The 72,089-nt window shown below is 43.8% G+C and overlaps 1 protein-coding gene and 4 gene segments (V, D, J or C); 1 reads left to right on the top strand and 4 right to left on the bottom strand.

Annotated features, from left to right (window-relative positions):
- Positions 1-13,231: 13,231 nt before the first annotated feature.
- LOC122739572 lies at positions 13,232-16,285 on the bottom strand. The segment is given in 4 exon segments: positions 13,232-13,481; positions 14,594-14,662; positions 15,598-15,889; positions 16,208-16,285. Coding segments are annotated over 4 exon segments (660 nt in total).
- Positions 16,286-24,846: 8,561 nt separating this feature from the next.
- Positions 24,847-34,344, bottom strand: LOC122741077. The segment is given in 2 exon segments: positions 24,847-25,163; positions 34,220-34,344. Coding segments are annotated over 2 exon segments (366 nt in total).
- Positions 34,345-38,380: 4,036 nt separating this feature from the next.
- On the top strand, positions 38,381-39,067 carry LOC122739571 (mediator of RNA polymerase II transcription subunit 19-like). The gene has a single exon (XM_043981252.1). The coding sequence runs from the start codon at positions 38,393-38,395 to the stop codon at positions 39,065-39,067; it is 675 nt and encodes a 224-aa protein (XP_043837187.1). The 5' UTR covers positions 38,381-38,392.
- A 3,950-nt stretch (positions 39,068-43,017) lies between these two features.
- On the bottom strand, positions 43,018-45,043 carry LOC122739570. The segment is given in 3 exon segments: positions 43,018-43,065; positions 44,289-44,665; positions 44,984-45,043. Coding segments are annotated over 3 exon segments (474 nt in total).
- A 6,871-nt stretch (positions 45,044-51,914) lies between these two features.
- LOC122739569 lies at positions 51,915-52,628 on the bottom strand. The segment is given in 2 exon segments: positions 51,915-52,231; positions 52,551-52,628. Coding segments are annotated over 2 exon segments (366 nt in total).
- Positions 52,629-72,089: the final 19,461 nt, after the last annotated feature.

Raw genomic sequence — 72,089 nt, 5'->3', positions numbered from 1 at the left:
CACTCTTCAATTCACTTCCATTTTATGGGAGAGTTCATCCCATTCACATTCACAGTTAAAATTATTAACTGTTTATTTCCCTCCATCTTCTTTTCCCCTTTGTATTCTTTTTTCCCCTTCTTTCCCCCTATTCCACTTGACCAGTGGTTTTCTTCTGACCACTGCCTCCCTCCATCTGTCCTCCCTTTTATTGGGTTTAAGTGACTTGCCCAGGGTCACACAGCTAGTAAGTGTTAAGTGTCTGAGGCCAGATTTGAACTCAGGTCCTCCTGAATCCAGGGCCAGTGCTTTATCCACCATGCCACCTAGCTGCCCCCCCACTCCAGCCTTTCACTGGGAGTGAGTGATGCTAAGACCCACTGCTGATGGTCCTTAGTTCTGGAGAGAAAGAACTGGGGACTTCTCAGGGATTACAGGGATGGGAATATAGACTTTCCTGTGAATTATGTTCCCCAAGTGGGAGGCCCCAGAATGGGGCTTCCTGATCATTGCTAATGATCTTGTCCTGGCACTACCTGTCAGTGTAGGCCTTTTGAAAAGCATCAAGATGTCTCTGAATATTCACAGCTTAGAGGTCAGTTTTGTTTGGTTGACGTTTTATTGTCAGAAGTGCAGTTGAACATGGGACTGGGCTAAGTAGACTTTCCAGAACCAGTAGGAGTGGACTAGTCACCAGTGGAGATTTCTCTGGTGTCTAGCTCCTCCTTGTTTGGAGAGTCTCTGAGGCCTCTTCCTGCTCCAATCCATCCAGAACTCTTGCCTTTGATCAAGCCTACCTTTCTTTGTGAGGAAAACCCCTCAGGCCTCTCTGATGATTCATTTCAGATCAAAGAATTATATCCTTTCACAGCTGTGTGCCTGTGTTATTTCCCTCTCTTGTGCACACCTCTGTTTAAAATTTGCAAACTTTGTGCCTGAACACTTCTTTTTAAAATTTGCAAACTGCATGTCTGCACACATCTGGTAAAATTTGCAAACTGTATGTGTCTGTTTTTTTCTTTTCTGTATGCCTTTGGTTAAAATTTGCAAACTGTATGTCTCTGTTGAGCTAGTTAAACTTCAGTTGAGATTGTAATTGTATGCTTTGTGAATTTGTGGTCTAATTTGTCTTTGTGAAATTCTGTCTGAGTTTGTTGTTTAAGTGGTGTTTGTGTGAAATGTCAAGCTTTGTGTTTGTATCTGTCCTGTCGTTTTTGTCTGTGTAAATGTAAAATGTTTGGGTCCTATTTTTGCTGTTTGTAGATTTTGTTACCTTGAAAGATTTAAGATTCAGTCAGTCAGGAAAAAAAACTTGTAAGGGCTATAGCTAAAGAGTTTAGGACATTAGGAGAGATTAATGAACTTTCATATTTGAAGCAATTATCTCGGTAAGTAGGACTAACTCCCACTTTAGACTGTTTGCAGGAGATTAAGTTATAAGAAAAGAGGAAAAAGCTGCAAAACATGTATTTTGTCATTTCAACATTGGCCAAGTTGGAATTACAGAAATAAAGTCAGATAATTAAAGTTTATAGAACCACTAAAAACATCTTAGCAGATTCTGGAGGTTTGTATATCAATCATTAAGGAGATTGAAGATTAATCATTTAAAGATTGCAGGGGAGAACTCCTGGGACTTTGGATAATTCCAGGAACTCATTCCCTTCTGAAGTATCTTAGTAAGTTTGACAGTACCATTCTATAGAATTTGTTTTAAAGAAAAATAAGGATTATATTTTATAAAAGTTAAAAAAGTAGATGACACTTCCCCTGAAGATTGATAGCTTCATTATTCTAGGGTAATGATGAAAAACGGCTAGTTTGGAAGTAATCCCAGAGTGAAGAAAGAAAAAAAATAGGTAAAGCTTTGCCCTTTACAACAGCTGATTGTAATTGCTTTGTTGAAAAAATGCTGGAAAAATGTAGGGAAACAAATTATGTTTTGGTTGAAGAAAATTATTAGCTGTGAAATCTTAGACAAGTTATCTTACTCTGGACCAATTTCCTGGTCTGTAAAGAGGAAAATAATAATGGTACCAACCTCCTAAGGTTGTTGTGAAAGCAAAATGATATGATTGTCAACTGCTTAACACAGTGACCAGTCCTCAAATAGTAGTGAAAACATTTGTGTGCCCTTGGTGCTAAAGGGAATGGATGGGTCCTTGAACCATCATACCACCAAGAGATCTCTTGGGATAGAGAATAGAGTCAGAGATACCTAGGAGAGGTGGCCAGTGAATGTATGTGACCTCGTCACCTACTCTCCTAGGAACTCCCCCAGTCAATAAGGACATGGTCCTCCCAGATGCAGGAAATAATGAGTCCCTGACTGGGTGGTGGCTGGGTGAGTGGGAGCATTCAGCTTGGCTCTTGGTCAAGCCCAAGTGACAAGAAACTCAGCTGTGTGAGACCAGTATGTTCAGGGCTGGAGAAAAAGAAATCTAGTCTCTGTCATGGTGGCTAGGTGGCACAATTGATGGAGAGCTGGACATGGAATAAAAAAAGATTCATGTTTCTGAGTTCAAATCTGACCTTAGATACTTACTAGCTATGTGACCCTGGGAAAATCATTTACCACTGTTTGGCTCATCTGTTTCGTCATCTGTAAAATGAACTAGATAAGGAAATGGCAAACCAATCTAGTGTCTTTTCCAAGAAAACCCAAATGGGGTCATAAAGTGTCAGACACAACTAAACAACAGCAATAAACATGGAAACAAACAAACAAATTACTATTACATAAACTAGAGCAAAGCCTTCTCAACATGTACTTATGCTCCCAACAAGAGAAATGTTATGTGGAGGTAGATTTCAAGAGGATGTGAAATGTTAATATTTCCCCAGTTTGGATTTATCTCCATTGTTTACCAGGAGACTTTTAATAATTCCCCTCTCCCTTGGGGACAGGGTATGTGATTGACAAGGCTTTGTGAGAAAGGAGGGGACCTGTGGGGCCAGAAAGGGGAAGCTCTGGGAGATGTGAGCCTGCCCAGAGAGCAGGGGCTGCTCTGACCTGGGGACTAGGGAGAAAGTAGTTGCTGCTTTGAGCTGAATCCCCTGAACAGCCTGGGGAGGTTTTTGTTCAGGACTGAAGCACTGTGGGACAGGATAAGTCTTAAACTGCTAACAGAAATAATTTCCAGCATCCTCAGGCTCTAAGATGCTGATAAGGAGAATGAAATCTGTCCCAGACCCACTGACACTGAACTTTGTAGGCACTCCAGATGCCAGTCTGGTAACTGGGTAGATGAGGAGCCTGGTGGCTTGGCCAGGTTTCTTCTGGTACCAATAAAACTAGGTATTACCATCCTTATCTGTAACACTCTGACTGGCCTTGTAGCTGATGGTGAATCTCTCTCCTGGAGATTCCAGACAATGAGACTGGAGATTGGGTCAGCACAATGGCTCCTCGGGAATCTAGGAAACCAATAAAAGTAGAAGACAAATGTGTGAATGTCCAAGTCAAAGCAGATAAGAGAAGATAATTCTGTGGAGACCCTGAAATCCTAAATGACTGACAAGTAGTTGTATTTGCTGTTAACATGGGACATAAACCACCTTTCCCACAGACTTCACAATGTTTGCAATCTTATCCCTGGCCATACTCCTCAGCCCCCATCTGCCTGTGTTGTACCTAAGCTCCCTCACCCCCTGGATCCAGGGGTCATCAGGTATTTAATCCCTGAAAACCTGTGACCTCCTCACCCCTTCCCTGCCCTGCTGGGTCTTACCCTGAGCCCAGAGCACCAGCAGCCAGAGGAGCTGCCATGGGGAGACCATCCTGGCCTTCAGACACCTGCGGAGAGAGCAGTCAGAGCCCTGAGGGGGCAGCAAGGAGGGAGGAAGCTTTTCTACCCTGAGCAGGGCTCCCTGCAGGCCCCTGGGGCTCCATATGCAAAAGAGCCCCAGGTCTGCTCTGAGCCTCCTCTCAGGACCCTGTGAGTCATACTGAGACATCCTGGCTGAGCCTGACCCTGGGGGAGGGATCTCCCTCCTCTCTGTCCTCAGTGTGTGATCTCAGGAGCAAAGACAAGCTCGTGTCCAGTGTCTGATGTGGGAATGGTTGGAGCTGGTTGTGGATGAATGAGGGGAGGCTTCTCTCTGTGCCCCAGGACTAGATCCCCCATAACCAGGAGAGAGCTCCCAGCCCTGGGGAGGGGGCAGAGGTGGCAGGAGCTCACAGCCTGTAGGCTCTGGAGGTGCCTCACCTGCCTCTGCTCATGCATCTGGCCCTCTCCCGCCCCCTGCTGGAGAAGGTGTGAATTCCAGGAGGCAGAGAGGAGGGGCTGGCTGACACAGGACACATCCTTGCCTGGGCCCCTTGAAAAAACATAACAGAGACTCATTGCTGAATGAATGGTTTTGTCAGTCACTAGATGAGATTACCATCATGTTATGTCTGTCTTTGACCCATTTTCCCATTCTAGATATGCACTAAAGGTGAGGACTTCCTCTTTGAGATGGCATGAAATTTGATATCTATTATCCGTGTGCAATCAAGCAAATGTTAAGGCTAAAATTCGAGCTAAACTGTCTAAAATACCTAATGAGTGGTCGCCAATAAATTATAAGCTTTAGCAAGAGTTAGACTTTTAAGCATTTATTAAGGAGAATAAGAATTTGGTAAAGAGAGAGAGAAAGGCCTACATTCATCTATCTATTAAAGGGAGAGCGCATTTCTATCTCTGCTCTCTGCCAGAGTCCACAGGAAAGAGTGAGAATCAGAGCGCCAGGCTCCCCCCTTCTTCCTCCCACAAGCAAACGTCACTTCCTGATGCCAAAGAAAAGACACAAAAATTGTCCTCTCAATTTACCTTCCAACAAAAATTGAAACATTCTTTGAAATTAATATTACTATAGTCCCCCCCATGGAAGGTAAATTGAGAAGACAATTGCTACAATATTAATTTATAAAAATAGTTTTTATCTTTGTTTCATCACTTTTTGCATAATTTGCCTAATTATCCTCATGCCATTATGAGAAATTAAAAATCTAATATAATTGGTAACAGATGTCAATGCCAAATTCAACATTGTATTTATCATGACACCTGAGATAATCATGGGGGTTACCATAAAAAAAACAGAGAAATGATGGGATATGAGCATTCCCACACTTGAGCTATTGCTCAAGCCATGCAGTATGCCAGGCTTAAAATAGGTGGATGGAATATATATCCATGCCGCCGAACATATTTGAGGAAACTGAGTCAGACTTAATCAGATGCATGGGATTGAGATGTCCATGGCATCAGGCATATAGGAGGGGGCATAGAAGCCAGGTGAAGAATGAGATGGATGGGATCAAAACTTCCAGTCATCTGTACAGTATTGTGGGGAAAAAGAAAATAAAAATATTAAACCAAGACAATCCAGCCTCAACATTTGTCAAAAGCCATTCCCTTGGCCATACCTTGACTTCATGCATGTCTCCCCTCATGTGACAGTTCAATGTCTGCTCTTGCATATATTCCTCTTGTGATTGGATGGCATCTTGGCCAACTGGCATCTGATAACTCAGAATAAAGGCAATTATTGTCTTAAATGATAAGTTCCCATAATCCAAATCTCATATGGATTTAAAAATTGAGGATAATAAATGATTGCAAAAAATGTGAATACATCTTGACTCAGAATATAATATATAATTATGCAACAATTTCAAATAATACCCGCTTTTTTAACTTAGTATACAATTACTTTTGTGAAAAATCAGAACATATTTAAATACAAGTTAAAGTACACGACAATCTCAAAGAAAACTTTTTTTTAAAAAGAAAACTTTTACAAATGTTCCCCTCTTTTTTTTGAATATCCTTATCAAAAATAATACTTCTAGAATCAATTTACACCTACCATGGCAGCCAATTTGCCAGGGAAATTCTTTAAAGAGTTTGATCAAATAATCATTGGAGAAAAAATAACAAAAACAACTCAGAATATGGGAGCACAATACTCCTAGAATTAACATTGTATTATGAAATCAAAACCATCTTGCATTGTTTCAAAATTAGATAGATGAATGAATAGACAATGAAATTCAAACTAGGGAAAACTAAATGAATATGAACTTAATATTAATAAGAGTATTACAAAATATAAACTTGATCACATGACTATAAATGCTTTTACCAATATTCTCTTTGTTTTAAACTAAGTATAAAACACAATCTCAAAAGCATGAAAATCTCTGAAAATAAACTCATACCATTAATTTCAAAATGTAGATGTAATAGAATAGAAATCCTATGTAACCTCTGAACTAATACTATTACTCTGAGTGAATTTAGAACACTTTTGATTCCGATATCTAAAATCCCCAATACTCATATCAATACCTTGATGCTTACTTCTATATTTTTGTAAAATATGTACCCTTCCATGGCAAAAGAAGTGGAGTCTTGAACTATTCAGCTTAAGTTTTTCTTCTTTAACTCCTCTATATTGTCTGTCAGTCCTTTCATAATACAAATTCTTTAGGTAACTAATTAAAGACAAAAGCAGATTAACAAAATTATGAACAAAATTCGCATATCTGGAATTTAAAGGGTTTTCTAAGGTCGAGTCAGAAGCACAGCCAGGCTGGGGAAGGGCTGAGCCTGAAGCTGCAAATGCAGGTAGAGAAAGCTGTGCATGTGCAAGATCAGAATCTGAGGAGGGTAGATTAGATCTGGCGACCTCCTGGGCAGGAGAATCAAGGAGAGGAGGGGGAGGAGGTGAGGTCCCTAGAGAAGGGGAGGGAATCATCTCTCCCACATGGTGCAAAGCCCAGGAATCAAACTCAGGCCTGGGTTCCCCTTCCCCCGCTTCTAGAGGGTTAAAAGCTTCTAGAGAAGCCTACAGGCATGCAAAATTAGAGCAACAATTAGTGTTAGAATTTGTACAAGCTGCAGAAATCACAGTTTTCTCTGAAAAAGCATGGCTGGGAGAGTACCTTGCTGGCTCTTCTAACAAAAATAAAAATAAAAATAAAAATAGAAAATCCACAAAAACAAAGCATTAACGTAATCTTATCTCCCATTAGTCTGGTTAAACAGACTAAAATAAAAAATAGGGTAATTAGGGAGTTTAAAAGGTCCATTTGAAAAAATTTAAAGGGAAAACACCCGGCAATTCATCAGTACTTCGGATTTAAAGGGACAGGGTAGGGGAAATTTCTTACCCTACTGGAAGATCAGAAGATGGAGGTTTCAGCTTTCCTCTTCATGGTCAGCCATCTGTTAAGGCTAAAATTCTAGCTAGTCCATCTTAAATATCTCATGAGTGGTCACCAATAAATTATAAGCTTTAGCAAGAGTTAGACTTTTAAGTATTTATTAAGGAGAATAAAAATTTGGTAAAGAGAGAGAGAATGGCCTACATTCATCTATCTATTAAAGGGAGAGCGCATTTCTATCTCTGCTCTCTGCCAGAGTCCACAGGAAAGAGAGAGAGTCAGAGCGCTAGGCTCCCCCTTCTTCCTCCCACAAGCAAATGTCACTTCCTGATGCCAAAGAAAAGACACATGGTCTGGCCCTCAGAGACCTTCACCTCATGGCAGAGTTTTTCTACAGTAAATCTCCAGTGGGTGGTGTCATTCCAATCATTACACAAAACATTTTTGCAGGTTAGTCATGTTGTGAAACATGACACTGAATGAAAGAATGAATGAAGGACAGAAAAAAGAAAGAATAAAAAAAGTATGTTTTGATTGGTGTTCAGACACCATCAATAGAAAAATCACATACTACACTAAGGAAAAAAAGAGAATGGTAAGTGCTGGGGAGAGAAATGGAAAAGCAGAAATTGTCTAGGGTCCAAAGATGTGTTTATATTCTACTGGATAATGAAAAATAACATCATAATGACATTGATAATATAAGCTAGTATCATTAACAGATATCTAGCATTTATTGAATGCCCTCATTTTCAAAGGACATTAAAATTTTATCTCATTTTACCTTTATAATTGCACTGAGATATAGGTGCTATTAGCTAATAGCAGTGACAGGAGGGTCTATACCTATTTTACATATGAGAAAACTGAGAAAGTCAGAAGTGAAGTGACATGATCAGGGTTTTACATCTAGGAAAGATCTGAGTCAGAATTTGAACTCAGGTCTTCCTTATTTTAGACTCTGACCTCTGTCTGCCATATGACCCAGCTTTCTGGGATGTATGAGTAGAGGTGTTGATTTATCCAGATGTGCTTTAGTGGGATAAGTTCTCAAGGAAAACCATCTCCCCATGCAACTTGGCATCTTCTCCACAGTTTACAATCCCAGGGAGTTGTCAGCAGCATTCAGAGGTTAAGTAGTTGCCCAGAAGCTCAGCCAAACTGGGTCAGAACCAGGACTTGGTCCTGGGTTTCTTGACTCTCAGGCCACTTCTCTGTCCATTATTCCATGTCGACTCATCTAAATCACATATGTTTATATCATTGACAACTATGTTTATTTCATCTATCTATATCCCCTATATCATCCATGTCCATACCTACCTATATTGGGAGAAGAGATGAGGACAGAGAGAGAAGAGGGAGGGCTGAGGATCCTTTCACCTATTTTGGGAAAGATGAACCTGAACCTGCCAAGGATATTTGGGGAAATACTGTCAGGCTCAAAGTTTGTCCTGGTTAAGTGTCACTTCTGCCACTTATTAGCTGTGTGACTTTGATCAGACACTAAGCCTTTCTGAGTTGGCAAAATGATGAAAGCTGAGTTGGAAAGACTTGTTGAAGGTATCAAATCTAACCCTGTCCCTAATGCATGACTGAACCAATAGGATTTCTTTTCTTTCTTTTTTCTTTGGGGGGGGGCAGGGCAATAAGGGTTCAGTGACTTGCCCAGGGTCACACAGCTAGCAAGTGTCAAGTGTCTGAGGCTGGATTTGAACTCAGGTCCTCCTGAATCCAGGGCCAGTGCTCTATCTACTGCGCTGCCTAGTTGCCCCCACCGATAGGATTTCAATTTGGATCAGAACTAATAAAGTACAGAAAAAAGCTTTATTACCCTAAAGTACCAGATCATGTGAAATTGTTGTAATTTTCCCTCTTCCACACAGGTGCCATAATGATATTCATTAAATCTGTGTGTGCCACTCTCTTACTCAAAAATCCCTATGGCCTTTCTGTTGACTCTAGAATAAAACACAAAATCCCCAACCATCTAACATTCCCCACAGTGTGGCTCCCTCCTCCCTTCCCAGGCTCATGTCATATCACCCAGTTCTGTGTCCTCTTTGTTCTCGTATAACCAGCATGCTGGCTTTTCCTGCACATAGCCTTCCCTCCTGTATTGCCAGGCCCTGCACAGGTGGCTCCCTCAGAGGGCCAGGCAGGGACTCCCCCACCTCCACCAGGCAGGATCCCCAACTTCTTTGAAGCATGGCTCAGGCTCCATCCAGTTGGGGAGGCCTCTGCTTCTCTTCCCATATATGGCTTCTTTCCCTCTTGCAATTACATTGTAGACACCAGTTGACTTCTCCCAATTGAATGTTAAATTCCACAAAGGCAGGAACTGTTCTGCTTTAGTCTTTGAATCCCCATATTTTTGCATATAATAGGTGATAAAACCAAACAAAACAATGTCTAACTTTCATCTATTCCCGCCCTTATTCCAAGGATTGCTGAGCACACCAAAACTCCATAGCATCTTAAGCTTGTGAACTGTCCATGGTGTTTTTTCTAAAAGGATTAACTCTTAGGTCATGCAGCACAGGGGCATCCTCTGACTGTGGGCTCAGGGATTCCATCAGTCCATTAAGGCTGCAGGAGTCTCCAGATATGGAAGTAGGGGGCTGACTATGTTAGTGTGTGACTATGAGAAGAGCAATGTTGCATTCTGCTGGTTACAGGGAGGAGTGACAGGAGGCATTTTTCATGCTCCTCATTCTTTCTCCAAGTTTCAGCAACAGGGATTCTTAAAGCTAGAAGAAGTACATGTGAAATCACCCAGAAGTGGGTTAAGGTCGAGGCATTCATTGTCATGGTGGACATAAATTAGTCAGCTAAATGGAGCAAAGTAGTAGATCAAGAGCCCACATATGTAGAGAAACGTATAATTTGCAAACCACTCTGCATTAGGTCTTAACCCTTATAATGACCCTGGAAAGGTAGGTGCTCTATTACCACCATTTGATGGAAAAATGGAGTCTCAGAAAGGTTATGTGGTTATTAAGTTTCAGGGGACAGGAGGATTCAAATCCAGGTCTTCATGATTCAGGTCCATTACACTATTAGTCCCTTAGCTGGTAAATATTATAAATGACTCTGGAAAAGACTATTCCAGTGCTACATGGACTCTCCAGATCTGGGCACAGTTGACTCATAGCTATAGGAATAAGATCTGTTATAACATCTACATCACTATTCTTTCTGATTCTTGTCTGGTTGTGAAGGGGTAACTTTCTAAGGACTCTCACAAGATGTCACCTGTGGCATGTACACATACCCCCATCTCCTGCAGTATTCCCTTTGCTAACCTCTTAGGATCTCTGTTACTAACCCATGCTGAGGTTTGGTGAGCCAGTGTCCAGGTACATGTAATAGAGGTGACCATCTTCTCCCATCCATGTCAGAGTAGAAGCAAGTATCCTTGAGTTTACATACTACATGGTTCAAAAAGTTATTTAATTTACTGCTGAGCCTACATGGATGGGACCTGGATCATCTCCATGTGCTATTTAGAAATTGAATCAAACGTCTCTCTTATGCTGACCAGAAACTGAGATCCAAAGGATGATCCAAGTTTTCTTACAATTGTCCAACAAACATTGTTTCTGAGGGCCCCTACCAGGTCCTTTTGACTGATTCCAAAGATTCCAAACTTGTGTGTGTACTGCTGGGTCATCTGAAGAAAGCCCTTGTTCCTGAATGGATGGCAGAACCCTCCATGGACCTTAAGGTTCATCTAGTATAGACCCAGAAGCAGCCAACATCCAGATGAGACAGCTGTCCCAAGATTCCAGACAAGGGCTGATTATACCATTCTAGTGTTTTTTCTCTTCCTTTTTGTTATGTGCTCAACCACAAAGGCCCTGATTCAAGCATATATTGACATTTTCTATTGGCTGCTTCTGGAATTTTCTCCCTCTACATTCTTGGCCCCTCTCCCCCTTTTCTGCTTGCAAATACACAATGGCTAGCAATGATACTTGGGACACACTTCCCCAGTGGGTCCCTTCAAGGAACAGACCCCCTGGGCAATATCTTGTCTTGGCTCTACTGGTCTTTTCAGGCATCTTGGCTTATACCTGCCTCTTTTTTATTTACCAGAAAGGTAGGGGTTCTTTAAGATGCCCTTTTTATTTTATTTTATTTTCCCCCAATTACAAATAAAGGTAATGTGTAATGTGTTTGTAAGATTTTAAGTTCCAAAGTTTTCTCCCTCACTCCCTCATGTTAAGCATATTTCTACATTAGTCATGTTGTGAAAGAAGAATCAGAATAAAAGGGGAAAACCACAAGAAACAAAAAAACCCAACCCCCAACAAATAAAATGAAAATACTATGCTTCAATCTGCATTCAGACAACATAGTTCTTTATCTGGATGTGGAGAGCATTTTCCATCATGAGTCTTTTGGAATTGTCTTGGATTATTATATTGCTGAGAAGAGCGAAGTCTATTACACTTGATCATCACACAATGTTGCTGTTATTGTGTATAATGTTCTCCTGGTTCTGCTCACTTCACTCAGCATCAATTTGTGTAGGTCTTTCCAGGTTTTTCTGAAATTCGAACACAATAATATTCCATTATATTAATATACCATAACTTGTTTCCCATTCCCCAATTGATGGGCATCCCCTCAATTTTCAATTCCTTGCCACCACTGGTGGACAGTAACTGTGTGCCATGCATTTTGCTGCAGGAACATGGGCTTGATACTAACATACATTACTTATACCCCCTAGCCCCATCTGAGAAGAGCAGCAGAGCTTAGATTCTGAGGGGGAACAGTCAGAAAGGGAAGTTCAAAGTAGGCTTCCCAGGATGTTACTCACCACCCCGGCATTTTTTTTTATTGTTGTTGTTGTTGTGTTTTTTTTTTGCGGGGCAATGGGGGCTAAGTGACTTGCCCAGGGTCACACAGCTAGTAAGTGTCAAGTGTCTGAGGCAGGATTTGAACTCAGGTCCTCCTGAATCCAGGGCCAGTGCTCTATCCACTGCACCACCTAGCTGCCCCACTGCCCCAGCATTTTACTGGGAGTGAGTGATGGTCAGATCCACTGCTGATGATCCACAGTTCTGGGGAGATGAACTGGGGACTTCTCAGGGATCACAGGTATAGTGATATAGAATTTCCTGAGAATTATATTCCCTAAGTGGGAGACTCCAGATTGGGGCTTCCTGATCATTGCTAATGATCTTGTCTCAGCCCTCCCTGTCAGTGTAGGCCTATTGAAAAGCACCTAGAAGTGTGAAGCCATCTCTTTGAAGGAGTGCTTTGAATCCTTCCCCTAAATGGGAAGATCCCTAATAGGCTTCATTTAAGGAGCCTGTACAGTAAGGGGTTAAGGAAGGAGAGGACGGGGAGTAAGGAAGTGGACTAGCTTACCTGGAGGGCAGGGAAGGTAGGTCGTGAGTCTATAAGGGGCGGGGGCTGAGGACTCTGAATCCTCTTCTTCAGACTCTGCAGCCCTTCCTACCATTGAATGGGATGCCTGACTTCCATAGTAAAGGTGAATTACACCCAGTCTTCCCCTGGGTGACAACTTAAGACTGGCAGGAGAAGGATACCAATTTTTCTGAGAACTATATTCCCTGAATATCAAGGGAAAGACCGAATGGGGCCTCCATAGCAAGGCTAAGGATCTTGTCCTGGCCCTTCCGGTAAGCATAACACTAATCAAGACCTTCCAGAAGTGCCAATCCAGAGTCCCTTGACAGTCTTTCAAACATGCCTCCTAGATTACCCTGAGGAGATGAACTTCACCTGAGCAGCCTTCAGGTAGGGGCTCAGAGATGGGGGATGACAGGGAGTGAGGAAAGGGGCAGACTTCCCCATGATCCAGCCTGGGGCACTCGGTTTGTAAGTCTAGTCAGAATAACCCCTGGGAGAAGATTCTTGTTCCTCTCCCTGTCTCCCATTCCTTACCCTTGCTCCTACCCTAGGAAAGCCTAGGCTATGTAGCCCTTACTATTGGCCTGAATTCAGTCCAGTCCTCCTCTATGTTTAGCAGTTGCTCTGACCCTGGTGCTCTGGAGGAAACAACTGTTCCCCCAAGCCAAAGGTTTCAACAGCCCAGGAGGTTTTTTGTTCAGGCCTGCATCACTGTAGGTTAGGGTCCTCATAATATTGCCGACAGTAGTAATGTCCAACATCCTTAGCCTCCACACTGCAGATAGTAAGAGTGTAGTCTGTCCCAGACCCACTGTCACTGAAGGGAGCAGGGACCCCAAAGGGCAGAGTTGAAGCACTATAGATCAGGAGTGTGGGAGACTGTCCAGGTGGCTGATGGTACCAGGCTAAATTATAGGCAATACCCTGACTGGTTTTGCAGCTGATGGTGACTTTTTCTCTAGAAGCAACAGACAGAGAAACTAGAGACTGAGCCAGCAAAATGGCTACACAGGACCCTTGGATGGAAAACAGAAGATGAGAAGAAATAGATTTCAATCAAGAAGAATGTCCAGTAGTGTGTGCTGACTTGAGATATCCTGTCAAATGACTATAGGAACCAGCCCCTTGTCACTCTCACCTCCCCAAACCCATCTTAAATTTCCAAGTTTTGGAATCTCCTGATGTAAGTTAGCACTTGTTAACTTGTTAACCCCATGACTGATCTTACCCTGGGTCCAGAGCACCAGGAACCAGAGCAGCTGGGATGGGGAGATCATTGTTTCTCTTGTAGACTTGAGACCTCTGAGGCCACAGTGAGACGATGGGGACAGGGTCATATTTTTGTCTCAGGCAGAGACTGTGGAAGGCTGCTGGGATATCAGTTTGCAAAACAACCCCCCGAATGAGGTCCCTCCTCCCAGAGTTGGTGCCAGGTATTATCTAGGGGTCAGATTGGGAAATTGGGACCTGATGGGTCTCATGATCTCTCCTCCCTTCTCTGCCAAGCCCACCTGGAGGGTCCAGTGGTAAGGCTGTTGCAAGTGGTTCATTGTGGTTATAAACAAGAGAAACCTCTTTTCTCTGGGTAGACTAGATCATAGTTGGTTTTGAAAAAAAAAATAATCAAGTGGAGAGACAGATGCCTGGCTGGAGGTAGCAGAAAAGGCCATCAGAAAAGAGAAATGAGTTGAACTTGGATTTAGTTTCAGAAGAGAGAAAAACTAGCCTTTAAGGGCAGCTGGAGGGACAGGCACGGAGCAGATAAGGGAAGATACAACCACCTTGGGAAAGCAGAAAAAGAATCCTGGACTGACTAAAAAATGGGTTTAGGGAGCTGGAACAACACATTGAGGCATTGTGAAGAACTATCTCAAGGTTCCACTCCGCTTTGCTGAGCACAGTTTTGTCTGCACACGATGTGATTCTGATTCCCATACTTGCCTAGAGTCAGGACTTTTACTTTCCTCACTACTTAATTTGATGCAACTCAACTAAAATTCATCCAAAAGCAAAGGATACTGTTGCACATGACCTGAAAATACAGGCTGATAAAAAGATTGTAAAATGCACAATGAGGAACATGTGTGATCAGAAACAGAGATAGCAAGGATGTGAGTCCCTAGGGGCACCGTCCAATTCCTACCGATGTAGCCCCTAGAAATTAATCAGAGGGAAGTTTTCATTGTGTTGGGGTGAAACTCTGTGTGGGCTTTCTGGAAGGTCATGGCTATAAATGGAACATGGCAGGGGGGGGGGCGTGAAAGAGATTTTATTCTGCATTGAGACTGATGAGACTATTGGTCTTTTTAGGTGTTTAAACTTCTAACTCCTCCTATTCCTAGGCAGCTAGTTGGTGCAGTGGGTAGGTTGTTGAGCCTGAAGTCAAGAAGTCCTGGACTCGAATCTCACCTCTGACATTTATTAACGTTGTGACCCTGGGCAAGTCACTTAACCTCAGTTTCCTCAACTGTAAGATGAGGATAATAACAACTGATTCATGTGGTTGTTGAGAGAATCAAAATGAAATAATATTTATACAAAAAGCATTTGGTACATAGTAGGCATTATATGAATCACCTGACTCTTCCTTTCCTCTGCCTGTCCTTCTTGCCAAAGCTAACCTGCCCAACTTCATTGACATCAATTCTTTTTTTTTTTTTTAGTGAGGCAATTGGGGTTAAGTGACTTGCCCAGGGTCACACAGCTAGTAAGTGTTAAGTGTCTGAGGCCGGATTTGAACTCAGGTCCTCCTGACTCCAGGGCTGGTGCTCTATCCACTGTGCCACCTCGCTGCCCCCACATCAATTCTTTAGACTCTCTGGCCATTTCCATAATCTAACTCCCACAGTCTCCTTTATGTATCTTCAATTCATCCCCCTTGCCCCAGTTCCTTCCTCACTATGGGACCCGAAAGGGGAAGCCCTGGGAGGTGTGAGCCTGTCCAGAGAGTAAGGGGTTACTCTGCCCTGGGGACCAGAGAAGAAGCAGCTGCTGCTTTAAGCTGAATCCACTGAACAGCCTGGGGAGATTTTTGTTCAGGCCTGAAGCACTGTGGGAAAGGGTAACTCTCATACTGCTGACAGTAATAATTTCCAGCATCCTCAGGCTCCAAGCTGCTGATGGTGAGAGTGAAATCTGTCCCAGACCCACTGCCACTGAAGCGGGCAGGGACTCCAGATGCCAGGCTGGTAGCCCTGTAGATGAGGAGTCTTGGGGCTTGACCAGGTTTCTCTTGGTACCAGTTTAACCAGGTAGCACCATAAGATGTTACACCTTCACTGGCCTTGCAGCTGAGGGTGACTCTCTCTCCTGGAGACCCAGACAAGGAGGCTGGAGCCTGGATCAGCACAATGGCTCCTCGGGAATCTAGGAAACCAACAAAATTAGAGAAAGATAGAAATGTGTGAATGTCCAAGTCAAAGAGTATAGACAAGACAATTCTGTGGAGACCTTGAAATCCCAAATGACTGACAAGTGTATGTATTTCCTGTCCACATGGGACATAAACCATCTTTCCCTCAGACCTCACAATGTCTATAATCTGGGGTCTGGCCATGCTCCTCAGCCCCCATCTGCCTGTGTTGTCCCTAAGCTCCCTCACCCCCTGGATCCAGGGGTCATCAGGTCTTTGATCCCTGAAAGCCTGTGCCCTCCTCACCCCTTCCCTGACCTGCTGGGTCTTACCCTGAGCCCAGAGCACCAGCAGCCAGAGGAGCTGCCATGGGGAGACCATCCTGGCCTTCAGACACCTGCAGACAGAGCACTCAGAGCCCTGAGGGGGCAGCAAGGAGGGAGGAAGCTTTTGTACCCTGAGCAGGGCTCCCTGCAGGCCCCTGGGGCTCCATATGCAAAAGAGCCCCAGGTCTGCTCTGAGCCTCCTCTCAGGACCCTGTGAGGCACACTGAGTCACCCTGGCTGAGCCTGAGTCTGGGGGAGGGGCCTCCCTCCTCTCTGTCCTCAATGCGTGACCTCAGGAGCAAAGACAGGCTCCTGTTTAGTGTCTGACATGGGAATGGTTGAAGCTGGTTATGGATAAATGAGGGGAGGCTTCTCTTTGTGCCCCAGGCCTAGATCTCCCATAAGCAGGAGAGAGCTCCCAGCCCTGGGGAGGGGGCAGAGATGGCAGGAGCTCACAGCTTGTAGGCTCTGGAGGTGCCTCACCTGCCTCAGCTCATGAACCTGCCACTCTACTGCCCCCCTGCTGGAGAAGGTGTTAATTCAAGGAGGCAGAAAGGAGGGGCTGGCTGACACTGGACAGATCTTAGCCTGGACTCCTGGGAAAAACCAAATGGAGTCTCATTTCTGGGTGGTTTTGTCAGTCACTAGATGAGATTACTGTAATTGTTCTGAACATCATGGAAGAAAACAACATGTCTATATGTGTCCCCATTTTCACATTCCAGACATGCACTAAAAGTGAGGACCTTTGCTATGATCAACCCTGTATCCTGGCTGTGACTTTTTCTAGTAATGTGGATTTGGGCAAATCTCTTCCCAATGTTAGGCTATGAAGGTGAGGGGGACTGGCTGCGAGACTGACACAAGGAGACTGGAGTCATTCACTTCTGGCTAATTACTTTGGTCCTGGAGGATTGCAAGACCCCACTGTTTGATACACTTACCTCTAAGATTTTATTCAATCTACAATGAAAAATATTTGAAAAGCCACTTGTGTGTTTTGAAAATATTTTATTTTTTACAATTACATGAAAAATAATGAACACTTTTATTTATAGTTTTGAGTTCCTACTTCCCTCCTTCCTTTAGCCCCTCCCTGAGGTGGTAAGCAATCTAAGCATGAATGAATATGGTATTCAGAGTAAAGAGAGAGAGAGAGAGAGAGAGAGAGAGAGAGAGAGAGAGAGAGAGAGAGAATGAATTTATTGTTAGGATTTATTCATAATTAAAAGTATCCAAACTTTCTCTTTTATGGCCACATTGTGTGGGACAATTATGGATTTGAGTCAGATTAAACTCTGAGGATGGAGTATGAAGGATACCTAACCCCACCCCCACCCCCCAATAGCTAGCCTCTTGCTTTGCCTAAAAGTTAATTGCTTGTCAAATTCTCACTGTCTCCTTTAAGTTTTATTGTTGAGATAATGGACTCGGGACAGTTCTGTAAACTTTGGGGATGGAGTCTGGGAGATATCCTGTCCCCCAGTAAGTTTTATTACTTGTCACAGTTCTACCAATTAGCACTATTTACTTTACTTTTGCTTAGTTCCCACATGCCAGCTACACCTTAGTTTATGGCCTGTAATAAAAAAACTCCCCTCTCACATGTCAGAATCCCAGTCCTTGTCATGATAAATTGCAGTCAGATAAGGGAGTGATTTCTGCCTCCCTCTTTCTTGGACATTCCTCAGACTTGTACCTCTTCCCCTTTTCCCCTTTGTTCTTGGACATGTCTCCATACATGGATCACGAGCTGGGTACGCACCTTGGATGAGACAGGATTGAATGTTAGATTGTGAGCTCATTCACCCTAGGTGTACATGGGGACAGTCCTTTTCAAGATTACTATAAAAACCTAGAGGATTGGGCATATCTTTGCAAGACTTCAATGTGTAATTGGGTTTTTCCCGTCCTCATGAGGATGTAATAAATCTGTCTCTGCTTGACTTGGTGGTCTCCTCGAGTTATTTGGATAAACTGAAGCAGTTTGTCCCAAACAACATCGACCTCATAAATGTAGATATTTCCTAAGAAAACTTTGGAATTGAGACAATAGAGAACCCTAAACCCATAGTCCCTTTGATATTATCTAATTAGGAAATGTTAGATGTTCTCCTGAACTTGTCTTCTTGAGTTGCCATATTTTCTAGAAACACTGGAGCAGGAGCATGCAGGAGGGCTAAATGGGTTAAGGATGAACCATCCACGCTGCATCTGCCATAATTTGTTATTTGTACCCCAAGCTGCCCTCCCTGTGTGTCCTTGGTAGTCAAGACAGCATCAGTTGGTCTACACCAGACTGAGAAACTGCTTGTGCAGCTGGGAGCCCTATAGAGAAGCAGACCCTTCTATCTTCATGGTTCACCTGGACCCAAGGGAAATGAAGGCTGCTTTTGCCACCCTATTTGTTCATGATTTCTCTTCCCTTTGGGAAGGAATCAGTTCTTTCCCCACCCCTGCTGCCCTTTCCCTCCTGCCATGCCCCTCCCCTTAGGAGGAGATCGCTGCTGCTCCTCCTTCCTTTGTTGCAATTTCATAAATATGCAAGCTTCTGTTTTGATTGTGAACTCTTCTGCCTGGAGGTCCACATGCATGTTCATTCCTCATGTAATAAATCTTGTTGCAACAAATGTCTCATGGACTTGTGATATATATATATATATATATATATACACACACACATACACACACATATACATATATACATATATATGTGTGCGTGTGCGTGTGTATACACATATACATATATAAATATGTATATAGACAGATAGATAGATAGATAGATAGATAGATAGGAGGCATATATTAGCAGACTCTGATTTGGTGTAGCTTAGCTATCAGAGGTTAAACAGAAAATTCAAAGCTATTCCTATTCTGAGCTAAAATGAGGCTTCCAGAGAAGAGACAAGCCCCCGACACCAGGGAATATGTGGGTGTTTTAATTGACCTTGTGGACAGTAAACAGAAGTAGCCTTGATCTGTGTCCTCAGGGCCTTGGCTTCTAAAGCCCTGAATTTCCTTCTGGACATGAAATGACCTTTTCTATTCTCTCCTGGGGAAGGACCAGGCCATTCCCTGCTGGAAGAAAAGGAGACAAAGTTCCCCCTTCTCCATTTAACCCAAGGGATTTCACTGATGTTGTTACTCTTTACACCAGAGCCTCACACAGCCTTTCCATACCTTCTCATTGTGGGCGTTATTTCTCTCTGCCTTGCCACAATTCCAATTGAGTATTCAGCCATCAAATAGGAAACATTACTGGGGATAAAGAATACTAACAAAGATCTCTTATAGGCCAATGCTATATCTGAGCAGTCTATAGCTTTTCATGCTTGCTCATTTTATTATGAGAACCAGGTAACTCCACAGTATTTATAGACTTTCAGGACTGGTGGGAATCACAAAGGGAAGTATTCCAATCCACAAGATGATGAGAATCCCCTCTCAACATCCCCTACATGTGCTTATCTAACCCCAGGCTTTCAAAAGGAAGTTAAATATGTTGTTAATTAGCAGGAGATAATTTGCTTCAAACAGTTTAAACAGCTACTTAGAGTGAGGTTTGCACTGATACAACCACAGGCATGGAATGTAAAATTGTCCAAGCTACAATGAAAGAAACTGAGGTAGAGCTCTGATCCAATGACACTTTATAAAAGGGTCTATGGTCCCCTCTAATGAAGTAGACACCAGGGCTTCCTCATGATATGAGATGCCTCCTTCTCTCAGAGCCTCATTTTCATAAGGCTTGATATCAGATTGGATACTCTGAACACTCGAGAAGGCTTCACAAAAGACAGAATCCCTTTGGTTGTTAGACCTTGCTTTGAGAGCCAAAAAATGCTGCAGCAGCTAGAAATGGCATGTCAGCAGGGGATCTCAGATTGGGCAGAGGAGGGGATATCTCCACTAAGTGGTTATGAGATGGTGATAGGATGGCCATCTGCTCATCTTGGACAAGAGGTAGTTGTCTGGAGGCACAAAAATAAGGTGGGGGACTTTCCATGGAGTTATTTACCCTCCACCAAACTGGGCTTGGTCACTGTGACAAGGAAAAACAAGGGTAGAAGACCTCTAGGTAGCTTCCTTTGATGAAGCAAGTGAACTTCCAACCTGCAGCTTATAGGTCTGAGGCCTAAGATACTGGAAGTACAACCACTATCCCTGTGGAATAATTTCAAACCAATGAATACTGTTTGGAACCCAAGTGCATCACTTCTCACCCAGGTAACCTAAAGGCTGCCCCAAGGCTGTAAGCATGCTGCACCATGTTGCCCACCAGGACTAGCTGGAGAGAAATGCCAATGGGCAGATAGACAGCAGAGCCCTGGGAATGGCAGCACACCTTCCCCTCCCCCATTCTTTCTTTCAGCCCAGAACTCATGGTCGTCATTGGAGAAGGAACTCCTGTGGAGGAGGGACCTGCATCCCCACCTACAGCTAGCCAATCCTTACTCATAGGACAGGGAAGCTCCCCTGGCTGAGGCAGCAGGGCACCCAGAGAAGACAAGAGGCAGCCTGTGCCAGGCAAGTCAAATAACTACCAACCCTTTGACCATCATGTTGCCCCACACCCCAGTGGAGATAGCTGAGGATCCTGAAGCAATGGGGAATAGCCTTGATTCCCACCTGTGCCCTCAGCTCCTTTGACATGAACTCATCATTTTGGCCTTCCCCAGTCTGGCCTGTCCCATTGCCATCATTTTCCTGTAAGCAGGTCCTGTGATTAGAAATGCACAGGACAATGTGTGTTGCCCCCTGTACAAGGTAGATCTCTCCAGAGCTTTGGGTCCCTGGAAGGTCTTTCTAATTAATAGGCTCTGTAGGAGAACAAATACAACTGGGATCCCTACATGCTGGGGATTAGCTAGCTTAAAAAGAAGGCTGAAGGACAAATATCTGTCCTCTAGAAGGGGCCTGGGCTTCCTTTCTTCCTGCATCAATGCTCAAAGACCAGATTTTGTCTCTATGGACCAGAATACCCAGTGCTCACTGCCCAGGGTTCAGAGAACCACCAGGATGTGTTTATTATTAAAAAATGGAGGGATGAGGAAAGTCCCCTACTGAGAGCTAATGAGAATCTTCCTAGAGGGGATTAATACTTTGGTGGTTGGATAGTGGGAGAATGGAGGGCAAAAGAACTGAGGGGCACATCTGGGTCCATGGATGTCAGTAAAAAGATGCACAGCCTGTGTGTTGACATAGGCAGAGGGACTTCAAACAACATAGACATAATTAGTTGATTGCCAGAGGTTAGCTTCTAATGCAAAGACACTAGACTTTGAGGCTTCAAGCACCCACCCTCCCAAACCCCAAGGAAGTCCTTAATATTTCTGTCTACCTCATTCCCCACCTTGTGCCAATAACATCCATTGAATGAGAGGGAAGGATGGGCAGACTCACTGCAGAGGTTCTAGGGCTTTGAGGGAGATGGACAAGTGACACCTGAAGGATGGCAGGGATCCAGAGTTTCCAGAAAACTCTATTCTCAAAATGAGGAGGAAAAGAGGAAATGGGGCCAATAGAGCCCTGATACAGGTCTTGTCCTGCCCCCATCAGTGCAGGACTAAACAAGAGCATTCCAAGGGCAGGGCAGCCCCTCCCTGGGATTCCTTCAGACCCTTCCCCTAAATGGTCCCAGCTGAGCTGCATCTGAGCATCCCCCAGGGGAGCAGGTGCTCAGGAAGGGGACCAGCTTCCCTGATGATCCTGCTTGGGGAATGAGGCTTGTGAACCTTCCAAGAGTGGGCAAGTGGGAGGGAAGGTTCTTGTCTTCCTCCCACTCTCCACCAGTCACTATCCCAGGACATATTCAGTGTAAGATGATCTGCTGGGAAGCATGTGGTTATTTTCAGCAAGGCTATAGCCATTAGACTGAATTAGGGCCAATCCTCCCTATGGTGTATTGGCTGCTCCACCTCTGGGGCTCTGGAGGAAGCAGCAGTTGCCCTGTATTACAAGGCTCCACAGCCTGGGCAGGTTTGTATAAGGGACTGGAGCTCTGGGGGGGGGGTAGTCAGAATAATCTTGGCAGTCAGAATGTGCAAAGTCTTCAGGGTCTACACTTCTGATTGTGAGAGGATCATCTGCCCCAGACCCATTGCCAGTAACATGGGCAGGGAGGGACCCCAGAGTGCAGGTGGAAGCCCGAGAGATTATGAGCTTGACAGCCTGTCCAGGTGGCTGCTGGTGCCAGGCTGGGTCACTGAGGCCATCCCTGGGTAAGAGATACTGGCCCTGCATCTAATGGTGACCTGCTGCCCAGGAGCCACAGACAGGGAGGCTGGAGACTGGGTCAGCACAGTGCCTGCACAGGATTCTTATTAGTTTTTATAAATCATAAAAGTATTTTATTATTTTCCAGTTACATGTAAAGATAGTTTTCAACATTGGTTTTCATAGGATTTTTGGTTCCAGATTTTTCTTCCACCCTCCCTTCCCTCCCCCCTCCTCAAGACAGAAAGCAATCTGATATAGGTTATATACGTACAATCACATTAAGTATATTTCTGCATTAGTCATATTGTGAAAGAAGCAGAACACAAGGGACAAACCTCATAAAAGAGAAAAAAAAAACAGCCAAGAAGTAGAAACAGAATGGTTCAATCTGCTTTCGGAATCCACAGTTCCTTTTTTCTGGATGTGGAGAACATTTTTTATCATGAATTCTTTGAAATTATTTTGGATCAAGAGGAGAGCCAAGTCTATCACAGTTGATCATCACACAATGTTGCTATTACTGTATACAATGTTCTGGTTCTGCACAGGATTCTTAACGTGGAGAAGTGACAGAAAAGTAAATGAATTTAATTTCTGTGAAGAATCACATACAGGTACAGAGAATACAAGAAAGGATTCACTTTCCCCTGAATGTGGGTCTGAGATGTCAATCCCAAAGGATATAGGGACCATTCATACACACACACACACACACACACACACACACACACACACACACACACCTCAAACACATTCTTAGGGAAGGAAGCTTCTTTGTTCTGTAAAACAGTATCACCCTCTGGGGTGTCCAGATCTTGATAAGGGGCTACTGGGATCATGGAATGGCTGGTTCCCAGATGAGAACCCGTTTGGCTGCTAGAGCTTCAGCTTTTACCCCCTTTTCAGCCTCTCGCTGGGATGCTACCATCGGAGTTAGGGTTCCTACTTCCCTGTCCTTCCTTCCTCTTCCTCATTCCTTCCTCCTTGTTACTTAATTTAGAAAATCCTTTCATTTTTCTCCTATACCCTATACCCCCCAGACTGAGAAAGGATCTATGTTTGAAATGATAGAGTCAAGCCCTGAGGGTTTCTGGTCCTTTGAGTGGAGCATAGATCTGACCATGGACCTCCCCTACCCAATGCCCAGCACATGGAAGGTATTTATATAAATGTTTACTGACAGACTGACTGAATAAACTCAAATGGCTTCTTCTGCTTCTTCTTCTTTTTTTGGGGGGGGGGCAGGGCAATGAGGGTTAAGTGACTTGCCAAGGGTCACACAGCTAGTTAAGTGTCAAGTGTCTGAGGCTGGATTTGAACTCAGGTCCTCCTGAATCCAATGCCAGTGCTTTATCCACTGCACCACCTAGCTGCCCCTCAAATGACTTCTTTTTGTCTTTAGGATAAAATACAAACCACTCTGCCATTTGAAGCCTTTACCATCTATCTCAGGCTCTCTTCCCACATTAGTCACAGTACATGCCTTCATGTATTCTACAATCCAAACTAAACAGCTGTCTTGCTCTCCATCAAAAATGGTATTTCATGGGGGTAGCTGCCCCACACAGCTAGGTGGCGCAGTGGATAAAGCACCGGCCTTGGATTCAGGAGGACCTGAGTTCAAATACGACCTCAGACACTTGACATTTACTATCTGTGTGACCCTGGGCAAGTCACTTAACCCCAATTGCCTCACCCCCCCCCCCAAATGGTATTTCATTTCCAGTCTCTAGGCCATTTCCCAGGCTGTTCCCCATTCCTGAAATGTCCTCTCCGCATTCCTGACTCTGAGAATTCCCAGCATTCTTCAAAGCTCAGTTCAAGCACCTCTTTTTCCAGGATGTCTGATTTCCCTGCCTGCCCATGTCTCATTTTCCATGTCAACCAAAAATTACCTTTGTATAGACTTTACTGTGCCTACTCTATGACCTTCATTTCATGTAGGAAAATCCATGTAAAGAAATTCAGTGTAAGCAACGGGGTGCATGAGCATGAAGGACAGAGACTGGGAGCAGGATGAGAACAGAGACTTATGACAACGATGAGTTCAACCTGGGAGCTGAGCCAGTGGCTTCTTCTTCTTTTCAGGGACAAAGCCTGATCAGAGAGCCCTGGAGTAGGGGTGAAAAGATCCATGTGCCTTTGGCCCTAAAGGGAATGGACAAGGCCTTGGGCCTTCATACCATCAAGAAATCCTTTCAAGCAGAGAATAGAGTCAGAGACAACTAGCAGCAAAAGCCAGTGACAGGACAGGGCATGTGACAGACAAGGCTTTGTGAGGAAGGAGGGCACCTGTGGGGCCAGAAAGGGGAAGCCCTGGGAGGTGTGAGCCTGCCCAGAGAGCAGGGGCTGCTCTGCCCTGGGGACCAGAGGAAGCAGCTGCTGCTCTGAGCTGAATCCCCTGAGCAGCCTGGGGAGGTTTTTGTTCAGGCCTGAAGCACTGTGGGAGGCCAGTTATAATCTTGCTGACAGTAATAATCTCCAGCATCCTCAGGCTCCAAGCTGCTGATGGTGAGAGTGAAATCTGTCCCATACCCACTGCCACTGAAGCGGGCGGGCACTCCAGATGCCAGGCTGTTAGCCCCATAGATGAGGAGCCTGGGGGCTTGGCCAGGTTTCTGCTGGTACCAATTAAGGTAGTTACTTACACTCTGACTGGCCTTGCAGCTGATGGTGACTCTCTCTCCTGGAGACCCAGACAAGGAGGCTGGAGACTGGGTCAGCACAATGGCTCCTTGGGAATCTAGGAAAACAACAAAATTAGAGAAAGATAGAAATGTGTGTATGTCCAAGTCAGACTATTGGAACAAGACAATTCATTGGAGCCCTTGAAATCCCAAATGACTGACAAGTGTATGTATTTACGATCAATATGCGATATAAACTGTCTCTCCCACAGACCTCACAGTGTTTGAAATCCAGGGCCTGGCCATGCTCCTCAGCCCCATCTGCCTGTGTTGTCCCTAAACTTCCTCACCCACTACATCAAGAGGTCATCAGGTATTTAATCCCTGAAAACCTGTGCTCTCCTCACCCCTTCCCTACCCTGCTGGGTCTTACCCTGACCCCAGAGCACCAGCAGCCAGAGGAGCTGCCATGGGGAGACCATCCTGGCCTTCAGACACCTGCAGAGAGAGAGCAGTCAGAGCCCTGAGGGGGCAGCAAGGAGGGAGGAAGCTTTTCTACCCTGAGCAGGGCTCCCTGCAGGCCCCTGGGGCTCCCTATGCAAAAGAGCCCCAGGTCTGCTCTGAGCCTCCTCTCAGGACCCTGTGAGTCACCCTGAGTCACCCTGGCTGAGCCTGACTCTGGGGGAGGGGCCTCCCTCCTCTCTGTCCTCAGTGTGTGACCTCAGGAGCAAAGGCAAGCTCATGTTTAGTGTCTGACATGGGAAAGGTTAGAGCTGGTTGTGGATGAATGAGGGGAGGCTTCTCTCTGTGCCCCAGGACTAGATCCCCCATAACCAGGAGAGAGCTCCCAGCCCTGGGGAAGGGGCAGAGATGGCAGGAGTTCACAGCTTGTAGGCTTTGGAGGTGTCTCACTCATGTACCTTTTCGTCTTCTTCCCCCTTCTGGAGAAGGTATGAATTCAAGAGGCAGTGAGGAGCTGGCTGACACTGGACAGACCTTAGCCTGATTCCCTGGGAAAACCTAGTATAGCCTCATTCCTAGGGGAATGGGTTTGTCAATCACTAGATGAGATTACTGTAGTTATTCTGAGCATTGCAGAAGGAAAATATGTCTACTCTTGCCCTCATTTTCCCATTCCAGATATGCACTAAAGTTGAACACCCACACTCAGATCCATTCCATATCCTGGCTGTGACTCTTTCTAGAAATGGAGATCTCAGTAAATCTATGCGTCCAATATGAGGCTATGAAGGTGACCGTGACTGGCTCAGAGGCTGACATAAGGATAGTGGAGTCATTCACTTCTGGCTTATCATGTATGTTCTGGGGGATTGCAAAATCCCCCTATTTGATCCACCTTTCAGTCTCTCCTTTCTCTAATGAATCAACAATGAATGAATACATGACAAAACATTTACACTCTTTGAAAACATTTTCTTCTTATGATTACATTCTTAAACAATTTTAACCATTGTTTCTTCTCAATTTTGAGGTCCAAATTTTCTTCTCCCCTTTCTTTCTCCTCCCTCCTTGAGAATGCACACAATCTGATATGTTATATATGTGCTGTCAGTTAAAACATATTTTCACTTTAGTCTTGTTATGAAAGATGACATATACAAAAAAAAAATGAAGAAAAATAAAGAATATAAAAAAGTACATTTGCTTTCAGGCTCAGCACAATTAAAGCCTGCTTTAGAGGCTAGAGCATCTAATCAGACAACTGGAGGCCCATCACCAGAGGTAAAAGTGATTAGAATTCAGAAGGAGTTTTTGAGGCCGTTCCTCAGCAGGGATCTGTGCCCGGCAGTGCTTATGAGAATTTGGAAGTGCTTTCAGGGCCCATGTTAGGGGTCCAAGGCCATCCCTGGGTGCAGAATCCCCCACAACATGCCAAAGCTGTTGTCAATCAGTGATAGAATTCCTCGTTTAGTTCAGTTTGTTTGATCAGATAAAATGGAGTCATAGGACACCTAGTCTGGTATCAAGTATACAGCAGGTACTCAATAAATGTTTTGGAATTGCATGGAATTTATTAGGATATTGCTGCAATCATCCCTTTTATAACAGATGTCCTCATCAAACATTGCTGCCCTTCTTCCAATGATTGCTAAGCACACCAAAACTCCATGGCAACTGAAGGTTGTGAACTGTCCATGGTCCTTGCGGTGATATGATTCACTCTTAGGTCATGCAGCACAAGGAGCCCCACTGACTGTGGGCTCAGGGATTCTATCAATCCACCAAAGGCTGTTGGGACTCCAGCCATGGGACCAGGGAGCTGATTAGTGTGTGACCATGATCAGGACAATGGTGCCCTCTGCTGGTCAGAGGGAGGAGTGACAGCAAGTATTTTTCATGTTCTTTATCCTTTTTACTACTTTCAACAGCTAGGATTGCTAGAGTTAGAATAGGGACGTGGGAAATCACCTAGAAAGGGCATAAGGCCCAACTTTTCTTTGCCACGGTGCATATGTGCCCACCAGCTAAGGTGAGCAAAGTAATACAGCAAGAGCTCACAAATGTATAGAAATATATCATTTGCAAACTACTCCAAATTATGACTTTTGACCCTTGCAGCAACCCTAGGAAGGTAGGTGCTCCTATGAGCCCCATTTGATGATAGAGGAAATGGAGGCTCAGAAGGGTTATATGCTTGTTAAGATTCAGGGGAGAATGAGATTCAAATAAAGATCTTTGAGACTCCACCCTGAGAGAAATGATTTTATTTTAATAATCAATTATTGATTGAGATTCAGATTTCCCCTTTCTGATTTCTTTATCCACAAGTCATTCCCTTGTGTGTTATTCAGCTAGCACCTGAAGGACATTGTTGATAAATGATATTGCCTCAATCCTCTAGGCACATGCTTTTCAATGTTGGGTAGACAGTCACCCCAGCTAGGAGACCTTACAAATAGAATCCAGTCTAAATGAGATCTTGCTTTAGGAAGTAAGCCCTTGTCTCTCCTTGCTTCCTTCCATTAGAATTTAGGGTCACCTACTTTATGAAGAGGAGAACAAACAAGTGGTGCCTGGGTAGAGATGGATTCTTTTGCCCAGATTGCTGTAGGTATCTGAGTGTCACGAGTCACACTCTCTGCTGGGGGAACTGAAGACTTTTTGCCCTCATTCTCATTTCTATGTGCAATCCATCACGGATTGTTACCCACTCAGAGTCGATTTCTACCCTCAAGTACACCCCTTTTCCAAAGGCTTTTTAAGCATTCAAAGGCCATCAAGATTCATCTCTTATCTGTGAAAGCCAAATCACCTTTCTTTTATTATTTGTTAGTCATAACAAATTAAATCACTCATGATAATCCAGAAATTATGTCTCGACTTTTAACAAAACTCATTACTTTATTAGTCCTTTAACTGACAATATTAGATCTGGTTTTGGAGAGGTGTATCCAGATCTTGGCAAAATGGCTTCATTACCATTGGATTAAAGTCTCTTAAGGCAACTAAATTGTTATTCCTCCTGATACTTGCCTGGGTAGGAAGGGGCAATATTCTAGGGAGACACACAAGGCTTTCCCTTTCTTCTCTGTGCCTGTGCATGGACTCTCTCCCATCCCTTGTAATGTTCCAATTCCTAATGCTACATCATAGAAATCCAGGATTTCTTCAAGACTCAGTTTAAGTAGAACTTCCTCCAGGATCTCCTTTTCTCTTTCATGGAGGCCAATTCAGGCTGGCTGTCAGGAAACACTATGTAGGAACTGAAACCTTCTGGTCATTAAATAAACGTTTGTACTACATTATCAGTATTTCAAGAGAAAAAATCCTCCCCTTTTCTTTTTTCTTCCTTTCAGTTCCCAATAAAGTGCATTGCTCACAGGGTAGACTGATACCCCTGCACTCCTCTAGGCCCTGTAGTGTGACCAGATACATCTCAGGACAAGGTGAGATTTCTCAGGTCTGTGGGAGGTACCTGTTATTTCTCTCCCTGGAGATCTTAACATGTCCCAAACATAGATGGGCTACCTTGGGAGGCAGGGACTTCCCCCTCAATTGAAGTCTTGTAGTCGAGGCTGAATGACCCTTTCTCAGGTGTGCTGAAAAGGGGATTTCTTTCAGGTATGGCTTGGATTAAATGCCTGAGGAAACCCCTTCCAACTCTCACATTCTGTGATGCTGTGACATACTTAAAATCAAGGGAATAAGTCCATGATGAAGTGAGCTTTCCAGCCCAGATCTGCCTAACTTCAAGTCCTTACCTCCATTCAGTGTGTTCTCCTGCCTTTTGCAGGGGCCATGACAAAATGAGGAATTTGACCCTTTCTCCTTGGACCTAGACCATTGTAGAAGGTTCGGCTTCCTTAGTAGCCATCAGGAGGACAGCAGATACAACTGATTGCAAAGCCATCAGTGTCTATTTATACAGAGCTCTTGTAGGGCCAATAGAAAAGGTTTTCACCAAAGTTGTTTCCAGCCTCAGATTTAACCAGAGAAGAGAATTCCCTCCTTACTTCACAATAGAAAAGATGCAGTAAACTGCTTTTAGGTCTACCTGACCCAAGTCTCTATTCCTTTTAGTTCATTGTCCATTCAGTTGTCAAAGTGATTTTTCTAATGTTTTGGTCAGACCAGGGCACCCTTTCAATTCTATAAACTCCAATGGCTCTATAATATGAGTGAGATTTTCCCCATCCTTTAGTTATGAGATTTACCATAGTTATAAGTGATTTAATTAAGATAATAATGAATATATTAACTAAAATTGTGATTTATTATATTTAGATATTATTTTATTACAATTATATAAATAGGTTAAGTCTCTCTTCTGACTAACTTTCCAAATTCAACCATTAACTAGTATCACAAGATATAGTAGTCAGCAATACTATATTTTAGAAACCATGAGTGAAATGCTTGACTCAAGGAGTTCATGCAGCTCACCAGTGGCATGCTTGAATAATAGGAGGGGCTCATGCAGCATGACTATGACCCACACTGTTGTCATCATAACACTTTGATAAGAGTATTGGAAAATGCTGACATTATGGTCACTAGGCAGTTTCCCATATTTCTTAAGAATATGCTTTAATTTTAGAAGTGCAACTAGTTAAGTTTAATGCTATGTTATATAAGTGCAACTTTTGGAAGGGTATATAAACCCAAGGATTTTGTAACTCTGGGTCTTTCAGGCCCAACCCCTGGATGACCGGCTTTATTGTGGGACTAAAATTCTCTCAATAAACCTATTTGCTACAGCCTGGAAACTTTGTTGTTTCTGTTTCTCCATTGGACTTAGAAATTTTCCTGATACTAGCACCTCCACTATCAAAGATCCTCAATTTGGGGTTCAAAGCTCTACAAAATCTACCCTCTCCCCCTTTCTAGCATTCTTGCCCCACATTTACCCCACTGATCCCATGTGGTTTACAATATGTAGACACTGACTTTCTAGCTTTTCTTCCAAAAAGACACACTCTTTCCAAACTCTGAGCATATTCTCTGGATCTCCCATATTGCACAGAACAATTTCTCTTCTCATTTATAGCTCCTGGCTTACCTGACTTTTTCCAAATTTCAGCTAAAACCCCACTATCTATTAGAAGCCTTTCCCAAGCCCTCTGCTGATTATGTCTAATTCCTCCTGTATATAGTTTATCTTTAGATAGATGTTTGCCTTTTGTCTCTCCAAATAGACTGTGAACTCCTTGAGGACAGGAACTGTCTCTACACTTCTTTGAATCCCCAACCATTAGCACACTTATTGATCCATAGGAGTCCTTAAGAAATGTTGACTGACTGATGATTGACTGACTGACTGCTGTGATGAGAGTGACTATAGTAACAGTTGTTGACCATTCCATCTTCTGCCATCTCTGAGGAAACTACTGAATGTCTGCATGGTCTTGAGGATCCTTGTCAAACAATAACTCCTGCTACCATGACTGAGAAGCCTGGCAGACTTTACCCCTCTCTAGAACAAGGGGTCATTCTCAGCCCTGGCCACAAGTTCAATCCCATGAAAGCCTCTCTTCAAGTCTCTGGTTCTTCACACACCCACCAAGTGCCCTGGGGGAAAACCACTTAAGACTTAGGTTTGACTCATTTCCAGGGTCTTCCCAAAAGGGAAAGTGGAAAGCTACACAAGATATTATGTCAATCAGTGCCAAGACAGTGATGGGTTTTCTTTACATTAAAGACATGCTTAAAATGAAAGATTCCAAAGTGTCCATTGACAAGAGACTTGAACAAGGAGAAACTAACATATCCCCTGGTATACCCTCCCAAGATACTTGGAATGAAACATCAGAAAAGGAAGCACTTTGCAGGGAGAGGAATGTGACATTTGGCTTCAGCTCTGCTCTGTGTAAACAATTTCCTTGAAGTCTGTATCTTTGGGCAAGCTTGACCAGGGGTTGGGTTAGGCCTCCTGCTTGGTAGTTATCTTCTCCAAGTGAAGGAGTTACAGAACTCTCCTGCTCCCAATCAGTATGTCTGAACTTCTCAAATCCCAATCCTGCCTCCAAGGTGGAGAAATTGATCTCAATCATCTATATGCAGAAAAGAAAAGAAAAAAAAACCAGACTCAGACATACCCAGGCAGGATGTGTATTTGACTGTTAGACACTAAAAGTTTTCATGCTTCTGGGATGGAATAAAGGCCTTAGCTTCCACCCACCCCTACAAGGAGATGCTCAATAGGAACTTACTGGGCAGGTTGGGGCAGAGAGTGAGTCAGGGGAAGATTGATTCGACTTAAAAATTACAGCATCACTTCAGCTAATTTTTACAGATGAGTCAACTCAAAATCAATAAGCCAATCATAGCTTCCCAAGATCACAGAGCTAGTACAAGAAAAAAAGGAATTTTTGTGAAGAATCATATAGAAACACAGAAAATGCAAGAAAGGATTCCCTTTCCTGCATTGTGGATGTTGTGGCTATGTCTGAGATGTCAATCCCAGTGGATATAGGGGACACTCATACACATAATCTCTCTCAAACACATTCTTAGGGAAAGATGTTTCTTTGTTCTGTAAAGCAGCATCAGCCTAGGAGATGTTTAGATATAAATCATGGGGTGCTGGGACCAGGGAGCGGATGTTCACCTGATAAAAAAGTTTGGTTGCTAGAGCCTCAGCCCTCTACTCCTAGTTCAGCCTCTTTTTTCTTTGGTACCATTAGAGTTAAGATTCCTATTTCCCAGTTCTTCCTTCTTCCTTCCCTCTTCCTCACTCTAGATTCATTACATAATATACTCCTTCATTTATTCTATAATCTAACTGTCTTACTCTCCATCACAAATGATGTCTCATCTTCAGTCTCCAGGCCATTTCCCAGGCTGTGCCCCATTCCTGAAATGCTCTTTCCCCCTGCCTGATTCTGAAAATCCCCAGCATTCTTAGAAGCTGAGTTCAAGCACCTTCTCTTCTGGGATATCTGATTCCCTCTGCTGCCCACGCCTCACTTTCCAAATCAACTGAAATTACATTTGTATAGACTTATTGTTGCTACTCTATGACCTTTCTTTCATATAAGAAAATCCAAATAAAGAAATTCAATATAAGCAACTGGGTGCATGAGTGTGAAGGACCGAGAAGGAGAGCACGGTGAGAACAGGGAACCAAGACACCACTGAGCTGAATATAGTAGAAGAGCCAGTGCCCTCTTCTTTCCATGGACAAAGGTCAATCAGAGAGCCCTGGAGTAGTACTGAAAAAATCTGTGTCCCTTTGGTCCAAAAAGGAATGGACAGGGCTTTGGACCTACATACAAGCAGGGAATAGAGTCAGAGACACAGCAGAGATGGCCATTGAAAGGGTGTGACCCTGCACCCTATTCTCCTAGGAAGTCACCTAATGCCTGGTGGGATGTGCCCACACAAGGACACCCATTAGCCTGAGTCAGCCAATAACGACATGATCCTTCCAGATACAGGAAATGATGACTGGAAATGATGACTGGCTAGGTGAGTGGAGGCATTCTCCTTGGCTCTAGGCCAGGCCCAGATCTCAAGAAACACAGCCCTGTGAGACCAGGGTGTCCAGGGCTGGAGAAAAAGGCATCTAGTCTATATCATGAAAGCCAGATGGTGCAGTGGATAGAGCACTGGGCCTGGAATCAAAAAGATCCATATTCCTGAGGTCGAATCTGACCTTAGGGACTTACTAGCTATTCGACTCTGGGGAAGTCACTTACTACTGTTTGCCTCAGTTTCCTCATCTGTAAAACCAACTGGGTAAGTAAATGGCAAACCACTCCAGGATCTCTGCCAAGGCAACCCAAGTGTGGTCAGGAAGAGTCTGACATGACTGAACAACAGTAACAAACATGGAAACAGACAAATTATTGCTACAGAGAACTACAGCAAAGCCTCCTTAATATGAATGTATGCTCCCAACAAGAGAAACACACTATGTGGAGACACAGCCATCAAGTAGACTCCAAATGTCAGCATTTCCCCGATTTGTATTTTCCCCTATGCTTCTTAAGGGGCTGTGCTGCCTCCCCTCTGCCTAGGGACAGGGCATGTGACAGACAAGGCTTTGTGAGAAAGGAGGGCACCTGTGGGGCCAGGAAGGGGAAGCCCTGGGAGATGTGAGCCTGCCCAGAGAGCAGGGGCTGCTCTGCCTGGGGACCAGAGAGGAACCAGCTGCTGCTCTGAGCTGAATCCCCTGAGCAGCCTGGGGAGGTTTTTGTTCAGGCCTGAAACACTGTGGGAGGCCAGTTATTACTCTGCTGACAGTAATAATCTCCAGCATCCTCAGGCTCCAAGCTGCTGATGGTGAGAGTGAAATCTGTCCCAGACCCACTGCCACTGAAGCGGGCAGGGACTCCAGATGCCAGGCTGTTAGCATAGGAGATGAGGAGCCTGGGGGCTTGGGATGGTTTCTGCTGATACCAATGAAGATAGCTACCTACACTCTGACTGGCCTTGCAGCTGAGGGTGACTCTCTCTCCTGGAGACCCAGACAAGGAGGTTGGAGACTGGGTCAGCACAACGGCTCCTTGGGAATCTAGGAAACCAACAAAATTAGAGGAAGAAGGAAATGTGTGAATGTCCAAGTTAAAGGATATAACTATGCTCCTCATGCCCCATCTGCCTGTGTTGTGTCTAAGCTTCCTCATGCACTACATCAAGGGGTCATCGGGTCTTTAATCCCTGAAAACCTGTGACCTCCTCACCCCTTCCCTGCCCTGCTGGGTCTTACCCTGAGCCCAGAGCACCAGCAGCCAGAGGAGCTGCCATGGGGAGACCATCCTGGCCTTCAGACACCTGCAGAGAGAGCACTCAGAGCCCTGAGGGGGCAGCAAGGAGGGAGGAAGCTTTTCTACCCTGAGCAGGGCTCCCTGCAGGCCCCTGGGGCTCCATATGCAAAAGAGCCCCAGGTCTGCTCTGAGCCTCCTCTCAGGACCCTGTGAGTCACACTGAGTCACCCTGGCTGAGCCTGACTCTGGGGGAGTAGAAGGGGCCTCCCTCCTCTCTGTCCTCAATGTGTGACCTCAGGAGCAAAGACAGGCTCCTGTTTAGTGTCTGACATGGGAAAGGTTAGAGCTGGTTGTGGATGAATGAGGGGAGGCTTCTCTGTGTGCCCCAGGACTAGATCCCCCATAACCAGGGAGAGCTTCCAGCCCTGGGGAGGGGGCAGAGATGGCAGGAGCTCACAGCTTGTAGGCTCTGGAAATGCCTCACGGGTGTCTGCTCATACAAATGGCCCTCTCCTGCCCCCCTACTGGAGAAGGTGTGAATTCCAGGAGGCAGTGAGGAGGGGCTGGCTGACACTGGACAGAGCTTAGCCTGGACACTTGGGAAGAACCTAATAGAGTCTCATTTCTGGGTGAATGGGTTTTGTCAGTCACTAGATGAGATTACTGTAATTGTTCTGAGAGTCATTGAAGAAAACATGTCTATATGTGTCCCCATTTTCCCATTCCAGACATGCACTAAAAGTGAGGACCTTTACTATGATCAACCCAGTATCCTGGTTGTGACTGTTTCTAGAAATGTGGAACTGGGCAAATCTATGCCCAATGCTAGGCTCTAGACGTTAGTGGGACTGTGTCAAAAATAGACACAAGGAGAATGGAGTCATTCACTTCTGTCTAATCACTTCTCTCCTTTGGCATTGCAAGACCCCTTTGTTTGATCCAACTGCTTCCAGATGCTCCTTTCTCCAGTTGATCAACAATGAATGAATACATGAGTAAGCTTTTTTACAATTCCATTTTAAAACAATTTTAACTGTTGTTTCTTTTTAATTTTGAATTCCAAATTTTCTTCTTTCTTCTCCTTCTCCCTCCTTGTGAATGCAAACAATCCAATATGTTATACAGATAAAATATATTTCCACTTCTGAGGAAATACGTCTCCTCTCACCAAGGATATAACACTCACCCTTCAAATTACACTCCTCTGGACCTGTTTGAGGAAAAAGGTCTCATTCCCCCTCCTTCCCCTCCAGCGAACAAGATCACATGGTTCAAGGAGTTCTGAGCTGGTCTCAATTAGGTCCTCTCCTAGGCTGATTGAGGGAAGATTGAGGAAATGTTCCTCTGTCATCTCCCCCATTGGCTAAGAATCCAAAGAATAATTATGGAAATTAGAGTTAGGCATACTGTGTTCCAGTTAGATAGTTTTTGCATGTAGGTTGTAACCCTTGAATAATCGGACCAGTGATGAAAAGGGGAGGGTCCATTCATGTTAGGGACTAGGGGTTAAAACGGGGTCTATGAGCCCCCATTCTTTGCACCTACCAGCTACACACTGGGTTGTCCATTCTCTAGAGAATGACAATAAATGAGCCTTTGACTCATCACCACTGCTGAGCAGTTCCAGAGAAATATTGAACAGGAGTCATTTTCCTCTCACCACTTTAGTCATGTTGTGAAAGAAGACATATACAGAAAAACCCCAAAGGAAAATAAAGAATAAAAAAGTACATTTATTCTCAGGATTGATATAACCAAAGCCTGCTTTAGTGGCTAGGACTTCTTTTTAATCAGACATCTGGGGGCCCATTAAAGAGGTAAACCTGATTGGAATTCAGATGGGGTTTTGACACCCCCCACCCCCATGAGGGATCTCTGCCCACCAGGGGTTGTGATATTTTGGAAGCTCTTTCAGTCCCCTGATGGGGTTCTGAGGACATTCCTGGGTACAGGTTCCCAAGAACATGCCCAAGCCATTACCAAACACTAGGGAAATTGTCAAGTTTAGACCAGTTTCATTGATAAGATAAAATAGAGTCCTAGTTGTTGAGTATACAGCAGGTACTCACCAAATGCTTTTGAATTGCATGGAACTGATTAAAATGTTGCTGCAATCATCCTTTTTATAACAGATGTGTCTTCACCAAACATATCAATGTCTATCTTTCATCCATTGCCACCCTTCTTCCAAGGATTCCTGAGCACACCAAAGCGCCATTGCAACTAATGGCTGTGGATAGACCACGCAGCTTTTGCTAATACGATTCACTCTTAGGTCCTTGTAGTAGTAGCCTGATAGGCCTAGGCACAACTAGGGATGCTCTGGCCCAGAGGGGGACACTATGACCATGGAGAAATGCCATCAATCAGCTTGCTGGGGTCAGGTAGAGATGACTCTTTCCTTAGAGAAGCAAAGTAATTGATGAAGCTGGTAGTGGTTGTTCAAACAGATAATAAAGCAGCCACCCAGAGAGCTGAGCTTCTTGAATTTACAACATGAGCTTCGTTGGGAACCGGTCATGTTTGCTGTGTGATTATGGCCAAGTAGTGACAGGAATCTCAAGTTAGAAATGTGGAATTTCTGTATCCAAATAGCTAATATCGTCATTTTAAAACTGCTGTAACTTTTCAGACTTAGGTCTCTCCACTCCATCACCTTCTCCCCTCTATAAAATTGTCATCTTCTCCTTTGTTTGAGGATTTGAAGTTAAACTTCTCCTCCCAGCCATACCTCTATGACCGTCTGATTAAGGAACATGCCATAACCCTGCACCTCCCCAGGAGCTGAAGTCTAGGCTTCTTCTCCCAACCATGCCTCTGTGTGCCAAATGATAAAAAAAATTTTACTTAAATTTTAATTGGATCGTGTGGGTGAGTAATTTTTTGAAAGGGGAATGTTTTCAAGAAGCCATTTAGCTGTAATATGCCTGGTTCCCTGACCAGGAAAACCCTTCCTCTTTCTTCTTGCCACAACACCCTGAGGTAAGATCCTTTTTGTGTATTTTCTCCCTCATGCTCTGAACCCTCTCCCCTTATTGGGTGGCCACCCAAGGGAAGGGAGGCTGGCGGTCATAGGGCCAAAGGGATGGTGTCTCCTTTGCAAGGACCATGCCTTGCGTCCACACAAGAGAGTTGGGGGATTCCCTGACCAGTGTGGGACTGGTGCTTGATATTTCCCTGGAAGCAGGGACAATATCATGTCAATTGCTCACACAGCCCTATTTCTCCTGGGCAGGGAGACAGGATGCTAAAGGATTCCTCTCATTTGAGATGCAGATTGAACAATTAGGATTAATTTGACTTTAGAAGCACTTCCTGGCATAATATCCGTTAGAATCCCAAGATTTTTGACCATTAAATTGGACCTAAAGTTTGCAATTGGACTTGCTCTGCAGGCATAAGGGAAACTTCACAGAGATCCCATATATACTAGCTCTGTTGGCTTAAGTTTGAACTCAGAGTTGAGGGAACCATGCAGAACAACAGAAAAAAAACCTCTCCCCTTCAGAGGATTTCTTCTGTGGGACTGGCTGGTAGTAAATCCAGTCTCTCCTCACTCCCTCTTCTCCTCCTCCCTGCCCCCTCTCACACCCAGAGTGGGCTCTAGTAAGGTAGACTGGAAAAACTCACCTAAACATTGAGAGCTCTGTCACACAGGTGTTTGTCTGTTTGTGCGTTTTATTCTGTTCTGTGTCTGTAAAGTGTTGTACTTGTCTGTCTGCAAATAGAGTTTTTCTTTTTCCTTTTAAGTGATAAAGCTAATTCTAAGATCCTCTTGCGTCCTGTAAGAAAATGGGTAGTTGTCTCCTCTCAATGAGGATATAACAGTTAATCATATTCCCCCTGACCTGTTTGTAGGACAAAGGTCTCAGATCCCTTCCTTCCCCTCAGGCTAACAAAATCACATGGTTCAAGGAGCCTTGGTCTCAATAAGGTCCTCTCTGGGGTTGTGTCCATATAAGGATGTACAAGGTCCACTTCTGGTTATGCCCATACAAGGAAGAGGGGTGGGAATACTGTGTTCCAATTACCTAGTTTTTGCCTGTGGATTGTAACCCTTGAGTAATCAGACCAATGATGAAAAAGGGGAGGGTCCATTCACGTTAGGGACTAAGGTATAAATCAGGGCCTTCCAGGGAGGCAGCATCCATAGCAGAGGCAGAGTTGTCCATGCTATGGAGAACTTCACAGCGCTTTTTGGTGCACAGACTGAGCCGCCCCCTCCACCAGCCATGCTGGACTTTGGGCAGGGGAAGCCGCCCCCTCCACCTCCTCCTGCAGGCGGGGGCCCCGGAACGGTCCCGCCGCCCGCTGCGACCCCAGCTCCTCCAGGCGCTGACAAGGCGGCAGCTGGGTGCGGACCCTTCTACCTGATGCGGGAACTCCCAGGCAGCAAGGACCTTACAGGCAGTACTAATCTGATCACTCACTACAACTTGGAGCATGCCTACAATAAATTCTGCGGGAAGAAGGTTAAGGAGAAGTTGAGCGACTTCCTGCCCGACCTGCCCGGGATGATCGACCTGCCTGGCTCCCATGACAACAGCAGCCTCCGTCCTCTCATGGAGAAGCCGCCCATCCTTGGTGGTTCTTTCACCCCTATCACGGGCACCATGCTGGCAGGCTTCCGCCTGCACGCCGGCCCGCTGCCAGAGCAATGCCGCCTGATGCATATCCAGCCCCCCAAGAAAAAGAATAAGCACAAGCACAAACGGAGTCGGACCCAGGACCCCGTCCCCCCAGAAACTCCATCTGATTCGGATCACAAGAAAAAGAAAAAGGAAGAAGATCCTGAGCGGAAAAGGGAGAAGAAAAAAAGGAAGAAGAAGAACGGACACAGGCAGCAATAGCCTCTGTTAACAAGACCACTGGACGACAGACCTGCCCTGGGAGCTCTGTTCTCCTACACTGAACTTGCCAACAGAAGCAACCTTGGAGGCTGGAGGACACGCTGCCCTTGGAGCATTCCCCTGGAATTGGGGGAGAATGCAGGCCAGGCCAGCGTTGGCTGGGGGCGAATGAGGTGGATTCATTAGGGGTGGGAAGGGCAGTGCCTGGGAAGGCAGGGCCCAACTGGCTTCTCCTGTGGAGCCGCTTCCGCCTTCCCAAGGAGCCTTCTCTCCATGTGTTTTTTTTTTTCCTAAAGTATTTTTTTCTGTTACGTGTAAAGATAGTTCTCAACTTTTGTTTATACAAGCTTTCCAATTTCAGATTTTTCTCCCTCCCCCCTTCCCTATACAGCAGGTAATCTGATATAGGTTCATATATATATATATATATATATATATATATACACACACACACACACACACACACACATACACATAATAACATTAAACATATTTCTGCATTAGTCATGTTATAAGAGAAAAATCAGAGCAATGATGAAAAACCTCAAAAAAGAAAAACAACACCAGAAACAAAAGAAAAAATATGGTTCATTCGGCATCTATACTCCACAGTTCTTTTTTTTTTTCCCCCCTGCATTTGGAGATCCTCTTCTATCATGAGTTCCCTGGAACTCTTCTGTACCATTGCATTGGTGAGAAGAATATAGTCCATCACAGTAGATCAACACACAGTGTTGATGACACTGTGTACAATGTTCTTCTGGCTCTGCTCATCTCACTCATCATCAGCTCATGCAAGACCCTCCAGGTTTCTCTGAACTCCTCCTGCTCATCATTTCTTACAGCACAATAGTATTCCATTGTATTCATATACCACAACTTGTCCAGCCATTCCCCAATGGATGGGCACCCCCTCAACTTCCAATTACTTGCCACCATGTAAAGAGCAGCTATAAATATTTTTGTACATGTGGGTCCCTTTCCCCTTTCCATGATTTCTTTGGGAAAAAGACCCCAAAGTGGTATTGCTGGGTCAAAGGGTATGCACATCTTTATAGCCCTTTGGGCATAATTCCAAATTGTTCAGAATGGTTGGATCAGTTCACACTGCACCAACAATGCATTAGTGTTCCAATTTTTCCACAGGTTCTCCAACATTTATTATTTTTCTTTTTTGTCATTTTAACCAATCTGATAGGTGTCAGGTGGTACCTCAGAGTTGTTTTAATTTGCATCTCTCTAATCATTAGTGATTTAGAGCATTTTTTCATTATGGAAATAGATAGCTTTGATTTCTTCATCAGAAAACTGCCTGTTCATATCCTTTGACCATTTCTCAATTGGGGAATGACTTGGATTTTTATAAATTTGATTTAGTTCCCTATATATTTTAGAAATGAGGCCTTTGGGGCAGCTAGGTGGCACAGTGCATAGAGAACTGGCCCTGGAGTCAGGAGTACCTGCATTCAAATCTGGCCTCAGACACTTAGCACTTAATAGCTGTGTGACCCTGGGCAAGTCACTTAACCCCAATTGCCTCACTAAAAAAAAAAGAAAAAAAAAGAAATGAGGCCTTTATCAGAAGTACTGGCCATAAAAATTGTTTCCCAGCTTTATGCCGCCCTTCTAATTTTGGATGCATTGCTTCTGTTTGTACAGAAACTTTTTAATTTAATGTAATCAAAATCATCCATTTTGCATTTTATAATATTCTCTATCTCTTATTTGGTCATAAACTGTTTTCCTTTCCAAAGCTCTGAAAGGTAGACTATTCCTTTCTCTCCTAATTTACCTATGGTATATCACCTCTTATGTCTAAATCATGTATCCATTTTGACCTTATTTTAGTATAAGGTGTCAGGTGTTGGTCTATGCCTAATTTCTGCCATACTATCTTCTAGTTTTCCCAGCAGGTTTTGTCAAATACTGAGTTCCTATCCCAGAAGCTGGAGTTTATCAAACACTACATTACTAGTGTCATTTACTACTATGTTTCCTGTGCCTAGCCTATTCCATTGATCCTCCACTCTATTTCTTAGCCAGTACCAGATAGGTTTTTTTAAATATTTTTTTTCTTTAGCAACAAACATTTTATTTTCCATTTACATGTAAGGGTAGTTTTCAACATTCATTTTCATAAGATTTAGAGTTCCAAATTTTTCTCCCTCCCTCCCTCCCTTTCCTCCCCCCTCCACAAGATTGCAATCAGGTTATATATATATACAATCCACAAGTTTTTTTCATCAGTTCTTTCTATAGGGGTGCATAGTAAGCTTCCTCATTAGTTCCTTGGGATTGTCTTGGATCATTGCACTGCTGAGAGGAGTTGTCATTCACAATTGCTCACTGAATAGTACCAGATAGTTTTGATGACTGCTGCTTTATAGTAAAGCTCCAGGTTTGGTACTGCTAATCCACCTTCCTGTGAATTTTTTTCATTATTTCCCTGGATATTCTTGATCATTTTTTTTCCAGATGAATTTTGTTATTATTTTTTTCTAGCTCTATAAAACAATTTTTAGGTAGTCTGATTGGTATGGCACTGAATAAGTAAATTAATGTGGGCAGTATTGTCATTTTTACTATATTAGCTCTGCCTATCCATGAGCAATTGATATCTTTCCAATTATTTAGATCTGATTTGATTTGTGTGAAGAGTGTTTGGTAGTTGTATTCATAGAGTTCCTGGATTTGTCTTGGCAAGTAGACTCCCAAGTATTTTATATAATCTACCATTACTTTAAATGGAATTTATCTTTCTATCTCTTGCTGCTGGACTTTGTTGGTCATGTATACAAACGCTGATGATTTGTGCGGATTTATTTTATATCCTGCTACTTTGCTAAAGTTGCTAATTGTTTCAAGTAATTTTTGAGTAGATTCTCTAGGATTCTCTAAGTATACCAAGCCCATTAGCTTGGAGCTGTGTGTGTGGACTGTCTCTTCTGGTTCGACAGAGGGCTTCTGGGGGGAGGAGGAGAGCCATCTTATAACCATCTAGTGCCTAAGATTTTGATCTGTCGCAATCTTTTGTAGTAGAATAGTTTAAAATCAGGAATTATTTGTAATGTGTAAAAGTTTCAAAGAAAGATAGGGTTTTTAAAAAGTCTCTAACCATTGAACCGCACTGCCTAGGAACAGCCTTTGGCTTTTGTGAAGCTTAAAAATTCTGTGATGTTTAAAAATCTAATGAGTGGTCACCTTAAATTAGAAGCTTTAGCACCAGTCTTTGGGCAGTAAGCATTTATTTAAGTATATTAGGGGTTAGCAAAGAGAGAGAGAGAGAGGAAAAAACACCTTCACCTAGCTATCTAAGAGCAAGAGTCCCCTCAGTTCCACCAGAAGCCCTCTGTCGAACCAGAAGAGACAGTCCACACACACAGCTGCAAGCTAATGGGCTTGTCCATTGATTGACATGACCCACAGGTGGTAGACATTACTTCCATTCTCTCTCCACACTGACTGTACCAAGGCCATGGGGTTTACAATATTCAAACACTGGCTTTCTTGCTTTTCTTCCAAAAAGACACACTCTTTCCCAACTCTGGGCACTGTCTCTGGCTCTCCCACACTGCACAGAACAATCTCTCTCCTCATCTATACCTCGTGGCTTCCCTGGCTTCTTCCAAGGCTCAGCTAAAACCCCACCACCTACAAGAAGCCTTTTCTAAGCCCTCTGATGATTATGGCCAATTTCTCATGAATATAGTTTGTCTTTACATAGATGTTTGCCTCTTTTCTCTCCAAATAGGCTGTGAACTCCATGGGGGCAAAAACTCTTTTTTACTATTCTTTGTAACCCTAGCCCTGAGCACAGTGACTGATCTATAGGAGTCCTTAATAAATAGTGATTGACTGACTGATGATTGACTGATTGGCTGCTGTGATGAGAGTGACTATACCAACAGGGCTGTTGGATGGTCCATCTACAGCCATCTATGAGGAAGCCCTTAAACATCTGCATGGTCATGAGTATCCTTGTCGAACAACATCTCCTGCTATTGGGACAGAGAAGCCAGGTGGGCTTTACCCCTCTCTAGAACAAAGTTCAATCCCAGCCCTGGCCACAGGTTCAGTCCCATGAGAGCCAGGCTGCTTAATAGAAGCAGAGGGCTCTTCTTCAAGTCTCTGGTTCTTCACACACAGACACAGACACGTACACACACACACACACACACACACACACACACACACACACACACACACACCCAAGGGCCCCAGGTTAAACCACTTAAAACTTAGGCTGTACTCAAGTCTTGGGTCTTCCTGAAAGGGAAAATGCAAAGGTAATCAAGGTCACATGCCAATCAGGTCCAAAGCAACTACTGGTTCCCTTCATATCAGAGATTTATGAAAATCATAAAAGATTTCCATGAAAGATTTTCAAGTATCCTTTGACAAGGGGCTTGAACAAGGAGAAGCAGTGACACATGCACTGGTCCCTCTCCTCAGGTAGTGGGATGAAACATCACAACACAAAGAACTTTGCAGGAAGGGGAATTTGACGTTCTGCCTCAGCTCTGCACTGTGCAAATGATTTCCTCCAGGTCCATGACTTCAGCCAAGTCTGACCAGGAGCTAGGCTGGCCCTTGCACTTGGTGGTCATCTTCTCCAAGGGGGGAGTTACAGAACTCCCTGCTCCCACTCAGCGCTGTCTGATGGACCCAGTGTCTTTGGACCTGGATTCAAAAAGACTCATGATCCTGAGTTCAAATCTGACCTTGGACATTTACTAGCTATGGGACCCTGGTCATGTCACTTACTGCTATTTGCTTCAGTTTCCTCATTTGTAAAACCAGCTGCATAAGGAAATGGACAAACACTCCAGGACATTTGCTAAGGAAACCCAAATGTGGTCATGAAGGGTCAGATGCAACTGAACCACAGAAACAAACATGGAAACAAACATGGAAACAAACAAACAAATGATGGCTACAAAGAACTTGAGCAAAGGCCCCTCAACGTGAACTTATGCTCCCAACAAGAGAAACACTTGAGGTGGAGGCAAAGCTATCAAATGGACTTGAAATGTCAGTATTTCCCCTCTATTGATTTTCTCCCTGGTTTCCCAGGGGGCTGTGCTGCCTCCCCTCTGCCTTGGGGACAGGGTATGTGATAGACAAGGCTTTGTGAGAAAGGAGGGGACCTGAGGGACCAGAAAGGGGAAGCCCTGGGAGGTGTGAGGCTGCCCAGAGAGCAGGGGCTGCTCTGCCTGGGGACCAGAGAGGAACCAGCTGCTGCTCTGAGCTGAATCCCCTGAGCAGCCTGGGGAGGTTCTTGTTCAGGCCTGAAGCACTGTGGGAGAGGGATATAACCATGCTGACAGTAATAATCTCCAGCATCCTCGGGCTCCAAGCTGCTGATGGTGAGAGTGTAATCTGTCCCAGACCCACTGCCACTGAAGCGGGCAGGCACTCCAGATGCCAGGCTGTTAGCCCCATAGATGAGGAGCCTGGGGGCTTGGCCTGGTTTCTGCTGGTACCAATGAAGGTAGCTATATACACTCTCACTGGCCTTGCAGCTGAGGGTGACTCTCTCTCCTGGAGACCCAGACAAGGAGGCTGGAGACTGGGTCAGCACAATGGCTCCTCGGGAATCTAGGAAATCAACAAAATAAGGGGAAGACAGAAATGTGTGAATGTCCAAGTCAAAGTGTAGGAACAAGACAATTCTGTGGAGACCCTGAAATCCCCAAATGACTGACAAGTACTTGTATTTACAATCAACATGGGACATAAACCATCGTTCCCACAGACCTCACAATGTTTATAGTCTCAGGCCTGTCCATGCTCCTCAGCCCCATCTACCTGTGTTGTCCCTAAGCTTCCTCACCCCCTGGATCCAGGGGTCATCAGGTATTTAATCCCTGAAAACCTGTGCCCTCCTCACCCCTTCCCTGCCCTGCTGGGTCTTACCCTGAGCCCAGAGCACCAGCAGCCAGAGGAGCTGCCATGGGGAGACCATCCTGGCCTTCAGACACCCGCAGACAGAGCACTCAGAGCCCTGAGGGGGCAGCAAGGAGGGAGGAAGCTTTTCTACCCTGAGCAGGGCTCCCTGCAGGCCCCTGGGGCTCCATATGCAAAAGAGCCCCAGGTCTGCTCTGAGCCTCCTCTCAGGACCCTGTGAGCCACCCTGAGTCTCCCTGGCTGAGCCTGACTCTGGGGGAGGGGTCTCCCTCCTCTCTGTCCTCAGTGTGTGACCTCAGGAGCAAAGGCAAACTCCTGTTTAGTGTCTGACATGGGAAAGGTTGGAGCTGGTTGTGGGTGAATGAGGGGAGGCTTCTCTCTGTGCCCCAGGACTAGATCCCCCATAACCAGGAGAGAGCTCCCAGTCGGGGGGGGGGGCAGAAATGGCAGAACCTCACAGCTTGTAGTCCCTGGAGATGCCTCACCTGCCTCTGCTCATGCACCTGGTCCTCTCCTTCCCCCTGCTGGACAAGGTATGAAGTAGAAGAGGCAGAGAGGAGGCTGACACTGGAAGGAGCTTAGCCTGGACATTTGGGAGTTTTGTCAGTCACTAGATGAGACTACAGTAATTGGGAAGAAAACATGTCTATACGAGTCCCCATTTTCCCATTCCAGACATGCACTAAAAGTGAGGACCTTTACTATGATCAACCCAGTATCCTGTTTGTGACTGTTTCTAGAAATGGGGATCTGGGCAAATCTATGCCCAATGTGAGGCTGTAGAGGTGAGTGGGACTGTGTCAAAAATAGACACAAGGAGACTGGAGTCATTCACTTCTGTCTAATCACTTCTCTCCTTTGAGATTGCAAGATCCCTTTGTTTGATGCCACTGCCTGCAGATTCTCCTCTCTCCAGTTGATCAACAATGAATGAATACATGAGTAAGCTTCTTTACAATTACATTTTAAAACAATTTTAACTGTTGTTCCTTTTTGATTTTGAGTTCCAAATTTTCTTCTTTCTTCTTCTTCTTTCTCCTTGTGAATGCAAACAATCTAATATGTTATACAGACAAAATATATTTCCACTTGAGAGGAAATAGGTCTCCCCTCAACAAGGATATAGCAGTTACCCTTCAAATTACACTCCTCTGGACTTGTCTGAGGAAAAAGGTCTCAGTCCATTTCCTTCCCCTCCAGCAAACAAGATCACCTGGTTCAAGGAGTCCTGAGCTGGTCTCAATTAGGTCCTCTCCTGGGTTGTGTCCATGTAAGGGAAGATTGAGGAAATGTTCCTGTGTCACCTCCCACATTGGCTAAGAATCCAAAGAATAATTATGGAAATCAGGGTTAGGCATACTGTGTTCCAGTTAGATAGTTTTTGTGTGTAGGTTGTGTATGGGATAATTATGGATTTGAGTCAGATTAAACTCTAAGGATGGAGTCTGAAAGATACCCATCACCCCCCTCACCCCTGCAGTATAGTTAGTCTCTTGCTTTGCCTAAAAGTTAATTGCTTGTTAAATTCTCACTGTCTCCTTTAAGTTTTATTGATGAGATAATGGACTTGGGTTAGTTCTGCAAACTCTGAGAACAGGGTCTGGAAGATATCCAGCCCCCCAGTAAGTTTTATTGCTTGTCAAGTTCTACCAATCAATTAGCATTATTTATTTCTGCTCAGTCTCCCCACTTGTCAGCTACATCTTAGTTTTATGGCCTGTAATAAAAGTTGTCTCTTCAGCCTATCTGGAATCCATCACATGTCAGAGCCCCAGTCCCTGTCATGAATCAGTTGCAGTCAGATAAGGGAGTGATTCCTGCCTCCCCTTTTTCTTTGACATTCCTATACATGTCTCCATATATGGATCACGGGCTAACCACGCACCCTGGGTGAGAAAGGATTGGATGTTAGAGTATGAGCTCACTCTGTGCATGTGAAGGTTTCCCCCTTCCTCAAAATTACTATAAAAACCTAAAAGTTTGGGCCTATCATTGCAGACTCAAATTTGTCATTAAGTTTGCCCGATCTGGTGAGAATGAAATGAATCTGTCTCTACTTGACTTCGTGGTCTCCTCGAGTTATTTGGGCAAACTGAGGCAGTTTGTCCCAAACAGTTGTAACCCTTGAGTAATCAGACCAGTGATGAAAAAGGAGAGGGTCCATTCACCTTAGGGACTAGGGGTTAACACAAGGCCTATGAGCCCCTATTCTTTGCATCTACCAGCTGCACACTGGGTTGCCCATTCTCGAGGGAAGGACAGTAAGTGAGCTTTTGATGCATCACCACTGCTGAGTAGTTCCAGAGAATTATTGAGCAGGAGTCGTTTTCCTCTCACCACTTTAGTCATGTTGTGAAAGAAGACATATACAGAAAAACCCCAAAGAAAAATAAAGAATCAAAAAGTACATTTATACTCAGGGTTGATATAACCAAGGCCTGCTTTAGTGGCTAGGACTTCTTTTTAATCAGACATCTGGGGGCCCATTAAAGAGGTAAACCTGATTGGAATTCAGATGGGGCTTTGACACCCCCCCACCCCCATGAGGGATCTCTGCCCACCAGGGATTGTGATATTTTGGAAGCTCTTTCAGTCCCCTGATGGGTTTCTGAGGCCATTTCTGGGTACAGGTTCCCAAGAACATGCCCAAGCCATTACCAAACACTAGGGAATTTGTCAAGTTTAGACCAGTTTGGTTGATAAGATAAAACAGTCTTAGGTGTTGAGTATACAGCAGGTGCTCAACAAATGCTTTTGAATTGCAGGGAACTGATTAAAATGTTGCTGCAATCATCCCTTTGATAACAGATGTGTCTTCACCAAACAAATCAATGTCTGTCTTTCATCCATTGCCACCCTTCTTCCAAGGATTCCTGAGCACACCAAAGCACCATTGCAACTAATGGCTGTGGATAGACCATGCAGCTTTTGCTAATAGGATTCACTCTTTTTTTTTTTTTTAACGGGGCAATGGGGTTAAGAGACTTGCCCAGGGTCACACAGCTAGTAAGTGTCAAGTGTCTGAAGCCGGATTTGAACTCAGGAACTCCTGAATCCAGGGCTGGTGCTTTATCCACTGCGCCACCTAGCCACCCCACTAGGATTCACTCTTAAGTCCTTGTAGTACTATCCTGATAGTCCTGGGTCCAGTTAGGGATGCTCTGGCCCAGAGGGGGATGCTATGACCATGGAGAAATGCCATTGATTAGCTTGCTGGGGTCAGGTAGAGATGACTCTTTCCTTGGAGAAGCAAAGTAGTTGAATAACCAGGTAGTGGTTGTTCAAACAGATAATAAAGCAGCCACCCAGAAAGCTGGGCTCCCTGAATTTACAACATGAGCTTCGTTGGGAACCGGTCATGTTTCCTGTGTGATTAGGGCCAAGTAGTGACAGGAATCTCAAGTTAGAAATGTGGAATTTCATATGTCCATATAGCTAACATCATCATTTTCAAACTTCTGTAACTTTTTAGTCGTAGGTCTCTCCCCCCACCCCTTCTCGCCTCTATAACATTGTCATCTTCCCTTTTGTTCTGGGAGTTGAAATTAGACTTCTCCTCCCAGCCATACCTTTATGACTGATTAAGGAACACGCCATAAACATGTCCTAGGACTTGAAGTCTTGGCTTCTCCCAACCATGCCTCTGTGTGCTAAATAATAAAAACTTTTACATAAATTTTAATTGGACTGTATCGGTGAGTAATTCCTTGAAAGAGGAATGTTTTTGTTGTGGGCCCAGAGCACCCCAGAAGTTCTCTGGGGCACATCAAGGAATCTTCTCCTGGAGAAACTAAACCAGAAGACAGATAAGCCTAGAGAGATAAGTGGAACCAGATTGGACTGAGCTAGCTTCCGGACCTCCACCCTTCCTTCTGTTCTCCCTTACTCCTGGGGACATAAGTTTGGGTGTGGCTGCTGCCTTTGTGTCCTGAAGAGAGAGATGGCTTGATAGATCCATAGCCACCCCTCACCCAATTCCTCCAGTCACTACCAGTGTGGGATGGTCCTCCCTCACTAAAGGAACTTTCAGCAGTCAGATTGTCACCCTCCCCCCAATCAGTCCTCTATAAAATTACCTGCCAGTCTCCTGCTTGAGGAGATTGGTACCTCAGAGCCACATGCTTTGTGCCATACCTCTCCCCATGAGAAGTCCAAGGATTTCTTTCATGGTTTCCCTTCCCCTCCCTTCCCTTGCCCTTAAATAAACTACCATCTTCTTCTAACTGCTTTTGTGTGCAAGAGGGTGTAATTCTTTAAAGAGGAATTCCTAAGGACCCAACCCCTAGCCCAAACACCGTACTCCATTATCCCCATGACATTTTCAAGAACCCATTTATCTGTAACATAACTGATTCCCTGACCAAGAAAACCTTTCCTCTTTCTTCTTGCCACAACACCCTAAGGTAAGATCCTTTTTGTGTATTTTCTCCCTCAGGCTCTGAACCCTTTCCCCTTGCCCTGAACCTTCTCCCCTTGTGGGGCGGCTGCCCAAGGGAAGGGAGGCTGGTCTTCATAGGGCCAAAGGGGTGGGGTTTCCTTTGCAAGGACCACACCTGGTGTCCACACAAGAGAGTTGGGGGATGCCCTGACCAATGTGGGACTGGTGTTTGATATTTCCCTGGAAGCAGGGACAATATCTGGGTAGCTGCTCACAGAGCCCTACTTCTCCTATGCAGGGCAACAAGATGCTAAAGGATTCCTTTTATTTGAGATGCAAATGGAACAGTTAGGATTAATTTGACCTTCCAAGCACTGCCTGGCATATCAGTTAGAATCTCAAGACTTTTGGCCATTAAATGGGACCTAAAGTTTGCAATTGGACTTGCTCTGCAGGCACAAGGGAAACTTCACAGAGATCCCATATATACTAGCTCTGTTGGCTTTAGTTTGAACTCAGAGCTGAGGGAACCATGCAGAACAACAGAAAAATGGCCTCTCCCCTTCAGAGGATTTCTTCTGTGGTACTGGCTGGTAGTAAATTCTGTTTCTCCTTACTCCCTCTTCTCCTGATCCCTGTCCCCTCTCACACCCAGAGTGGGCTCTAGTAAGTTACACTGGAAAAACTCACCTAAACATCGAGAGTACTGTCACACAGGTGTTTGTTTGTTTGTGTGTTTTATTGTGTTCTGCATCTGATAAATCTAATTCCAAGATCCTCTTGCCTCCCATGCTCTGGCCAGCCTGGGAAAGTCATGTTTGGGACAAACTGCCTCAGTTTACCCAAATAACTTGAGGAGAACACGAAGTCATGCACAGACAGATTTATTACATTCTCACAAGAATGGGCAAACTCAATCCTGAGATTAAGCCGCAATAATTGATACATACCTTGAGTTTTTGTAATAATTTTGGTGGAAGGGAATTCCCCACGTGCACTAGGGTGAGCTCACAATCTAACATCCAATCCTGTCTCACCCAGTATGTATGCTTAGCTCATGATCAACATACAGAGACATGCATAGGAGTTCCAGAAACAAGGGGGAAAAGGGGAGGGGGAACAAGGTCAAAACGAGGGAAGAAGGAAGGGAGGAGTGACTGAGAGGAATCAGATGTTTCAGATCTCACAGTTCCCACTAACACCCCCCTCCCCTCCCTTCTCCCGGCCCCTGTCTTTAAAGATGTTCAACTTGAATAACTGGAAGAGTCACTCAGGTATTTCAGCATTGTTTTGTAGTCATGTTAATTTTAGAAGGATGAAAGGCTTAAAATTTATCTTCAGCTATGTTGGTGAAATAAAAGAAATCAAGAGTTTGATAAAAGAATACACTATTGTTGGGACCCTAGGGTCAAGGGGATTCTACTCTGAGAAAAAGAAATATGTCACTTAACATCTGGTCTCAACTTAATTGCCGCATCCTGTGCTGAGCCTTGTGATTCTTTGTCCTTTCTTCTTGAGTCCTGAGTATTGAATCAGTGGGCGAATTCCCTGACCCACTCAACAGGGACTGGGGTTCTGACATAGGATGGATTGCAGATAGGCCAAAGACACAACTTTTATTACAGGCCATAAAACTAAGATGTAGCTGACAAGTGGGGAGACTGAGCAGAAGTAAATATTCTGTTAATTGGCAATAAAACTTGAAGGAGACAGTAAGAATTTGACAAGCAATAAACTCTTAGGCAAAGAGAGATACTAACTCTACCGGGGCTGGGCTGGGTATCTTCCAGACCTCATCCTCAGAGTTTAATCTGACTCAAATCCATAATCACCTCATACAGTCAGATTCTGACTGCAGGACGCTTTTACATTGTGAACTACTCAGAGTTTGAATTTGGAAATTAGAATGGGGTTTCTTTTCTATGCTGTGATTTTACCCTTCTAATACTACAAGGTTAATAGCTGCAAGACACTGAGAAGGGTGCATTTGATTCCTTCATTTCTAAAACTGTTCAGTAAGTAATCAAAAAGTTCCTAGGTGTGAAAAACATATTTAAAAATTTTCTGAGACATAGCACTGGGATGTTAAAAATGAAAAAAAAAAAAAACAACTTTATTCACATTCTCGAGAGAATGGGCTCAGCCCCTAGCGGGCAGAGCAACAACGTGCAGGCTGGAAGGGCTGTTTTTATAATGGTGATCTGGCCCCCAGGGTTACAGTCTTATATATAGGCGCTGGCTAGTCCATCAAGGCAGCACTATGCCCCCCATCCCGGCCCCTGCATTGTTCACTTCTTAGAGTGGGAACGTTTTCTGAGAGATTAACCCCAACCTGTGGACATCAACTTCTCAAGCACCTCTTTCTATTCTTCCCTCTCAGACACTTAAGTCATGTGACAGACAAGGCTTTGTGAAGAAGGAGGGCACCCGAGGGCCCAGAAAGGGGAAGCCCTGGGAGATGTGAGCCTGCCCAGAGAGCAGGGGCTGCTCTGCCTGGGGACCAGAGAGGAAGCAGCTGCTGCTCTGAGCTGAATCCCCTGAGCAGCCTGGGGAGGTTTTTGTTCAGGCCTGAAGCACTGTGGGAGGCCATTTATAACCCTGCTGACAGTAATAATCTCCAGCATCCTCAGGCTCCAAGCTGCTGATGGTGAGAGTGAAATCTGTCCCATACCCACTGCCACTGAAGCGGGCAGGGACTCCAGATTCTAGGGTGTTAGCCCCGTAGATGAGGAGCCTGGGGGCTTGGCCAGGTTTCTGCTGGTACCAATTAAGGTAGTCACTTACACTCTGACTGGCCTTGCAGCTGATGGTGACTCTCTCTCCTGGAGACCCAGACAAGGAGGCTGGAGACTGGGTCAGCACAATGGCCCCTCGGGAATCTAGGAAACCAATAAAAGTAGAAGAAGACAGAAATGTGTGAATGTCTAAGTCAAAGCATATAGACAAGACATTTTTATGGAAACCACTGAAATCTCAAATGACTGACAAGTAGATGTATTTCCTGTCAATATGGGACATAAAACACCTTTCCCACAGATCTCACAGTGTTTGTAATCTGGGGCCTGGCCATGCTCCTCAGCCTCTATCTGCCTGTGTTGTCCCTAAGCTTCCTCACCCCCTGGATCCAGGGGTCATCAGGTCTTTAGTCCCTGAAAGCCTGTGCCCTCCTCACCCCTTCCCTGCCCTGCTGGGTCTTACCCTGAGCCCAGAGCACCAGCAGCCAGAGGAGCTGCCATGGGGAGACCATCCTGGCCTTCAGACACCTGCAGAGAGAGAGCAGTCAGAGCCCTGAGGGGCAGCAAGGAGGGAGGAAGCTTTTGTACCCTGAGCAGGGCTCCCTGCAGGCCCCTGGGGCTCCATATGCAAAAGAGCCCCAGGTCTGCTCTGAGCCTCCTCTCAGGACCCTGTGAGCCACCCTGAGTCACCCTGGCTGAGCCTGACTCTGGGGGAGGGGCCTCCCTCCTCTCTGTCCTCAGTGTGTGACCTCAAGAGCAAAGGCAAGCTCATGTTTACTGTCTGATGTGGGAAGGGTTGGAGCTGGTTGTGGATGAATGAGGGGAGGCTTCTCTCTGTGCCCCAGGCCTAGATCCCCCATAACCAGGAGAGAGCTCCCAGCCCTGGGGAGGGGGCAGAGGTGGCAGGAGTTCACAGCCTGTAGGCCTTGGAGGAGCCTCACCTGCCTCTGCTCATGCACCTGGTCCTCTGCTTCCCCCTGCTGGAGAAGGTGTGAATTCAAAGAGGCAGAGAGGAGGGGCTGGCTGACACTGGAAAAATCTTAGCTTGGACCCCTGGGAAGAACCTAACAGAGTCCCAGTACTGAGTGAATGGGTTTTGCCAGTCACTAGATGAGATCACTGTAATTGTTCTGAGCATCATGGAAGAAAACAACATGTCTATACGTGTGCCCATTTTCCCATTCCAGACATGCACTAAAAGTGAGGACCTTTACTATGATCCACCCTGCATCCTGGTTGTGAATGTTTCTACAAATGTGGATCTGGGCAAATCTATGCCCAATGTGAGGCTATGGAGGTGAGTAGGACTGCATCAAAAATAGACACAAGGAGATTAGACACAAGGAGATTAGACAGAAGTGAATGACTAGAGTCTGTCTAATCACTTCTCTCATTTGGCATTGCAAGATCCCTTTGTTTGATCCAACTGCTTCCAGATGCTCCTCTCTCCAGTGGATCAACAATGTATGAATACATGAGTAAGCTTCTTTACAATTCCATTTTAAAACAATTTTAACTGTTGTTTCTTTTTAATTTTGAGTTCCAAATTTTCTTCTTCCTTCTTCTTTCTCCTTGTGAATGCAAACAATCCAATATGTTATACTGAAAAAATATATGTCCGCTTGTGAGGAAATAGGTAATGGTCTCCTCTCAACAAGGATATAACAGTCACCATTCAAATTATACTCCTCTGGACCTGTTTGAGGAAAAAGGTCTTAGTCCATTTCCTTCCCCTCCAGCAAACAAGATCACCTGGTTCAAAGAGTCCTGAGCTGGTCTCAATTGGGTCCTCTCCTGGGCTGTGTCCATATAAGGGAAGATTGAGCAAATGTTCCTGTGTCACCTCCCCCATTGGCTAAGAATCCAAAGAGTAATTATGGAAATTAGGGCTGGCATACTCTGTTCCAATTAGATAACTTTTGCCTGTAGGTTGTGTATGGGATAATTATGGATTTGAGTCAGATTAAACTCTGAGGATGGAGTCTGAAAGAAACCCAGCCCCCCCACAAACACCCACAGTATAGTTAGTCTCTTGCTTTGCCTAAGAGTTAATTGCTTGTTATATTCTCACTGTCTCCTTTAAGTTTTATTGATGAGATAATGGACTTTGGTCAGTTCTGTAAACACTGAGGATGGGGTCTGGAAGATATCCAGCCCCCCAGTAAGTTTTATTGCTTGTCAAATTCTAGCAATTAGCATCATTTACTTTACTTCTGCTCAGTCTCCCCACTTGTCAGCTACATCTTAGTTTTATGGCCTGTAATAAAAGTTGTGTCTTCAGCCTATCTGGAATCCATCACACGTCAGAGCCCCAGTTCCTGTCATGAATCAATTGCAGTTAGATAAGGGAGTGATTCCTGCCTCCCCTTTTTCTTTAACATTCATTTCCATGTCTCCATACATGGATCATGGGCTAACCACGCACTCTGGGTGACACAGGATTGGATGTTAGAATGTGAGCTCACTCTGGGCATGTGAAGGTTTCCCCCCTTCTCAAAATTGGTATAAAAACTTAAAAGTTTGGGCCTATCATTGTAGACTCAAATTTGTCATTGAGTTTGCCGTTCTCGTGAGAATGAAATAAATCTGTCTCTCCTTGACTTGGTGTTCTCCTCGAGTTATTTGGGCAAACTGAGGCAGATTGTCCCAAACAGTTGTAACCTTTGAGTAATCTGACCAGTGATGAAAAAGGGGAGTGTCCATTCACCTTAGGGACTAGGGGTTAACACAGGGCCTATGAGAACCCACTCTTTGCACCTACTGGCTGCACACTGGGTTGCCCATTCTCAGAGAATGACGATAAATAAGCCTTTGACTCATCATCACTGCTGAGTAGTTCCAGAGAATTACTGAGCAGGAGTCGTTTTCCTCTCACCACTTCAGTCATGTTGTGAAAGAAGACATACAGAAAAACCCCAGAGAAAAATAAAGAATCAAAAAGTACATTTAACCTCAGGGTTGATATAACCAAAGCCTGCTTTAGTGGCTAGGACTTCTAATTAGACATCTGGGGGCCCATTAAAGAGGTAAACATGATTGGAATTCAGAAGGGGCTTTGACACCCCCCACCCCCACCAGGGGTTGTGATATTTTGGAGGCTCTTTCAGTCCCCTGCTGGGTTTCTGAGGCCATTTCTGGGTACAGGTTCCCAAGAACATGCCCAAGCCATTACCAAACACTAGGGAAATTGTCAAGTTTAGACCAGTTTGGCTGATAAGATAAAATAGAGTCTTAGGTGTTGAGTTTACAGCAGGTACTCACCAAATGCTTTTGAATTGCATGGAACTGATTAAAATCTTGCTGCAATCATCCCTTTGATAACAGATGTGTCTTCACCAAACAAGTGAATGTCTGTCTTTCATCCATTGCCAACCTTCTTCCAAGGGTTCCTGAGCACACCAAAGCACCATTGCAACTAGTGATTGCAGATAGACCATGGAGATTTTGCTAATAGGATTCAATCTTAGGTCCTTTTAGTGGTATGCTGATAGGCCTGGGCACAGTTAGGGATGCTCTGGCCCAGAGGGGGACACAATGACCATGGAGAAATGCCATCGATTACCTTGCTGGGGTCAGGTAGAGATGACTCTTTCCTTAGAGAAGCAAAGTAATTGATGAAGCAGGTAATAAAGCAGCCACCCAGAAAGCTGGGCTCCCTGAATTTACAACATGAGCTTAGTTGGGAACCGGTCATGTTTGCTGTGTGATTAGGACCAAGTAGTGACAGGAATCTCAAGTTAGAAATGTGGAATGTTTATTATTCATATATCCAAATAGCTAACATCGTCACTGTAAAACTGCTGTAACTTTTCAGTCTTAGGTTTCTCCGCTCCCCGCCCCCCACCTCTATAAAATTGTCATCTTTACTTTTGTTTGGGAGTTGAAGTTAAACTTCTCCTCCCAGACATACTTTTATGACTGTCTGATTAAGGAATATGACATAACCCTGCACCTCCCCAGGAGCTGAAGTCTAGGCTTCTTCTCCCATCCATGCCTCTGTGTGCCAAATAATAAAAACTTTTACTTAAATTTTAATTGTATTGTGTGGGTGAGTAATTCTTTGAAAGAGGAATGTTTTCAAGAACCCATTAAGCTGTAATATAACTGGTTCCTTGACCAGGAAAACCCTTCCTCTTTCTTCTTGCCACAACACCCTGAGGTAAGATCCTTTTTGTGTATTTTCTCCCTCATGCTCTGAACCCTCTCCCCTTATGGGGTGGCCGCCCAAGGGAAGGGAGGCTGGTCTTCATAGGGCCAAAGGGGTGGTGTCTCCTTTGCAAGGACCATGGCTTGTGTCCACACAAGAGAGTAGGGGGATTCCCTGACCAGTGTGGGACTGGTGCTTGATATTTCCCTAGAAGCAGGGACAATATCTGGGTGGCTGCTCACACAGCCCTATTTCTTCTGGGCAGGGAGACAGGATACTAAAGGATTCCTCTCCTTTGAGATGCACATTGAACAATTAGGCTTAATTGGACCTTAGAAGCACTGCCTGGCATAATATTAGTTAGAATCTCAAGATTTTTGGCCATTAAATGGGACCTAAATTTTGCAATTAGACTTACTCTGCAGGCACAAGGGAAAATTCACAGAGATTCCATATAACTTAAGCTCTGCTGGTTTAAGTCTGAACTCAGAGGTGAGGGAACCATACAGAAAAACAGAAAAAAGCCTCTCCCCTTCAGAGGATTTCTTCTGTGTGACTGCCTGGTAGTAAATTCTATCTCTACTCACTCCCTCTTCTCCTCCTCCTGTTAAAGGCTAAAATTCTAGCTAAACTGTCTAAAATATCTAATGAGTGGCCGCCAATAAATTATAAACTTTAGCAAGAGTTAGACTTTTAAGCATTTATTAAGGAGAATAAGAATTTGGTAAAGAGAGAAAGAAAGGCCTACAATCATCTATCTATTAAAGGGAAAGAGCATTCCTAGCTCTGCTCTCCACCAGAGTCCCCAGGAAAGAAAGCCCAAGTCAGAGCGCCCGGCTCCCCCTTCTTCCTCCCACAAAGAAATGTCATTTCCTGACGCCAAAGAAAAGACTCCTGGTCTTGCCCTCAAAGACCTTCTCTTCATGGTGGAGCTTTTCTACAGTAAGTCTCCAGCAGGTGGCGTCATTCCAATCATTACAGGCCCCACTTTGTTTCTTCAAGAAACAGCCATTTCCTTGATGAAACAGTAAAATATAACAGATTATAATAACCTATGCTAACTAACAACATGCTAATAACAATATAGAAAAGGAAGAGAGGAAAGTTTTGTCTAGAGGGGCAATTTTTTGTCCTCATGAACCGACGCTTTGACATTGGTCTTGCAAAGGGAGGGCCTCTGCAGAGAGTACATGTAACAGATGGTGTATATAATAACAGAAGGAAAAGCAAACAAAAAAAAAGAAACAAAACTGTTCAGTTAAAGTCTCTGGAAGTCTTTTCTCAGATGTCCTCTAGGTGTAGTCGTGGAATGGAAGTCTTTTCAGGGGTTGCTATGTGGATGCTGATAATCAGCCAGGAAAATTTCCTACAAAACTGAGCTTAACACAACTTTAAAATAGCTTTGTCAATAATCAAATCAATGAAAGTTCTCAAAAACATGTCTAAGGGAATTCAGAATCTTAGTTGTTACATGTGAAACATATAATAAAACAAAAATTGAAACATTCTTTAAAATTAATATTACTATAGTCCCCCATAATGGAGGGTAATCGAGAAGACAATTGCTGTGATATTAATTTTTAAAAATAATTATTATCTTTATTTCATCACTTTTTGCATCATTTGCCTAATTATCTTCATGCCATTATGAGAAATTTAAAAAATCTAATATAATTAGTAACAGATGTCAAGGCCAAATCCAACACTGTTATTTATCATGACACCTGAGATAATTATGGGGGTTACCACAAAAGAACAGAGAAATGATGGGATATGAGCATTCCCACACTTGAGCACTATATACTGCCCATGCAGTATGCCAGGCTTAAAATAGGTGGATGGAATATATGTCCATGCCACTGAACATATTGGAGGAAACTGAGTCAGACTGAATCAGATGCATGGGATTGAGATGTCCATGGCATCAGGCATATAGGAGGGGGCATAGAAGCCAGGTGAAGAAAGAGATGGGTGAGATCAAAACTTCCAGCCATCTGTACAGTATTGAGGGGAAAAAGAAAAGCAAATATTAAACCAAGAGAATCCAACCTCAACATTTGTCAAAAGTCGCTCCCTCGGCCATACCTTGACTTCATGCATGTCTCCCCTCACGTGACAGTTCAATGTCTGCTCTTGCATGTATTCCTCTTGTGATTGGATGGCATCTTGGCCAACTGGCATCTGATAACTCAGAATGAAGGCAATTAATATCTTAAATGATAAGTTCCCATAATCCAAGTCTCATATGGATTTAAAAATTGAGGATGATAAATGATCACAAAAAATGTGAATGTACCTTGACTCAGCATATAATATACAATTTCAAATAATAACCTTTTTTTTACTTAGTATACAATTACTTTTGTGAACAATCGAAACATATTTAAATACAAATTAAAGCACAACACAATGTCAAAGAAAACTTTTTTTTTGAAAAAAAGAAAACTTTTACAAATGTTCCCCTCTTTTTTTTTTGGAATATGCTTATCAAAAATAATACTTCTAGAATCAGTTTACACTTTCCATGGCAAACAATTTGCCAGGGAAATGCTTTAAAGAGTTTGATCAAATAATCAGTTGAGAGAAAAAAATAACAAAAACAAACAACTCAAAATATGGGAGCACAATACTCCTAGAATTAACATTGTATTATGAAATCAAAACCATCTTGCATTATTTCAAAATTAGATAGAAGAATGAATAGAAGAAAATACACATGGAACAATAAAAGACATTGAAATTCAAACTAGGGAAATCTAAATAAATATGAACTTAATATTAATAAGAGTATTTTAAAACATAAACTTGGTCATATGACTATAAAATGCTTTTACAAATATTCTCTTTTTTTAAAGAAAAGGCTAAGTTTAAAACACAATCTCAAAGGCATGAAAATCTCTATGAAAATAGACCCATACCGTTAATTTCAAAATGAAGATGCAATAGCATAGTAATCCTATGTAACCTCTGAACTGACATTAGTACTTTGAGTAAAGTTATAATACTTTTGATTCCAATATCTAAAATCCCCAATACTCATATCAATACCTTGCTGCTTACTTCTACATTTCTGTAAAATTTGTACCCTCCCATGGCAAAAGAAGCGGAGTCTTGAACTATTCAGCTTAAGTTTTTCTTCTTTAACCCCTCTATATTGTCTGTCAGTCCTTTCATAATACAAATGCTTTAGAAGGTTACTAATTAAAGACAAAAGCAGATTAGCAAAATTATGAACAAAACGAGCATATCTGGAATTTAAAGGGTTTTCTAAGGTTGTCTCAGCAGCACAGTCAGGCTGGGGAAGGACTGAGCCTGAAGCTGCAAATGTAGCTAGAGAAAGCTGCACATGCCTATTAGATCTCTGGACTTCCCTGGCAGGGGAAGCAATGGGCTTGGCCATGGGAGGAGTAGAAGGTGGGGTCTGGAGAGGAGGGGATGGACCAGGGCAATTTGAATCAGACTTGATTTTGAACTCAGGCCTGGGTTCCTCTTCCCCCACTTCCTCCACTGCTAGGGGCTTAAAGGCTTCTAGAGGTTGGGTCCTAGCCTCCAGGCATGCCAAATTAGAGAATCTCTTAGTATTAGATTTTGAAAAAAAAGGTAGGAGTCTGAGGTTTCTCTGAATAAGCATGGCTGGGAGAGGGGGAGATATTCCCTTGTGTGAGCACCTTGCTGACTCTTCTAACAAAAATAAAAATAAAAAATCCACAAAAACAAAGCATTAACATGATCTTATCTCCCATTTGTCTGGTTAAACAGACTAAAATCAAAAACAGGGTAATTAGGGAGTTGAAAAAACCCATTTGAAAATTTAAAGGGAAAAAACAGCCAATATATCATTACTTAGCAGTTTAAAGGGACAGGGTAGGGGAAATTTCTTACCCAACCGGAAGATCAATAGAGGGAGGTTCAGCTTTCCTCTTCGTGGTCGACCATCTGTTAAGGGCCAAAATTCTAGCTAAACTGTCTAAAATACCTAAGGAGTGGTCGCCAATAAATTATAAGCTTTAGCAAGAGTTAGACTTTTAAGCATTTATTAGGGAGAATAAGAATTTGGTAAAGAGAGAAAGAAAGGCCTATATTCATCTATTTAGTAAAGGGAGAACGCATTTCTAGCTCCCCTCTCCACCAGGATCCCCAGGAAAAAAGCTCTAGTCAGAGCTCCAGGCTCCCCCCTTCTTCCTCCCACAAGCAAACGTCACTTTCTGACGCCAAAGAAAAGACCCCTGGTCTTGCCCTCAAAGACCTTCACTTCATGGTGGAGCTTTTCTACAGTAAGTCTCCAGCAGGTGGTGTCATTCCAATCGTTATACTCCCTTCCCCCTCTCACACACAGAGTGGGCTCTAGTAAGGCCGACTGGAAAAACTCACCTGAACATTGAGAGCAGTGTCACACAGGTGTTTGTTTGTTTGTGCGTTTCATTGTCTTCTGTGTCTGTAAAGTGTTGAACTTGTTTGTCTGCAAGGAGAGTTTTTCTTTTTCCTTTTAACTGATAAAGCTCATTCTAACATCCTCTTGCCTCCCATGCTCTGGCCAGGCTGGGAAGGTCAGAATCTGACTGCAGGATCTTTTTACATCGTGAACTACTGAGTTTGAATTTGGCAATTAGAATGTGATTCTTTTCTATGCTGGGAATTAAGCCTTCTAATACTACAACATTAATAGCTGGGAGACAATGCGAAGGGTGCATTTGATTTCTCAATTTCTAAAACTGTTCAGTAAAAAATGGAGGAGTTCTTAGCTGTAAAAAACATATTGAAAAATTTTCTTAGACACAGCGCTGGGATGTTAAAAAAGAAAAAACTTTATTCCCATTCTCTTGAGAATGGGCTCAGCCCCTAGTGGGCAGAGGAACATGCAGGCTGTAAGGGCTGTTTCTATAATGGTGATCTGGCCCCCAGGGTTACAATCTTACAGGTAGGAGCTGGCTAGTCCATCAAGGCAGGGCCGCCCTTCCATTGTTCACTTCTTCCAGTGGGAACCTTTTTTGAGAAATTAACCCACACCTGTGGACATCAGCTTCTCAAGCACCTCTTTCTATTCTTCCCTCTCAGACAGTTTCAATTTTAATGAGGAGGGGGTCCACTTTTTCCTCACAAATCCCTCCTTTTTGTTTTTCAGGACTGTGCTCCCCTCAGTCCTCTTCTAGCTTCATATATATATTCCCCCCCAAGGCAATTGGGGTTAAGTGACTTGCCCAGGGTCACACAGCTAATAAGTGTCAAGTGTCTGAGGCCAGATTTGAACTCAGGTCCTCCTGAATCCAGGGCTGGTGCTTTATCCACTGAGCCACCTAGCTGTCCCAGCATCATATTTGTAAGTTCAGTAACACCCCCCACCCCAACCCCCAGTGTCCATTCAGTAAGCAATTTCATCATGAATCTTAGATGTCCCATGTAGCTGCCAGGTCTCTAGAACCACTTTCCTTGGGGGCAGTCTGGAAGATGTCTTGTCTCCAGGGCACCCCTCCAGTAGATCCATTTTCTTATAGTTCCTATTGAAAGCTCAATAAAATTATAACACTAGTGCCCCTCCCATATTGTTTACAGCTTTATCCAATTCTTTCTTTAACAAACATTTTTAACAACAGGCCCAAGGACTTTGTTACCTTGATACTTGCAAACTATCTCTCAAAATACCACAGAGAGCAGAACTCTTAATTCTCTCCAAACTACACACACACACACACACACACACACACACACACATACACACACACATACACACACACACACACATATATAACAATTCTTTAAAAGTTCTTACTCAATTGTTAAGATATAATCCTCACACAAAATTTAGATTACAGAATACTTCCATAAGAAAAGGATCACAAATGAACTTACATAAAAATAAACTTTGACTGTAGAAAATTTAAACAGTTAACTTCAAAACAGTACATATCAAATATATAAACCAGGTTTTTATGCTCTACAGACAAGTGTTATCTCCACAAAACATTCTAAAAGTTACCCTCCTTTATTTTTCTTGAAACAAACTTGAGATGTGTTTCAAAATGCAGAAAAACTTTCCTAAGCCACCTGGAAAGGAGCCCATAAGTTATCTTTAACACAAGACAAAATTTTCATCTTTGTTTCATCCCTTTTTGCATCATCTGCCTAATTATCCTCAGGTGATTATGAGAAATTAAAGAATCTGATATAGCTGGGTGAGAATTAGAATGGAGCCACTGCCACTGAAGCGGGCAGGGACTCCAGATGCCAACCTGTTAGCAAGGTAGATGAGGAGCCTGGGGGCTTGGCCTGGTTTCTGCTGGTACCAGTGAAGGTAGCTACCTACACTCTGACTGGCCTTGCAGCTGATGGTGACTCTCTCTCCTGGAGACCCAGACAAGGAGGCTGGAGACTGGGTCAGCACAATGTCTCCTTGGGAATCTAGGAAACCAACAAAATCAGAGGCAGAAAGAAATGTGTGACTGACTGTGCAGGTCAAAATATAGAAACAAGACAGTTCTGTGGAGACCCTGAAATCCCAAATGACTGACAAGTACTTGTATTTACTGTCAACATGGGACCTAAAACATCTTTCCCACAGACCTCACAATGTTTGTAATCTGGGGCCTGGTCATGCTCCTCAGCCCCCATCTGCCTGTGTTGTGTCTAAGCTTCCTCACCCTCTGGATCCAGGGGTCATCGGGTCTTTAATCCCTGAAAACCTGTGACCTCCTCACCCCTTCCCTGCCCTGCTGGGCCTTACCCTGAGCCCAGAGCACCAGCAGCCAGAGGAGCTGCCATGGGGAGACCATCCTGGCCTTCAGACAACTGTGGAGAGAGCACTCAGAGCCCTGAGGGGGCAGCGAGGAGGGAGGAAGCTTTTCTACCCTGAGCAGGGCTCCCTGCAGGCCCCTGGGGCTCCATATGCAAAAGAGCCCCAGGTCTGGGCTGAGCCTTCTTTCAGGACCCTGTGAGCCACACTGAGTCACCCTGGCTGAGTCTGACTCTGGGGGAGTGGGAGGGGTCTCCCTCCTCTCTGTCCTCCATGTGTGACCTCAAGAGCAAAGACAGGCTCCCGTTTGGTGTCTGATGTGGGAATGGTTGGAGCTGGTTGTGGATGAATGAGGGGGGCTTCTCTCTGTGCCTCAGGACTAGATCCCCCATAACCAGGAGAGAGCTCCCAGCTCTGGGGAGGGGACAGAGGTGGCAGGAGCTCACAGCCTGTAGGCTCTGGAGGTACCTCAAAGGCATCTGCTCATGAACCTGCCCCTCTCCCGCCCCCTGCTGGAGAAGGTGTGAATTCCAAGAGGCAGAGAGGAGGGGCTGGCTGACACTGGACAGAGCTTAGCCTGGACACTTGGGGGTTTTGTCAGTCACTAGATGAGATTACTGTAATTGGGAAGAAAACACGTCTATATGTGTTCGATTTTCCCATTCCAGACATGCACTAACAGTAGGGACCATTGCTACGATCAACCCTGTATCCTGGTTGTGACTGTTTCTAGAAATGTGGATCTGGGCAAATCTATGCCCAATGTGAGGCTATCTAGGTGAGCAGGACTGGGTCAAAAACAGACAGAAGGAGACTGGAGTCATTCACTTCTGTCTAATCACTTCTCTCCTTTGGGACTGAAAGATCCCTTTCTTTGATCCAACTTCCTCCAGAACTCTTTTCTTTCCAATTAATCAACAATGCATGAATACATGAATGAGCTTCTTTACAATTCCATTTTAAAACAATTTTAACTGTTGTTTCTTTTTAATTTTGAGTTCCAAATTTTTTTCTTCCTTCTCTTTTTTCCTCCTTGTGAATGCAAACAATCCAACATGTTATACAGATAAAATATTTTTCCACTTGTGAGGAAATAGGTAATGATTTCCTCTCAAGAAGGATATAAGTCACCCTTTAAATTATCCTCCTCTGTACCTGTTTGAGGAAAAAGGTCTCAGTCCATTCCCTTCCTCTCCAGCGAACAAGATCACATGGTTCAAGGAGTCCTGAGCTGGTCTCAATTAGGTCCTCTCCTGGGCTGTGTCCATATAAGGGAACATTGAGGAAATGTTCCTCTCCCCCATTGGCTAAGAACCCAAAGAATAATTATGGAAATTATGCTTAGGGTTACTGTGTTCCAGTTAGCTAGTTTTTTCGTGTAGATTGTAACCCTTGAGTAATAGGACCAGTGATGAAAAAGAGGAGTGTCTATTCAAGTTAGGGACTAGGGGTTAAAACAGGGTCTATGAGCCCCCACTCTTTGCACCTACCAGCTGCACACTGGGTTGCCCATTCTCATGAAAATGATAGTAAATGAGCTTTTGACACATCACCACACATCACCACTGCTGAGTAGTTCCAGAGAATTATTGAGCAGGAGTTGTTTTCCTCTCACCACTTTAGTCCTATTGTGAAAGAAGACATGTACAGAAAAACCCCAAAGAAAAATAAAGAATAAAAAAATCCTGAGTCCAGTTAGGGATCCTGTGGACCTGAGGGGGACACTATGACCATGGAGAAATGCGGCTGATCAGCTTGCTGGGGTCAGTCAGAGATTATTCTTTCCTTGGAGAAGCAAAGTAATTGATGAAGTAGGTAGTGTTTGGTCAAACAGATAATAAAGCAGCCACCCAGATAGCTGGGCTCCTTGAATTTACAACATGAATTTAGTTGGGAGCCAGTTCTGTTTGCTATGTGAATATTTATTATTCATATATCCTTTGTAACTATTGGAATGATGCCACCTGCTGGAGATTTACTGTAGATAAGCTATGCCCTGAGGAGAAGGCCTCTGAGGGCAAGCCATGGGGTCAAGGTCCTTGGCATCAGGAAGTCATGTTTGCTCATGGGTGCTGTCTATGAAGGCTACCAGCCAATCAACTCGAGGATCCTCTCATTTCTGGGAGGAGGACACAAAGTAGGAAGCGGATGCTGGTGGAGAGGTTCTTTTTCTTTTGGTTCCTGATCTTGCCATGGTGGGTAGGATGATGGGGTCTCTTAGACATAGTTAGATTTCTACCTTTCTCTCTGATACTAATGCTTTTTTTTTGTGGGGCCATGGGGGTAAGTGACTTGCCCAGGGTCACACAGCTAGTAAGTGTCAAGTGTCTGAGGCCAGATTTGAACTCAAGTACTCCTGAATCCACTGTGCCACATAGCTGCCCCGATCCTAATGCTCTTTAATAAATACTTAAACACTTAAATGCTCTTGCTAAAGCTTATAATTTATTGGCAACCACCTTACATTTTAGGTAGCATAGCTAGAATTTAGCCCTTTACACCGAATAGCTAACATCATCATTTTCAAATTGCTGTAACTTTTCAGACTTAGGTCTCTCCCTCCACTCTCTTCTTGACTCTATAATATTGTCATCTTCTCTTTTGTTCGGGGAGTTGAAGTCAGGCTTCACCAAGCCATACCTCCATGACTGTCTGATTAAGGAACATACCATAAACCTGTACCTCCCCAGGAATTGAAGTCTAGGCTTCTCCCAACCATGCCTCTGTGTGCCAAATAATAAAACACTTTTACTTAAATTTTAATTGGCTTGTGTGGGTGAGAAATTCTTTGAAAGAGGAATGTTTTCAAGAACCCATTGTGAGATTAAAATTGGATATTAGATCATAAATCTCCCCTACTTAACTTTTCCCTTAATTTATCTCCCAGACTAGTAAATGGAAGAAGCTTCTGGTTTTCTAGATAGAGCCTTTATTATATGGTAGTCACAAGGTGATGTTGATTAGAAGGATAGGAAAATAGAAATAGAATACAAATCGTCTTAAATCTAGGCTTAGTCTATATTCTGTATAAAACTCACCAAAACCGAAGGCCACTTTTGGGGAGAGAGACCGAGTCAAGCGCCTGCTGTTAACCGAGAGCCAGGCCAAGTCAAACTCCAGTCCGAGTCTGTCTATATAGCGCAGCCAGGAGACCAGCGGAGCAAAAAAAAAAAAAAAAGCCTCACTTCCGTTCTCTCCTTGCCTTTTCAGCTCGCACCCCGGAAGTCGAGTGCACAGCAGGCAGTCTGACATGCGCAGCAGGCGCACTGGCGTGCGTAGCTCATGCCATTGGTCTCCTCCCAGAAAAGGTGGTCCTTAAAGAAAAACTGGCGTCTTTCAATTATCCTAACCGACTGTTAAAAAAACTTTCATATTTTTTTACTACATTTCCCCCCTTTGCTTCCTCAAGAAACATAATGTTTCCTTGATGGAACAGTAAAAAGCATATAATAACTATTGCTAACTAATAAAATGTGAACAACAATATAGAAAAGGAAGAGAGGAAAGTTTTGTCCAGAGGGGCGATTTTTTTTTTTTTCATGAACCGACGCTTTGACATTACTCTTGCAAAGGGAGAGCCTCTGCAGAGGGTACATGTTACAGATGATGTATATTATAACAGAAAGGAGATAGTAAAAGCTAATAAAACAAAACAGTTCATATAGAGTCTCTGATTTCTCTTGTCTTCTTGAAGTGGTAAGATGTCATCAGGAGGAAACTGGATTCTGGTCTCTGGACTCTGGTCTGGAAAGCTGGATTATCTTATTTAACTGTTTGAATTGCTGTATTTTTTTTTTTACTAAACCTTAGCATAGCATTGTCAATGATCAAATTAATAAATTCCATTACATTTCCTCCTTTATATGGTTAGACTTGTAATAGAGGGTTGAGGTAGTTATGCAATGTGTAACACTTTTTACCACCATGTGTCTGGATGAAAGCCAAATTTAGTATGTGTTCATGACACCTGAAAAAGTTATGGAAAGGTTATCATACCATATCTCATGGTTCTGAGACAGCCAGTGATTGTGCTAGGCCACAGGTGAGTTCAACTGAGTGAGATAAAAAGATAAATAAGTTCAGTTAAATTAGGTTAAATTAGGAGGGAGAGAGGATGAATACTGGACTGTGCCTAGTAATTGTGCTCTACATAGTCACCATCATAAGCAAACCATGGACTTACGTATACCTGTCTCTCCTTTTGTTGCACATATATTCTTTCCAGGGCCTGCATCAGAGTTCACAGCAAGTTAGTCTCTGAAATGATAAGTTTCCATACTTCTGAAATCTCATTAATTTCACCAAAGACAGTATGATGGTAAAAATGTGTGTTATGCTGCGTAACTGAGAACATATTAGTGATATATACAATAATTCCAAACCATACCCAGAGTATAATGACATATAAATAATAAACGAATGTAAATAGCCGATTATATTAAACATTATTACATAATCTTCTTTTAGTAAGTAAACCACATCATCTTATACATGAATTCTCTAGTATAACAGTAGCAGATACTTAAAGTGGTGATTAATTCATCAAAAAAAAAATAAGACTTCAATTAGCAAGATTCAATATTCAATAGCATATACTTAAAATGCCTTTGAAAAGTCACTTAGTTTACAAAATCGGGTTTTTAAAGAAAAAGAAACAAAAGTAAAAAAAAAAAACAAAGCAAAACCAAAAACCAAAAATCAAAAGCAAAAGATTCACTAAGCACCCTTTTGTGCTCTTAAAGAACTTAAAGGTGTGGTGAATTCCAGGGCTTTTCAGTGCCTTTCAAAAGTCAAAACAAAACAAAAAACAAAAAGGATTAAAAAGAAATAGGTATAGGGTAGGGAAAGGGTGGGAGAAATTGAGGTGGGCCAGAAAACTAGGCCATGTGCTTCAGTGCTTTGCCTGTAGAAGGAAATGCTTGTTAAATTTTAAGGTATTTAAGCTGCTAGAGTTTGGGTTATGCCACATTGTTTTAACTGGTTCCCCAATTCTCTGCATGCCAAAGTGGCAGGGGTTTCTGAATTGTCATTGATCTTTCTAATGCTGTCATAATGTTCTTTATGGTAGAAAATGTGGAGTTCTCTAGCATCAGTTTTGTCTGTGCCACTGATTTTCAATAGAGGCTGATTTAATTGATGAACCACCACATTCAGCTGATGCTGCTTAGCAAATGCTACAATTGTATCATTTCCTCCCCACTTTCCAAATTTCTTTAGTTCGTCAACATATTCTTCAAAAGGGGAGTCATTTACTCTAAAAGACTCAAACTCTTGTCTATGGTTAATCATATAAGAAGCAGCTTCTTGTCTGTGTCTGAGATGATTTCTACAGTGACCTTCTAGCTGGTCTGCTAAAGCCCTAAAAAGGCAATTTCTGTCTCCTGATACTTTAGGAAGACTGAGTCCCAAAGCATTTAATTGATCAGTGGGATTATCAAATGGGAACTGCCTGTTTCCTCTGAACTCTCTTTGCTCTTTAACAGTTGCTATCGTTAGGGTTTTTAGCTTTTTAGCGTCTACCTCAGGTCTATCTGAAATCTCTTCACCTATGAATGGTGCAGGCTTTACATGAGAGCAATGAATCCATGAGTCTTTTTCACCAATTTTAATGGCAGTAGGAGTTGTCAATAATACCTGAAAAGGTCCTTCCCAGGCAGGTTGGGTTCCACTGGTTGTCTGAAAATTCTTTACATATATTTTATCTCCTGGGTTGAAGTTATGCAATGAAAAGTCTAATGGTCCTGCCTGGACCACAGCTCCTGCCTCATGGAGTTCATGTAGCCTGGTCTGTAATTCCTGTATATAGGAGGCAACAGAAGTATCACCTCCCACCAGTGATGTATAAACTGGGGAAAAAGTTTTAGCTTGGATGGGAGGGTGACCAAAAAGCATTTCATAAGGAGATATATGAAGTTCTCCCCTTGGTCTACTTCGTAGATAGAATAATGCCAATGGTAGAACATCAGGCCATTTCAAATGGGTTTCAGTACATAATTTGCCAATCATACTCTTAAGCTCTTTATTCATACATTCGACTTGGCCTGAACTTTGTGGATGGTAGGGTGTGTGGAATTTTGGAGTCACTCCCAAGAAAGGGTAGATTTGGGATAAAATTGAATCAGTGAAATGTGTGCCTTTGTCAGAATCAATGCGGGCTGGTGGTCCAAAACGAGGTACTATCTCTTTAAGAAGAATTTTGGCAACAAAAGCAGCTGTGGCTTGGGGGCTGGGAAAGGCCTCCACCCACCGAGTGAGCTGATCAACTATAACAAGGCAAAATTTATAATGTCCTGCTTTTGGCATAGTAATATAATCAATTTGTAAGTGCTCAAAAGGTGTATATGCTAGGGGACGCCCTCCATAAGCTTTGGTTTTAAAAGCATACTGATTATAAGACTGACATGTGGAACAGCCCAAGCAGATTCAAGATGCTGTATTAGTCACACCTGGTGCTATCCAGGTTCTCTTAATAGAGTCTACGATGCCTTGTGTACCAAAATGGCCTTTTCTGTGAATAGAGAGGCATACCTGGTGGTAGAATTTCCGGGGAAGAAATGGCTTACCTTCCGGAGACAACCAGATGTCATTGATCTGTTTCGCCTTAAATTTCTTTTTCCACTTTTTTACTTCAGAATCGTCATAGGTTAGGTTGGAAGGAATATCCTCAGAAAGTGAAAGGTTAAATATATGTTCAGGAGCTTCTAATGCAGCAAGCTTGGCTGCAGAATCGGCTCGTGCATTTCCCTTTGAAACAGGATCACTATTCCCTGTGTGGGCAGGGCAATGTACAACGGCTAGGGAAGAAGGCAGTTTCAGGGCATCTAAGAGGTCCTTGATAAGGTCCCCATTGGCAATAGCCTTGCCTGAGGATGTTAGGAAGCCTCGTTGACGCGAAATCATACCAATAAAGTGACATATGCCAAAGCCATATTTCGAGTCAGTAAAAATGGTGGCACTCTTATCTTTGGCTATATTACAGGCCTGTGTAAGAGCCACAAGTTCAGCAGCCTGTGCACTAAAATGGCAAGGCAGAGAAGCTGCCCAGAGGGTGTCATAATCAGAAACTACAGCAGCTCCAGTAAAACGGGTTCCCTCTCTCATAAATGAAGAACCATCTGTATAGAGGACAAGATCAGGATTTTCTAAAGGTGTATCAAAAAGATCATCACGGGGTTTTTCAGCCATATCAACTAAAGAAGCACAGTCATGCAACGGTTCCCCAGAGAATGGTAAGTTAGGGAGTAGTGTTGCTGGATTAAGAACTGTGCAGCGTTTTAAAGTGATATTCTCATTACCTAACAGGGTTATTTCATACTTAGCCAGCCTTTGATCTGAAAAGGCTTGTGTCCTGTGACGTAGTAAGAGAGCCTCCACTTCGTGAGGGCATTGCACAGTTAGAGGGTTACCTAGGACCAAATCAGAGGCTTTTTCTACCAAAAGGGCTGTGGCCGCCACTGCTCTAAGGCAAGGTGGCGCTCCAGCCGCTACAGGGTCCAGCTGAATTGAATAGTAGGCTATAGGGCATTGGTTAGGCCCCAGTGACTGAGTCAGAACTCCAGAAGCCACCCCCATTTGTTCATGCACAAAGAGAGTGAAAGGCTTACTATAATCTGGTAGTCCTAGGGCAGGTGCTGATAACAAGGCCCGTTTTAATTCTTTTATGGCTGAGAGATGCTGGGGATCCAACTGTAAAATGTCTGGAACAGAACTTTTTGTAAGAGCTATGAGAGGTTTAGTAATTTCACCAAAAGAGGGTATCCATTGTCTACAGTACCCAGCTGCTCCCAGAATGGCTCTCAACTGCCTCTTAGTAGTGGGGGCAGAGAGTTGTTGAATGGCCTGGACTCGCTTAGAAGAGACAGAGCGAGTTCCAGCAGCCAAAATAAATCCTAAATATTCTACCTGGGGCAAACACCATTGTACCTTTGTCTTGGAAACCTTGTGTCCTCTCTTGTGCAGCTCCAGCAGTAAGTGACGGCTATCTTCCTGACAAATTTCAGCATTAGGAGAGGCCAAAAGTAAGTCATCAACATATTGTACTAGTATGGAGCCCTTAAAGGTAATAGAGGCCAGATCCTGCTGTAAAATTTGGGAAAATAATGTGGGACTGTCTACAAATCCCTGTGGGAGTCTAGTCCAGGTCCACTGTCTATTTTTCCAGGTAAAAGCAAATAAATATTGGAAGTCCTCATGTACTGGTATGGAGAAAAAGGCAGAGCAAAGGTCTACCACTGTGAAACATGTAGATTCATAGGGAATCGATGAAATTATCGTAGCCGGGTTTGGAACTATGGAATGTCTAGGAATAACATAATTATTAATCGCTCTAAGATCTTGCACAAAACGATAAACAGGTTTACCATCTGGCCCAGGCTTGGGTTTTTTAACTGGCAAAATGGGAGTATTGCATGGAGAGTGATGACATGGAATAATAATACCCTGGCTTTTCAAAGCCTCAATTATAGGGGTGATCCCTTCTATTGCTTCCCTAGACAATGGATACTGTGGAATGGAGGGGGGTGGTCCGCCCTTAACTTTAAAGGTAACAGGCATGGCAGACTTAAGGAGCCCCACCTCATTAGGGGATGAGGCCCATAAAGACTCAGGAATGTCAGAGGGGATTTTGGATACCTCCCCTGCTGTTCCTTGAGCTTCTGTAAGTAAAATTGGTAATAAATGAACAGTATCCTCTGGCAATTGTAAGGAGACAGCCCCATCTGGAGCACAAGATATGGTTGCTCTAAGCTTGCAAAGGAGATCACGACCTAATAAATTTACAGGGGCATCAGGCATGAGTAAAAATGAATGTTCTACTGTTAAGGGCCCCATAGATACCATGCGAGGATTCAATTTTGCCACTCTCTGGCTCTTTCCTGAGACTCCCACTACATTCAAAAATCCTACAGGTCTACACCCAGCATCTGGTTTGCTTACTAATACTGATTTAGAGGCTCCTGTGTCTAGCAGACAATCATAATAAGTCTCCCCCACTTTTAAGGTGACATGTGGTTCATTACTCTGGGGAGGTGAATGGACTGGCACAAGTGCATTCAAAAAATCCGGATCTGGGAATATATGGCTTTCATTATCTATGTTCCATTCCTCCCCAAGACACCATCATTCCTGTG

This window comes from Dromiciops gliroides, chromosome 2 (genome assembly GCF_019393635.1).
Source record: "Dromiciops gliroides isolate mDroGli1 chromosome 2, mDroGli1.pri, whole genome shotgun sequence".
In the NCBI taxonomy this organism is placed as follows: Eukaryota; Metazoa; Chordata; class Mammalia; order Microbiotheria; family Microbiotheriidae; genus Dromiciops; species Dromiciops gliroides.
Note: the sequence above shows the minus strand (reverse complement) of the source record. Positions and strands in the feature narration are given on the sequence as shown.

What these genes read in the sequence shown, in the direction of transcription:
- LOC122739571 (XM_043981252.1), top strand. Translation starts at nt 38,393, where the DNA reads ATGGAGAACTTCACAGCGCTTTTTGGTGCACAGACTGAGCCGCCCCCT.